Below are 65,682 nucleotides of genomic sequence, written 5' to 3' on the forward strand. Positions count from 1 at the left end.
TGCTGTTTGGGCTGGTAGGGTTTGTTCAGTCTTTACTAAAATTGGGGATAGCCGCCCAGTTGGAGCTAATCCATGTCGTGTTTTTTGTTTTAGATTCACATTTGTTTTCTTAATTTTGGATATTTGAATTTAAAAATCTATGCTGTTAGAACATAGAACATAGAAAAATACAGCACAGAACAGGCTCTTTGGCTCACGATGTTGTGTTATATTACTTGAAGTAATATGTGTTACTCATTTGTTTATGCCAAGTTCTTAACTTTGATGATGATGAATACTCAAAGTGGTCCAGTGATAACAAATAATTTAATAAGTAACTAATCAATTTTTTTTTTTTAAATTTAGAGTACCCAATTATTTTTTCCAATTAAGGGGCAATTTAGCGTGGCCAATTCACCTAACCACATCTTTTTGGGTTGTGGGGGCGAAACCCATGCAGACAAGGGGAGAATGTGCAAACTCCACACGGACAGTGACCAATAACTAATCAATTAACTTGTGAGTTTGATTCTTTAATATTTTTACTAGCTATTAAATTAAACAAAGTAGAATTAGTTAAACTATGAATATTATACTTGCTCTGAGCTAACTCTACACTTCTGTCCCTAGTCACAACATACCCGAAGGGAGCGGGAAAACAGATTGAGCTTGTATTTATACCCCTTGTTAGTTGCCCTCTAGTGATCATCTGACTGTACTAACTACACATTAACTCTTTATGTATATACATATACAGAGATCACTACACATGCCTTTGTCCCTTCATGGCCTGGGCTGATTTGTATCCTGGGAAGGGCTGGGTTCCTTCTGAATCCTTCTTTCCTCTATCATTGGTCCTCTTTTGAGCTATTAGAACAAGAGGATTTAATATTGGGGCACGCTGAGGTAAGATTGATTAATTGTGGTTGGGTTGTTGAGGTGAGGTATTGCTCTTGGCATCATAGAATCCATAGAATCCCTACAGTGCAGAAGGAGGCCATTCAGACCATCAAATCTGCACTGATCCTCCAAAAGAGCACCCTACTTCCCATCCACCCCACTCCAACTTCATAACCTAACCAGCACTAAGGGGTAATTTAGCTTGGCCAATTGCCGAAAGCCGTACATCTTTCGACTGCGGGAGAAAATCAAAGCACCCGGAGGAAACCCATGCAGACACGGGAAGAACATGCAAACTCCACACATGCAGTGACCAAAGGCCGAATTGAACCCGGGTCCCTGGCGCTGTAAAACAGCAGTACTAACCATTGTGCCACCATGCCGCCGGGCATCCATTCTGTGATGGCGGTCATTCTGAATCTGTTTAGGCGTCTCTTCCCTGAAGGGCTTCTTTCTTTCTTTCTTCATCTGCATGACCAGAGTGCTGTTTCTAATCCTGGTCTGGAACATTGGTCTGGGGAAGGTTCCCTTCTTTGTACCAGAGAGGAGGGAATCAAAGCTCCCTCTCAGGATGCCCAATTGCTGGGGATCTTGAGTTCTCTTCCTTCTTGGGTTGGGGTCCCCCCTGTCTGGGGCAGGAGTGATTATCCTCTGTTTCTCAATATTAGTGGGGATGGTGCATTGCTCTGGATGGGTTGGGAGAGGTATGGATTCGGCTGGGGGATAGGTTTTGGTGTATGCTGGAGGCCCTGAGGTATAATTTCCTGTGAGTTGGGATGTGCTGGGCACGTCCAGGTCATGTGCTATGGCTAATATTCTGTTGTTTCTGAGGGTTTGGGGTGTCTTTTTTTGGAGGTGCTTGTTGGGGCATCCTGGGAGGTTAGGTTTTGCTTCTTCAGTGCATGGGGGCCTAGGGTTGAGCCAGGTTCTATGCTTGGTAGATAGTCTGGTGTTCCCTGCGGGGGGTTGGCTTTGTGGTTGATTGAGTGCCTTATTCTCTTCTTCATTGGTAGTTGCTTGGCATGCACCAGGGTGATATGGAGCCTCGGTTGGGTCCTGATCCTTTGTTATCCTGTGGGCCAGTTCTGGTAGTTCTAGCCTTTCCTTCCTTTTTCCGTTCTTGAGAGGCTTTGAAGGTTTGATCATAATCTGAACATGTTGCTGCCGGGCGGCACGGTGGTGCAGCGGTTAGCACTGCTGCCTCACAGTGCCAAGGACCCGGGTTCAATCCGGGACCTGGATCACTAACGGTATGGAATTTGCACATTCTCCCATGTCTGCTTGGGTCTCACCCCCACAACCCAAAGATGTGCAAGGTAAATGGATTGTCCACGCTATATTGCCCCTTAATTGGAAAAATTAAAAACAAAATGTTGCTGCTGATCCTATCTGTATAATAGAATGGAATGATGTTGATTCTGTACTGGGCCTTAGTTTGGGGTTAAGTTGTGTTGAGTGGTATATATGTAATGCCCTGAGAACTGAGGTTTTTGTGTATTTACTTTATTTTTGTAACTGTGGCTATGCAGAATCACCCATGCTTGGGGCGCGATTCTCCCAACGGGAGACTGAGTGCCGACGCTGGAGTGAAACCCGGAGTGCATCACTCCGGCGCTGGAGGCCGCTCCTCGCACCCTATTCCCCCCCCCCCCTCCCCCAGGGGGCTAGGAGCGCCGGTTCGTGAATCCTGAACACCCGGCCTTGACGCTTGCATCAAAGCGGCGCGCCGGGAATGACGCGGCCGGCGGCGCCGAAGTGACGTCAGCCGCGCAGGCGCAGGTTGGCCAGCTCCAACCCACACATGCGCGGTTGCCGTCTTCCCCTCCACTGCCCCCGCACGACATGGCGGCTTGATCTTGTGGGGCGGCGGAGGGAAAAGAGTGTGTCTCCTAGAGACGCCGGCCCGATGATCGGTGGGCACCGATCGCGGGCCAGTCACCTCATGAGCACGCCCGTGGTGCTCGATCCTCCCTCCGCCCCCCACAGGCGCCACACTTACTTGTCGTGCGCTGTTCACGACGGCAGCGACCAGGTGTGGTTGACGCCGGCGTGAACCGGTCGGGTTCGTCAGGCCGCTCGGCCCATCCAAGCGTGAAAAACGGCGACCGGCGATTCTCCAAGTGGCGTCACGTAAAACGCGACACACCATTTTGGGGGGGTGGGAGAATCGCGGGGGGTGCCAGGGCGGCGTGTCGTGATTCGCCCGACCCTCCCGCGATTCTCCCACCCGGTGTGGGGAGCGGAGAATCGCGCCCTGGGTTCCTACTGGGGCGGCATGTGGCGCAGTGGTTAGCACTGGGACTGCTGCGCTGATGACCCGAGTTCGAATCCTGGCCCTGGGTCACGGTCCATGTGGGGTTTGCACAGTCTCCCCAAGTCTGTGTGGGTATCACCCCCACAACCCAAAGATGTGCAGGTTAGGTTGATTGGCTACGCTAAATTGCTGCTTAATTGGAGAAAACAAAATAATTGGGTCCTCTAAATTTTAAAACAAACAAAAAAATGCTTGGTTCCTACACGGGTGCTGATGGGTCTGGCTTCTGAAGGGAAGAGACTTTGTTGGTCGTTAGTGCTGTGGGTGCTGCAGGAGAAGGGGTTGGTGTTGTTGTTGGTACACACCCAAACACGGCTTGGAAAATGAATTATGATTTTTCACAGTAATTATGGATTGACGCAGCGTGGGACGGTGCCATTTAGCATGGTTTTCATGGCCTTATCCTGTTTCTCCCTTGGTTTCTGATGGGGCTGTATTGGTACCTATTTACGTCTGTTGATTGTATCCAACCAGTTATGATGTTGTTCTCCTGTCTCTGTCTGTACTTATGTATGTTGAGCTGCGTTTTTCTCTTGATCCTTGCTAATGGTGATGCTTTAGTTTGTAATTTTGTTGCATTATTCTTTAAAATGTAAGACCTTAATAAATATACTTTTTTTTTTGAAGTCCAGCCTCCGTTGTGCAGGAGAATCCAGCCCTGGGGCGGCATTCTCCCCTACCCGGCGTGACGGAGGGTCCCGGAGTAGGGGAGTGGCGCCAACCACTCAGGGGTCGCGCCTCCCCAAAGGTGGGGAATTCTCCCCACCTTTGGGGGCCAGCCCCGCGTCGGAGCGGTTAGCACCAGAAGACTGGCGCAAAAAACCGGCGCCCCCCGGTGCGGGGCTGGCCGAAAGGCTTTCGCCGGTCCGCGCATGCGTCGGCAGTGACGTCAGCAGCCAGCTGATCGCTGACGTCACTGCCGGCGCATGCGCGATGCGGGGTTCTCTTCCGCTTCCGCCATGGCAGAGGCCGTGGCGGCGCGGAAGGAGAAAGAGTGCAGCCAGGGCACTGGCCCGGACTCTGAGGGGGGGGCCCCGATCGCGGGGCAGGCCACCGTGGGGGCACCCCCTGGGGTTCGATCGCCCCCCGCCCCTCCCCCCAGGACCCCGGGGGCCTGCTCGCGCCGCTGAGCCCGCCGTTCCAGAGGTGGTTTAAACCTCGGCGGCGGAAGAGGCCTCCCGGTGGCGGAAGAGGCCTCCCAGCAGCGGGACTTCGGCCCATCCGGGCCGGAGAATCGCCACAGGGGCCTCTCCGATCGGCGGGGCGAGATTCCTGCCCCCGCCACTTCCCGGGTGGCGGAGAATCTCTGCCACGGCGGGGGTGGGATTTTAGGCGCCCCCAGGCGATTCTCCGACCCTGCGTGGGGTTGGAGAATTTCGCCCCTGATGTTTGCTCATGAACATTCCATCCTACCTAATGACAGGTTAGGCAACTTCACAGTCAATTCACTTAGTGCCATTTTCCTGCCTTCTCCTTATAACCCTGCACATTCTTCCTTTTCAGATAACAATCTATCCCTTTTGAATATTTCCATTGAACCTGCCTCCACCACACTCTCAGCCAGCGCATTCCCACAACCAACGGGTCAGATCTGAGCTCTGCAGTCCTGCCGCATCCAGTTGTGAATGGTGGCTGACAAAACAACTCACTGGAGGAGGAGGCTGCACAAATATCCCCATCCTCATTGATGGCGGAGCCCAGCGCATCTGTGCATTCGCAATAATCTACGGCCAGAAATGCCGAGTGGATGATCCATCTTGGTCTCCTCCGGAGATCCACAGCATCACAGATGTCAGTCTTCATCCAATTTGATTCATCCCATGTGATATCAAGAAACGACTGAAGGCACTGGATACTGCAAAGCTATGGGCCCTGGCAATATCCTGAAGATTTGTGCTCCAGAACTTGTCGCACCCCGAGTCAATCGGTTCCAGTACAGCTATAACACTGGTGTCTACCTGACAGTGTGGAAAATTGCACATGTATGTCCTGTAGGCAAAATGCAGGACAAATGCAACCCAGCCAATTACCGCATTATCAGTCGACTCTCAATTATCAGTAAAGTGTTGGAAATGAAATGAAATGAAATGAAAATCACTTATTGTCACGAGTAGGCTTCAATGAAGTTACTATGAAAAGCCCCTAGTTGCCACATTCCGGCGCCTGTCCGGGGAGGCTGGTCCGGGAATCGAACCGTGCTGCTGGCCTGCTTGGTAAGCCAGCGATTTAGCCTAGTGAGCTAAACCAGCCCAGGAACGGGTCAGCAATAGTGCTATCAAGTGGCACTTACTCAGCAATAACCTGCTCACCGATCCTCAGTTTGGGTTCTGCCAGGTTCACTCAGCTCCTGACATCATTACAGCCTTGGTTCAAAGACGGACAAATGAGCTGAAATCCACAGGTGAGGTGAGAGTGACTGCCCTTGACATCAAGGCAGCATTTAATTGAGTATGGCATCAAGGAGCCCAAACTAAACTAGAGTCAATGGGATTAATGGGGGAAACTCTCCACTGGTTGGAGTCATATCTAGCACAAAGGAAGATAGTTGTGGTTGTTGGAGGTCAGTCATCATAATACCAGAATATCACTGCAGGAATTCCCAGACCTAGCCATCTTTAGCTGCTTCATCAATGACCTTCCTTCCAACATAAGATCTGGGGCTGGATTCTCCGATCCCCAACGCTGAGATCGCATTCGGCGATGGGGCGGAGAATGACGCCGAAATCGGGGGGGGGGGGGGGGGGGGGGGGGGGTGTTTCGCTATACTCCAGCCCCTGAAAAGAGCAGTACTCTGCGAGTACGCCGCATGGCATATCCAAGGCCTCCGTACATTGGCTGAGGCCTGCCCTGCGATGCTCCGCCCCTGAGCCCCTGACCGGCTGGATTCCCGACGACGTGGGTCTCTCATGGTCTCACCATTGGGAACTCAGCATAATGGCTGCAAGCCGCCACAGTCAGGGCAGGGCTGATCCGTGTGGAGGGGCAGTCCCGGGCGCGCGAGCCAGCCAAAGGATGGGACTATTTCGCACACCGTGTCCGTGAGCGGCATCCGCCACGATGCACAGCGCGGTCACTGCATCCGCATCCATGCACATGCGTGGCCACGGGCCCGGCAATTCTCCGGGCAGTATCAGCAGCTAGAGCCGGATGCTCTACGCTGCTTCCCTGCTAGCCCCCAGCAAAATGAGGAATCGGCGGCCGTTTTGCGCCAGTTTTCCTGGCATAAAACACCACCGTTTTCACGCCGGCGTGGGTACATAGTCTCCAAATTGGAGAATCTAGCCACAGATGTGGGGATGTTCGCTGATGATTGCATGATTCTCTGCATCATTTATGACTCCTCAGACACTGAAGCAGTCCACGTGCAAATGCAACAAGATCTGGACAATATCCAGGTTTGGGGTGACAAGTGGCAAGTAACGTTTGCGCAAAAACAAGCACCAGGCAATGGCCATTTCTAATAAGAGAGAATCAAACCATCGCCCCATGACATTCAATGGCATTACCATCACTGAATTCCCCATTATCAACATCCTGGGGGTTACCATTGTGTCTCCAACAAAAATAAGACCGTAGCTACAGCATGCAAAACAGACGTCCCAACCCGGGCCTATCAGGAACCTCTGGTCCGGGGTCAATATTTGAGGCCCTACTGGTGAGGCCCTATTGGGCAGACCTCTGACCACTCAACATGGGAACTCATATCTATGAAGCCCATGGGGAGATCAATCAGCGATCCCCCATGGTCTTCGTGAGGGTTATAATATTCCCCCCCACCACCTCAAGTATGCTTCATCTCCTTCACTCCCATGGCGATGGGACCTCTTTCCCCTTTTAACCCTCGGCCTCAAGTCTGTGGCAGATGGAACTGGATCTGGAGAGTGAAGCAGACTGGGGACCGCCGCTTCCTCGAAGGACCTAAGGGTTACAGAAGGGGTCCATCGTTGGTGCTGGCCTCCAGAGGCAAACCAGTCTCCTCTATTGGGGGAATGACCCTGGAGTCCCCCATGAGCTGAGACCCTGTGCCAGAGGTGGCTGCGATTGGTGTTGTGGGCATAGTTTCCACTGGAGTGTGCTCCCTACTCCTCAGGTGGTCCGAGTGCTTTTTCACAGCCGTTCCCTGGACCTTGACTTAAACCCAGTGATCTAACTCGACCCATCTTGAAGTTCCATACATAAACGGTATCTCCTGATTTAAATGGTCTCTCGGACCTCCTGGCATAGTCATTCCTGTTTTGGCTCTTCTGCTTGGACTCCACCTTACCCGCCAAATTGGGAAATAGCAGACTCAGCCTGGTACACAGTCATCGTACCATCAATCATTCCACCAATCCCGTTTCGTGTGAGGCGTGTTTGGGTAGTCAGACAGGAATCAAGCCAATCTTGTGCCCATGTAATCCACTGGCTGTTTCTTCATTCCATTCTTGAATGTCTTTACTACCCGCTCTGCCAGATCATTGGGCAGAGGGTGTTACAGCACCGTCCGAATGTGCTTGGTGTCTTTTGACTTCAGGAATGCCTGGAACACCTCACTGGTAAAGGAGGTACAATTATCGGATTCGAGGACCACTGGTATGCTGTGGGAACAAAAGGTTTGCCGGAGTTTTTCTATTGTGGAGTGAGAAGTTGTGGAGGTCTTACAATGTACTTCCAGCCATTTAGAATGGGTGTTGACCATAATGAGGAACATTGATCTGAAGAATGGACCATTGAAATCTATGGGCACCAGTACTCATGGTCTTCCTGGCCATTCCCATGGATGTAAAGAGTCTGATGGTGGGAGCCTCTGGTTCTTCTGGCATAAGGAACATTGCTTCACCAAGTCCTCAATATCTGCATTAAATCTGGGCCACCAAACATAAGTCTTCCTGCACATCTTCATCTTGGATACCCCGGGGTGACCATTGTATAACTCCATCAGAATTGGGCGCAGGCCTGGATGCGGGATGACTACCCAGGATTACCACAGGATAATCTTCAACATTTAGCTCTTGTCTTTTCGTGAGGAAGGGCTTCATGTCGTCCATGGGGTGTCTTCAGATCCCGCCACTGAGGGTCATATGGTGGAACTTGGACAATGTGAGGACTTTCTGTGTCCAAGTACTGATCTGTTTTGCAGATACAGGCAGATACGGTGCCTCCTTGATGGCCTTGACATTATCCTCCACGGGGTGTTGACCTTTCTTATCTACCCAGTACCCTAGGTAAATCACTTTGCCTGCCAGGAATACACATTTCTCTCTCTTGAGACCTACGCCTGCGTTGGCAAATCGCCTGAGGACTTTAAGTTCGCTAGGTGCTCTTCTTCAGTGGCCCTGTGATTAATGCATCGACGAGATAGACAGTAGGCAGCCCTTGGAATATATTTTCCATGATACGCTGAAAGATGGCACATGCCGACGAGACTCTGAAGGGCAGGTGTGTATATTTGTACAGGCCCTTATCGGTGTTTATTGTGACGTACTTTCTGGATGTTTCATCTAGTTCAAACTGGAGATAGGCATGGCTCATATTCAATTCAATTCAATTCAATTCAAATCGCTTATTGGCACGAGTAGGCTTCAATGAAGTTACTGTGAAATGCCCCTTGTCGCCACATTCCGGCACCTGTTCGGGGAGGCTGGTACGGGAATTTAACCGTGCTGCTGGCCTGCCTGGGTCTGCTTTAAAAGCCAGTGATTTAGCCCAGTGTGCTAAACCAGCCCCAGTACAGTAGTCCCCATTATAACACAGGTGTTGGGGTCCAAGACAGCCACCAAGACATGCATGTACTTCCCATTGTGAGTCTACGGGGGTCTGATCTCTCCCCCCGCCCCCCCGTAGACTCACAATGGGAAGCGCATGCATAGATATTTAAATAAATTTAGAAGTGCTACTTTCTTACTTTAACTTATATTTAACTTATGGTAGCATAATGTAATAATTCTGCAGTCAACTAAAGTAAGTTCTTATCAGAACTCTGATCGAAGGTTTTATCCAATGCTTCCGGTCCAAAAAAAAAGTTGCAGAGCCAATATGCAGCAGTGGATATTGGATATGAATAGAATCTGCATAACCCACCACCTAGTTCCCTTAGTTCATATTAGGAAACCCACAGAAACTTACCAGGAACGCTGCTCCTCTCTCACTGAATCTCCCTCCAATCAGCCGGCAGTGTCAATTTCAGCGGTCGGCTCACTTTGATCCGGAGAGGGAAGCTGACAGTTGGGGTCCATAAGCCCCCCCGCCGTATATCGCGAACCGCGGTATTGCGGAGCGCGGTATAACGGGGGACTACTGTATTCAGTTTTGTGAAGGTTTGATCACCTGCCAATTTGACATACAAATCCTCTATACACGGCATGGGGTACCGATCCAAAGATGAGGTTTTGTTGACTGTAAGTTTGTAACCTTCGCAAAGATGGACTGACTTGTTGAGCTGTGAGAATGGAGACGACTGACGCAGCCCACGCTACAAACTGCACTGGCTGTACTATCCCGAGGCCTTCCAAATGCACAATTTCCATCTCTAATAATAATCTTTATTAGTGCCACAAGTAGGCTTACATTAACACTGCAATGAAGTTACTGTGAAAATCCCTTAGTCGCCACACTATGGCGCCTGTTCGGGTACACTGAAGGAGAATTCAGAATGTCCAATTCACCAAACAAGCACGTCTTTCGGGACTTGTGGGAGGAAACCGGAGCACCCGGAGGAAACTCACGTAGACACGGGGAGAACATGTAGACTCCTAACAGACAGTGACCCAGCCAGGAATTGAACGTGGCTCTCTGGCACTGTGAAGCAACAGTGCTAACCACTGTGCTGCCATGCCGCCCTCATGTAGATGTGAGTATGAGCCTTGGAGTGCAATTCATAGGAGTGAGTCAAGGGTTAGAATTTGGGCGCCAATCAGTGGCACACTCAAACATTGCAATGCTGGCTAAATTGACACAATTGACTTGTCAAGGAAGGATCAGGGAGCTGATTAGGCAACTAGCTTTCCCTTGTGGCCAGCGAGGCACATCTGATACGTGTGCAGACAGAAATTGGCATATCAACCTCATCCCAAGATGGCACCCTCATTCCCCCAGCTCTCAAGGGCTGCACATTAAATGAGCCTTCCAACTTGAACAGTCAGCCAACTGTACACTTATCCTTGCCAACCTGGCTTCCAAAACAGTACTGGGCTTGTAAACCTCATGCCCTCTGGCTTCACAGTGCTGCCCGAGTGTGAAGGTCTGGAAATTTGGAAAATGGGATCTTGCCAGTAAGAATCGCATTTCCTAATTCTCACCTGACGGCGAACGCAAACTCAAAATTCCACACAATGAGTTAAATGAGCACAATTAGCTGGTTTAGCACAGTGGGCTAAATCACTGGTTTTGAAAGCAGACCAAGGCAGGCCAGCAGCACGGATCAATTCCTGTACCAGCCTCCCCGAACAGGCGCCGGAATGTGGCGACTAGGGGCTTTTCACAGTAACTTCATTGAAGCCTACTCATGACAATAAGCGATTTTCATTTTATTTTCATTTTCAAATGGCCTCCTCTTCTGTAAACCTTTAAGCCCTATATTCAGTCTGGTATTAATACTTGTTCAATATATGTTAATTCTTAGAGAGGATAGAGAGTTGATTTACAGAACGAAACCTTTGATGGGGGACTTCAGTTAGCGGAAAGACAAAAGGAGCGGATAATCATATGATATAATGACAATTAAGTTTTTGATTAATCGTAGCAATGAACCTTTAAGACCATAAGACCATAAGACCATAAGACCATAAGACATAGGAGTGGAAGTAAGGCCATTCGGCCCATCGAGTCCACTCCGCCATTCAATCATGGCTGATGGGCATTTCAACTCCACCTACCAGCATTCTCCCCGTAGCCCTTAATTCCTCGCGACATCAAGAATTTATCTATCTCTGCCTTGAAGCCATTTAGCGTCCCGGCCTCCACTGCACTCTGCGGCAATGAATTCCACAGGCCCACCACTCTCTGGCTGAAGAAATGTCTCCGCATTTCTGTTCTGAATTTACCCCCTCTAATTCTAAGGCTGTGCCCACGGGTCCTCGTCTCCTCGCCTAACGGAAACAGTTTCTTTGCATCCACCCTTTCTAAGCCATGTATTATCTTGTAAGTTTCTATTAGATCTCCCCTTAACCTTCTAAACTCCAATGAATACAATCCCAGGATCCTCAGCCGTTCATCATATGTTAGACCCGCCATTCCAGGGATCATCCGTGTGAATCTCCGCTGGACACGCTCCAGTGCCAGTATGTCCTTCCTGAGATGTGGGGCCCAAAACTGGACACAGTACTCCAAATGGGGCCTAACCAGAGCCTTATAAAGGCTCAGTAGCACATCGCTGCTTTTATATTCCAACCCTCTTGAGATAAATGACAACATTGCATTCGCTTTCTTAATCACAGATTCAACCTGCATGTTTAACTTTAGGGAATCCTCGACTAGCACTCCCAGATCCCTTTGTACTTTGGCATTATGAATTTTCTCACCGTTTAGAAAGTAGTCTATGCTTGGATTCTTTTTTCCAAAGTGCAAGACCTCACATTTTCTCACGTTGAATTGCATCAGCCATTTCCTGCACCACTCTCCCAAACTGTCTAGATCCTTCTGCAGCCTCCCCACTTCCTCAGCACTACCTGCCTGACCACCTAACTTCGTATCATCGGCAAACTTCGCTAGAATGCCCCCAGTCCCTTCATCCAGATCATTAATATATATGGTGAACAGCTGCGGCCCCAACACTGAACCCTGTGGGACACCGCTGGTCACCGGCTGCCATTCCGAAAAAGAACCTTTTATCCCAACTCTCTGCCTTCTGTCAGACAGCCAATCCTCAACCCATGCCAGTAGCTCACCTCGAACACCATGGGCCCTCACCTTACTCAGCAGCCTCCTGTGTGGCACCTTATCAAAGGCCTTTTGGAAATCCAGATAGACCACGTCCACTGGGTTTCCCTGGTCTAACCTACTTGTCACCTCCTCAAAGAATTCTAACAGGTTCGTCAGGCACGACCTCCCCTTACTAAATCCATGTTGACTTGTTCTAATCCGACCCTGCTCTTCCAAGAATTTAGAAATCTCATCCTTAACGATCGATTCTAGAATTTTACCAACAACCGAGGTTAGGCTAATTGGCCTATAATTTTCCATCTTTTGTCTTGATCCTTTCTTGAACAAGGGGGTTACAACAGCGATCTTCCAATCGTCCGGGACTTTCCCTGACTCCAGTGATTTTTGAAAGATCTCAACCAACGCTTCCGCTATTTCTTCAGCCACCTCTCTCAGAACTCTAGGGTGTAGCCCATCGGGGCCAGGAGATTTGTCAATTTTAAGACCTTTTAGCTTTTTTAGCACCATCTCTTTTGTAATGGCAACCATACTCAACTCAGCCCCCTGACCCTCTATAATTTTTGGGATATTACTCATGTCTTCCACTGTGAAGACAGACGCAAAGTACTTATTAAGTTCTCCAGCCATTTCCTCGTCTCCCATCACTAGCCTTCCTGAATCAGTTTGAATTGGCCCAATGTCTACTTTGGCCTGTCGTTTGTTTCTTATGTATTGAAAGAAACTTTTACTATCATTTCTTATATTACTGGCTAGCCTGCCTTCATATTTGATCCTCTCCTTCCTTATTTGTCTCTTTGTTAACCTCTGTTTGTTTTTGTAGCCTTCCCAATCTTCTGATTTCCCAGTGCTTTTGGCCACTTTATAGGATCTCTCTTTTTCTTTGATACATTTCCTGACCTCCTTTGTCAGCCATGGCTGTCTAATCCCTCCCCGGATAATCTTTCTTTTCTTGGGGATGAACCTCTGTACAGTGTCCTCAATTATGCATACAAACTCCTGCCATTTTTGCTCTGCTGTCTTCCCCACTAGGGTCTGCTTCCAGTCGATTTTCGCCAGTTCCTCTCTCATGCCCTCGTAATTACCTTTATTTAACTGTAACACCATTACATCCGATTTTGCCTTCTCTCTTTCAAACTGCAGACTGAACTCAACCATATTATGATCGCTGCTTCCTAAGTGTTCCCTTACTTTAAGATCTTTTATAAAGTTTGGTTCATTACATAGCACTAGGTCCAGAATAGCCTGCTCCCTTGTGGGCTCCATGACAAGCTGTTCCAAAAAGCCATCTTGTAAGCATTCCATGAATTCCTTTTCTTTGGATCCACTGGCTACGTTATTTACCCAATCCACCTGCATATTGAAGTCCCCCATGATCACCGTGACCTTGCCTTTCTGACATGCCTTTTCTATTTCCCGGTACATGTTGCGCCCCTGGTCCTGACCACTGTTAGGAGGTCTGTACATAACTCCCATTATGGTTTTTTTGCCTTTGTGGTTCCTCAATTCTACCCACACAGACTCCACATCATCCACCCCTATGTCGTTTAGTGCCATAGATTTAATTTTGTTCTTAACTAACAAGGCAACCCCACCCCCTCGGCCCACCTTCCTGTCTTTTCGATAGGTTGTATATCCTTGGATGTTTAACTGCCAGTCCTGAACCCCCTGCAGCCATGTCTCTGTGATGCCTACCACATCATAATCATTCACGATGATCTGTGCCATTAGTTCATCTACTTTGTTACAAATGCTACGAGCATTCAGGTAAAGTGCCTTAATGCTAACTTTCTTATCATTACAGATATTGGAAGTCCTAAGATGTCCAAAGTTATCCTTCCTTTTTGTTGCATTCCTAGTCTGCCTCAAGCTTAAATCCACCTGCCTACATGTTATCCTCCTGCGTATCTTGGCATTTAACTCCATGCTCCCTGTCGCTTTCACTTTCCCTTCCCCCCAACTCAGAAGTTTAAAGTCCTACTGACCACCCTATTTATCCTCTTCGCTAGAACACTGGTTCCAGATCGGTTCAGATGGAGACCGTCCCAACGGTACAGATCCCCCCGGTTCCAAAACTGATGCCAATGTCCCATGAAGTGGAATCCCTCTTTCCCACACCAATCCCTTAGCCACGTGTTTACTTCCCTAATTTTCTTGTCCCTATGCCAATTGGCACGTGGCTCGGGCAGTAATCCGGAGATTATGACCCTTGAGGACCTGTATTTCAATTTTCTTCCTAGTGCTTGATAGTCCCCGAACAGGTCCTCCACCCTAGCTTTACCTATGTTGTTAGTCCCAACGTGGACCACAACAACTGGATCCTCCCCCTCCCGCTCCAATATCCTGTCAAGCCGGTCAGAGATGTCCCGCACCCTGGCACCGGGCACTCAGTCTGCAACAGGCTCAGACATAGCATGAGGAAAATCCCATTGGTCAAGAGCTTCAAGAACCATAGGTCACAAGTTCAATGTTACAGCCAAGCACGTTATACTGACCACATTACATCTTAAAAAACTCAAAGGTGGCCACAAATATCGGGTCGGTAGTGCCCATTTTTAAGGGTACAGGTTCCTTTTTGGCCACAATGCTGAAGGAAAAGCCACCAGAAAACAAATGTTTCAAACCAACTTTACCAAACAAACCATCTAATATCCATTAATATATCACTTATGCAACATAGTGCTACCCACTTGTTGCAGCATGACTAGTGGGAGGCTGCTGACTTTGAATGGAGGGACTTGCAGGAAGTCCTTAAACAGCTCTAGCCCTTGAAAGCTCAGCTTTGGATTGTATCAGGGACATCAGGAAGGACACTGACAGAGTGGCACTGGTGGAGAACGAATGTGGTCATTCTGAGAGTGGGAAACACTGACTCTGTCACTTCCCCATGGCGGCAGCACAGCAGAGGTCAGATTACCCGATTGCTGTGAAACCCTGCAAGCCCCTGTGGGTACTTGCATCCACATCCATGCAGGCAGCTTTCCCAGCATCAAGCTGGGCTTGCATAATTTCAGCCTGAGATCCACTGCAACACTTCAATGGCGAAGTGCCTCCACTTGTGTTGCAATGGAAGCTGAGACATCACCCACCAGATACTGTAACATACAGGAATCCATAAACATTCTCATTTAGTTGATCATTATTCTCATACTTGACAAGTCCCTCTGCCAAGTTGGTGACTAATGCCTCCATGCTCTTTGACATAGGTTTCTTGGTCGCATCAAGCATTTCTAGTTCATGCCTCTACATGTGCACCACCCCATCAAAGTCCACCTCTGAATCCACTTCAACCGAACTCATATACAGCCTCAATCTCTGGTGAGCTGATATCTATTCTACCCTAGCTTCTCTGGCTGCAAACCAATTGTGCCCAGTGACTCACCGAGCATTGTTGATGGCTTCATCTTATTGTCATTAAGAAGATAACGGGTCGGTTAACTTGATTGGCCGGTTCATGATGCAGAACGATGCCAACAGCATGGGTTCAATTCCTGTACCAGTTGAGGTTATTCATGAAGGCCCTTGCCTTCTCAACCTTGCTCCTCACCTGAAGTGTGGGAACCCTCAGATTAAATCACCACCCAGTCTACTTTCTCTCAAAAAAAAGGGAGATAATTTTATGATTCTCGGGGACTATGGTGATTTTCATTATTATTAAGGTCCACCATATTACTTTCATTTTCCAAGCACATTGTTTTTCATTTAAGCAATAGACCCTTCCTGGAATTTTCATTACTCCCGTATGAAGCATGTTACAGTTTTCTACAGTGAATTTGTGTTCCATTTGACATGTGATCCACTGGATGTGTTCCACTCGATATTCCCTCCATTTGAAATGCATTCTACTGAGCATGAACTCTATTTGACATGCTCTCCACTTCATTGTTGATTCTGTTTGATATGTTTTCCACTTGACGTGCACTTCATTTGGCTCATGTTCCATTTTGAAGGGCTATTTTTGGAAAATTAAAGATCTTCAAAAAGATCACACAGAAGTTATATTTGAGCTGTTGAAACCATAATAACAGTGTTCGTCAAAGCCTATTGAAACCTGGGATAATCACACCTGTCTTTATGAAGAAGTTTGTCATGTACAAAATACCCATCGGAACGCTTAGTCATTCACGTCATGAAACAAGCAGACTAAATGAGATATAATAATCAGCTGTTCAGTGATTACAATATGGTTTTACACAATTTACACAGATATTTTGGGGTTTTACAAATAAGAATATTGAATACAGAAATGAGGGAGTGACATTAGGTTGGGAACACCTGGAATATTATATGATGTTTCTCTCATTCCATTACGGAAAGCAAATTAGAGTCCTGAAAAATGACATCAGAGAGTCAATGGTGTGATGCCAGGAATAAAATGTTCGAGTTAAAGGCTTGAAGAGGTGTAGCAGCCTTTACTGGAACAGAGAGGGTTAACAGGAGGGGTGAAATCTATTACAATTTTTAAAATTGTGCACTGCTTTGAAGCGGTAAATAATGGAAGGTTTTTCCACTGGTTGGTTCGGGACATGAACACACGAGAATATATGTTCATACAATCATGTCATTTTACAGGCATTCAACCCATCGTGCTTGTCCCAACTCATTGAAAGGGCTGTCCAATTTATTCTTCATTGTATTCCCGGAGCTCTGAAAGTTAGGCCTCGGCTAGTGTGGCATTTTGAGAGTTCCGATAGAATGGACGTGATTCTCCAAAAAAATTTTGAAGTTTTGTAGCGAGCGGGAATTGCTACGAGCTTCCCGACACTCGGCCCAGCGAGGCCGTCAATGCTATTCGAAGTGAATTGGTCCACTTAACAAGGCCGCACGGGTTTCTCGCCACAAATGAAGACTCGCCAGCTGATTCGCCTGGACCGCGCTCGCCAGCCCCTCGCTAACAAGGTCAAGCAGCACTGAAGCTGCACTTGCTCAGCCAACCTCAGCCAGCTTGCAACAATGGCACTGAGGAGACCAGTCCCAAGCTTCAGCGACACTGACCTGGGGAGGCTCCTAGACATGGTGGAGGCCAGAAGGGTGTCATATTCACCTAAGGGTCGCGGAGGGTGAGCCATAGGGCACCAGTGCTGCTGGGATGAGGAGGCGGCGGCAGTGAGCTCGGGGAGTGTGAACAGGAGGACTGGCCTCCAGTGCAGGAGAAAGGTCAATGATCAACACCGGGCAGCACGAGTGACACCAAAGCCCCCCGTAAACATCCCGCCCCTCGCCGAGACCTCTCCCCCACCCCCATGGGAGCATCTACCACTTCTCCCCCTTCAACCTCCCAACCTTTCCTCCACCTCCTCCCCCCTTCAACCCCCCTAATTTCTCCTTCACAAACCTTCTCCCACAACTGCCAAATATGTGTGTGGCTAAAGATGCCCAGATGTCTGTCCTCAGGAAAAGCTCTCTCACAATCGCCGGGAGAGGGACCAGACTGGTGGCAGTGTGCCAGACATCAGGATCCTCACCACCTTTGAGGAGTGTGCCCTGGAGGTGACTGGGGTGGCCGAGGACAGAGCGGTCACCAATGCAGAGGCTGGCGGATGCCGTAGATCTGAGGAACCATCGGGCCTCACCCAAAGGACTGGTCAAATTAAGTTGTTATTGCCTAACTGACTGCAGTGGAGAGCCAGGTTTACAATGTCGGCACCATCAGTGAAGGTGTCCAAGGCTTCGCGCAGTCGGTATTGGCCAGGGTTGAAGGTCTCGGCAGAATGTCTGCCTCGCTGGGGGATGTCATCCAGTCCCAGGCTGAACTTGAAGAGGTTCTGCGGGACATGTCCCTTCTCAGATGGGAATGGCCGAGGCACTGCAGAGCTTGTCCCAGTTGCAGGTGGGCATTGCTGAGGTGCTGCAGAGCATCTCCCAGTTACTGAGGAGCATCACTGAGAGCGTCGGCACGATGGTGGGGACCATGGGGAACTTCCAGGGCTGGCAGAGCCAGATGATGCAGGGGCAACTGGGACTCAAACCAACAGCCCCTCCATCCCAAGGTCCTATGAGTACCGAGTGGGAGGAGGGCAGGCTGAGTGCCAACCCGGACCTGTCCTATGGAATGGCGATGGTGGCCACCAGCTACCCTGTGTTCCACCCCTCTGATGAGGCCGTGTCTCACAGCCAGCAAATGGAAAGGGCTGTGCATGTGCCGCTGTCAAGTGAGCCGGGACCCTCTGGCCCCAGAGCCCCCAGAGGAAGCCCGCCAGGGACATCGTAGGCCATGGACGTGGTAAGCAGCTGGCTGTCTCGACCTCAGACATGCATCCTGGGGACACACCTAGACGTAGTAGTAGAGCTAGGAGGGCAAAGGATATCAAGGATCACTGAGAGCACCGGGGAGGGGTGGAGATGTCGGTAGGGGAAGAAGAGGGTAGGGGAGGGGGTAGCACCATCGGGAGGGTGGGGAATTGTCAAACACAATAAACGCCTTTGTGAGCAACCAGTATGATGCCTCTGTAACCTTCTTCCGCAATGCAGGCTGACCTCTGAACCCTTGGCCAATCGCTCCAGGCATCTCGCTCTCCCCGTGGCACCCACCCACCCTCTAGCCGTGGACATGTCCCTGGAGCTGTGCCCATCTCCTGGATGTTCGGATGTTGGCTGTTCTGTGCTCGTGTTGCCTTCTGCATTGTTCAGGCACAGTGTCCAGGCATCAAGGTGTGATTCAGATGCTAGGCAATGACTCCCACATGGTACATGGCCCACCCACCTACGGGAATCCACTTGGGTTGTGTGAAGTGCTCATTTAACCATGATTGCTGTGGTGATTGTAGATCTGAGTAGATGCAATACAACTGAGCAAGCACTAGAGGGAGCACGGGAGAGCTATAAATACACAGGGACAGCAAGTGAGGACACACTTCACGGAAGGGAGAACTGGGAGCAGGACACAGGACAGGCAGGCAGCATTTGAGGTAGCCGTAAGCTAAGCTCTGAAGACAGAACGAATTCACAATAAAGCATCTTCTCCACCTTTGAGACTACGAACTTTATTAAGACACAAGGAACAACACATGGTACCAGCAGTGGCTCCCGACGCTTACTAAAAGACAACTCAGCCGCAGACACAGAAAGACCAACATGGCAAGAAAAACTCCTACTGGACATTCGACTTGGGAAGACATCGCTTATTCGAGGATGTGGCTTGGACGCCCACCTCAGCTGGACATGACCGGCAATGTAAGAAATATCTGGAAAATATTTAAACAAATGTTTGATTTTTATATCATAGCTAATGATTTAGCAGCAGCCTCAGACGAAATTAAAATAGCAATGCTCATCGCAGGACATGAAGCTAGGAAAGTATATAATGGATTTAAATACTCAAAAGCTGAAGACAGCAACAACTTACAAATAATACTAAAAAAATTTGAAGAGTACTGTATGAAATTTGAACAGCATGGTATGCTCAGAGGCCAAACTGCACAGAGACTGAGTGATGCAAAACTCAAACAATCACTAAAAGAACAGAAAGGGTTCAGTCAAGAAATCGCGAGTGAAAAGTATAGATCAAAAAGAAGAAATAACTTGAATTTTTCACAAAGCCAAAACGCTGAAATCCAGTACAGATCGAAAGGAAAAGGTAACTTACAACTTTCAGGAAAAAAAAACGCTGAAATCCGTGATAAAATGGCGTCGGAGCACATCTTACAGTCTCTGGGAGACAAAGAACTAAAATCTGCGTCTGCGCATGCGCAGGAAACAGAAGCCACGCATGCGCAGTTACAATCACCCGTTTTGCATTCTGCGCAACCCGGGCATGCGCAGTTTAGAAGTTATTGTTTCTGATCGTTATGCGCATGCGCACGACGTGCATGCGCAGTCTCAAAACGTTTTGGTCGCGGATCGTTATGCGCATGCGCGGCAGTGGACACAAAACCGCACAGTAAAGGAAGGCCGATTTGCGCATTCGCAATTGATTCCTACCAATGACGTCACAAGCGTCATGACGTCTGAGCATCCGGACCACGCCCACTTAAAAGGGAAATGCCCGAAAATTGAAAACAAGATACTTAAAGCTGTAAAACCAAATTTTCTTGCCTCAGAACACAGAAAAACGCCTGAACTTAAACCAGCAGTTGAAAATAACTCTCACAACACCCTGGAAAAAGCAGTCTGCACCACCCAAAATGAAGAGAACAAAAAGAAATCCGAAAGAAAAAAGATGATTTGTTTTTCGAACAATACTACTCAGACATGGCTGAGTTATTCGGATATGCAAAAAATGATGAAGACAACGATACCAAATCAGAAGCAAAAAAAATGATTTGGTTTTCGAAGAATACTACTCAGACATGGCTGAGTTATTCGGATATGCTGATCACAGCATCAGCGACACGGTCGCAAAGCTCAACACGAATCTACTCGTGGTACATGAATCCAACACCATGGTGCCATGGCAGATCGTCGATACTTTGGATGACAGCAATACCCAAGACGAAGACGACGCCACACAGAGAGCACAGAAAGACTCCACAGAGAGAGTGATGACAGGCTCCACAGTGAGAGTGATGAAAGACTCCAAAAGGGAAGCAAGCAAACACTCCCTGGCGAACACCATGCATGAACAAGACCATGAAGGTCAACCCGCCGTATCTGAGCAACCGCAAGCAGACTATGAAAGTCTACCAAGCTCACGTAATCAAGAAGAAGACAATGTACATCTACCCACTGCATGCGAAAACAGTGACAAGGTGATCACACTCGACATACAGGATCACAGCGAGACCGACAGTTCTCAGCTTGTCTGTACAGAAGTACAGAGTAGGGCCACCCAAGAGTCCAGAGAGACCACGCCAATAGAAACCATCCAGATTTTGACTCCAGAAGAGGAGCACCAAGAGTCCAGTGAGACCACGTCAACAGAAACCATGAAGATGTTGACTCCAGAAGAGGAGCGCCAAGAGTCCAGAGAGACCACGTCAATTGAAATCATGAAGATTTTGACTCCGGAAGAGGAGCACCAAGAGTCCAGAGGGACCATGTCAAATGAAATCGTGAAGAATTTGACTCCAGAAGAGGAGCACCAAGAAAGCAAAGACGGTGAATCAAATCCACCACAAATGACTGATGTCACCAGCATCAATGCGACATCAGATCATTCTCACCATTCTCGAGACGAAACGTTCAATGTAACAGATTCCACAAAGGACACTCGCACCAATAATTGTGACAATGACTCAAATTATCCACACGGGACACTCATTGAGCATAACAAGAAAAACAAAAGCCACAAGAAGCACAGCAGAAACGAGAACAACAACAGCAAGAACAAAAGAAACATGAACCGCGATAAGAACAACAAAAATTGCAAGAAGCACTGCAGAAACAAGAACAACAGCACCAACAAAAACTACAAGCACAACGACAAAAACTACAAGAAGAACAACAAAACCAACAAGAAGTAGATAGCGACAACAACAAAGACAGAAACGACAAAACCAGCAACAAGAACGGCAACGAAAACAACAAAGACAGAAACGACAGAAACAACAGCAATGAAACAACGACTTGTACAAAATGGTACAACTCTGCACATGAAGGACAATGCCATAGCACACTGAAAAGCAATGACAAGACTACAAACATGCCATGGGATGACAACGAATCGCACAAACTCACATCTGCTCCAGAACAAGCAAGCACACCAGCTTTCAAGGCAGATGACATACTAAATCGATACCACAAGCACAGAAAAAAGTCCATGTCAGTCAACATCAGTGGTTCGACCATGCAAACACCATGGGATGACGTATTGGTTACTTAAAATAACAAGAACACCGACAACATTCACAACGGAGTTGCAATATCAATATCACCACGTCAACAACAACAAAAGAAAAAACTCAGTGAACAAATTCATCAAGTTTGGACTCATAAATGTTCTTATTAAGATTGGACTCATAAATATAAATTGGCTTTGCAAAATATGCAATAGCACCATCACTTGTATAGATACACATATCATAAGTAACTGTTTTGTACAATTTTCTTTAACAATGTACAGAAAATATGTAAAGAAAAAAGGGGGGATGTGGTGATTGTAGATCTGAGTAGATGCAATACAACTGAGCAAGCACTAGAGGGAGCACGGGAGAGCTATAAATACACAGGGTCAAGAAGTGAGGACACACTTCACGGAAGGCAGAACTGGTAGCAGGACACAGGACAGGCAGGCAGCATTTGAGGTAGCCGTAAGATAAGCTCTGAAGACAGAACGAATTCACAATAAAGCATCTTCTCCACCTTTGAGACTACGAGCTTTATTAAGACACAAGGAACAACATAATTGCCAATTTCCTATTAGCAATAGCCTTCAACCGCGTGGCCAGAGGCCTCGGCAATCAGTGGGCGTTATGGTTGGTCGATGGGGCAGACTGCCGGGGACAAGAGTTGTCCCAGGAATGGGTACACACGATCCAGGGGTTGGCATGGTGGTGCCGCGAGCGATTATCACAGGGTTGCCCCCCCCCAGAGCACTCCCCCACCCTTCCATGGCGGCCCACCCCTGCAGAAGGTCCTCCACCCCGAGCCGAGGATCCCTCACCACGCATTTTAAAAAAGGAGTACTAATCGGCGCCAGGGTGACCACTTGCTGGGGAGGCTGATGAATGACGGGAGGTGGGTGGATATGGTGTGGCTCTCGTTAAATGTATGGAAATGGGGCTTAAGTGGTGATAATTGGTTTCTCGGCACACTACGGCGAGATCCCGATTTCGCCTACGGGAGTGGGCTGGCTACGTGGCACGTTTCTCGTTTTTGGCCTCCCCCGCTATTCACCGGCCTTGTTAAGCTTGAGTGAGAGCGTAATGAGGCCGGAGAATCGCGGCCAATATATTTGCAACACTCTTTCAGATAATACATTCCAGATATGAACAACTCTCGGAGCTGGATTTTCCATTCCAGCCACTGGCGGGAAGCCTGGTGGGTGGGAAAGCCCAGGTTTTTCCATTTCTCCACACATCTCCCTTCCCTGGTATCATCCTGCTAAATCTCTGTACCCGATCCAAGACATTGCCACTCTTCCTAATGTGTGGTGCCCAGAATATTTTTATTCTTTCACATAATGTAGGCTTCACTGGCTGGGCTACCATTGATTGCCAATTTCTAATTGCCCTGAGAAGGTGGTGGTGAGGTGCAGGCTTGAATCATTGCAATCCATGTAGTATATACACCCATAGTGCTGTTAGAGAGGCAGTTACAGGATTCTGACCCAGCAGCAGTTAAAGAACAACGATATAGTTTCAAGTCAGGATGGTGTGCGGCTTGTGGGTGGTGGTGTTCCTATGCATCTGTTGCCCTTAACCTTCTGGATGGTTGCGGTCACGGGTTTGGAAGGAGTTTTGGTGAGTTGCTGCTGTGCATCTTCTAGATGGTACACACGGCTGCCACTGTGCACTGGTGGAGGAGGGAATAAATGTTGAAGTTGGCAGATGGAGTGCCAATCAAGCAGGCTTCTTCACCTTGGACGGTGTCAAGCACCTTCGGTATTGTTGGAGTGCGCTCATCCTGGCAAGTGGAGAGCATTCCATCACACTCGTGGCCTGTGCTTTGTGGACAGGGTTGAGGGAATTTAGAGGTAAGTTACTCATTTCAGAATTCCTAGCGCCTAACCTGCTCTTGTAGCCACAGTGTTTATATATTTTTTAATTCATTTAGAGGATGTAGGAGTCACTGACTAGACCAGCATTTATTGTCTATCCCTAGTTGCCCTTCAGAAGATGGCGGTGAGTTGCCTTCTTGAACCGCTGAAGTCCCTGAAGTGTAGGTACACCCACAGTGCTGTTAGGGAGGGGATTTCAGGACTTTGACTCAGCAAAGTGAAGGGACGGTGATATATTTCCAAGTCAGGATGGTGAGTGACTTGTAGGAGCACCCCCTGGTGGTGGTATTCCCAGGTACCTGCTGCTCCTTTCCTTCCAGGTGGTCGTGGTCATGGGGTTGGAAGGTGCTGTCTCAGGAACATCGGTGAGATACTGCAGTGCATCTTGTAGATGGTACTCATGGCTGCCATGTTTGTCGGTGGTGAAGGGTTTCAATGTTTGTAGAAGGGGGAGCAATCAATCGGCTGCTTTGCCCTGGATGATGTTGAGCTTCTTGAGTGCTGTTGGAGCTGCACTCATCCAGCCATGTGGAGAGTATTCCATTACACTCCTGACCTTGTAGAGATGGTGGACAGGCATTGCGGGGTCAGGAAGTAAGTTACTCACCATAGGATTCCTAGTCTTTGACCTGCCCTAGTATCCACAGTATTAATGTCTCTAGTCCAGTTCATTTTCTTTTTTTTAAATTTAGAGTACCCAAATATTTTTTTTCTAATTTTGGGGCAATTTAGTGTGGCCAATCCACCTACCATGCACATCTTTGGGTTGTGGGGGTGAAACCCATGCAGGCATGGGAGAATGTGCAAACTCCACACGGACAGTAACCCAGGGCCGGGATTCGAACCCGGGTCCTCAGCGCCGTAGGCAGCAATGCTAACCACTTCCCCACCGTGTTGCCCTTTAGTTCATTTTCTGATCAATGGTAACCCCCAGGATGTAGCTTGTGGGGGCTTCAGCGATGGCAATGCCATTGAATGTCATGGGGCGATGGTCTCTTGTCGGAGATGATCATTGCCTGGCACTTGTGTGGCATGAATGTAACTTGCCACTTGTCTCCCAAGACTGGTTATTGTCCAGGTCTTGCTGCATTTGAAGATGGACTGCTTCATTATCTGAAGAACGGTGCTGAATATTGTGCAGTCATCCATAACATCCCCACTTCTGACCTTATGATGGAAAGGAGGTCATTGATGAAGCAGCTGAAGATGGTTGGGCCTACGACACTGCCCTGAGGAACTCCTGCAGTGGTATCCTGGAGTTGGGATGATTGACCTCCAACCACAACCATCTTCCTTTGTGCTAGGTATCATTCCAACCAGCGGAGAGTTGTCCCCCTGATCCCCATTGACTCCAGTTAGCTAGAGTTCCTTGATGCCATACTCGGTCAAATGCTGTCTTGATGTCAAGGGCAGTCACTCTCACCTCACCTCCAGCATTCAGCTCTTTTGTCCAAGTTTGAACCAAGGCTGTAATGAATGAGGTCAGGAGCTGAGTGAAACTGGCAGAACCCAAACTGAGCATCCGTGAGAAGGTTATTGCTGAGTAAGTGCTGCTTGATAGTACTGTTGATGACTCCTCCATCACTTTAATGATGATGGAGAGTAAACTGATAGGGCGGTAATTTGGTAATTGGCTGGTTTGGATTTGTCCTGTTTCTTGTGTACAGGACACATCTGGGCAATTTTCCACGTTGCCGGGTAAATGCCAGTGTTGTAGATGCACTGGAACAGCTTGGCTAGGTGTGTGGCAAGTTCTGGAGCACAAATCTTCAGTACTATTGCTGGGATATTGTCAGGGCCCACAGCCTTTGCAGTATCCAGTGCCTTCAGCCGTTTCTTGATATAATGTGGAGTGAATTGTATTGGCTGAAGACTGACATCTGTGATGCTGGGGACCTATGGAGGCGACCGAGATGGATCATCCACTCGACACTTCCGGCTGAAGACTGTTGTGAATGCTTCAGCCTTGTCTTTTGCTCTGATGTGCTGGGCTCCTCCATTATTGAGGATGAGGATATTTGTGGAGCCTCTTCCTCCAGTGAGTTTTTTAATTGTTCACCACCATTCATTGCTGGATGTGGCAGGACTACAGAGCTTAGACCTGATGTGTCTGTTGTGGAATTGTTTATCTCTGTCTATTACTTGATGCTTATGCTGTTTGGCACACAAGTAGTCCTGAGTCATAGCTTCACCAGGTCGACACCTCATTTTTCGACATGCCTAAGGTCAGCACGGTTAGCATGGTTGCCTCATGGTGCCAAGGTCCCAGGTTCGATCTCGGTTCTGGGTCACTGTCCGTGTGGAGTTTGCACATTCTCCCCGTGTTTGCGTGGGTTTCGCCCCCACAATCCCAATGATGTGCAGGATAGATGGATTGGCCACGCTAAATTGCCCGTTAATTGGAAAAAATGAATTGGATACTCTAAATTTTTATTTTTAAAAATTTTGATATGTCTGATGTTGCTCCTGGCACGCTCTCCTGTGCTCTTCATTGAACCAGGGTTGAGCCCTTAGCTTGGTGGTAATGATAGAGTGGGAGATATGCCGGGCCATGAGGTTGCAGAATGTGATTGAATACAATTCTGTTGCTGCTGATGGCCCACAGTGCCTCATGGATGCCCAGCCTTGAGTTGCTAGACCTGTTCAAAGTCTATCCCATTTAGCACGGTGGTAATGCCACACAACACGATGGAGGGTATCCTCAATGTGAAGATGGAACTTTGGCTTCACAAGGACTGTGGGGTGGTCACTTCTACCAACACTGACATGGACAGATGTACCTGCAGCAGGTAGATTGGTGAGGATGAGGTCAAGTATGTTTTTCCCTCTTGTTCCCTCACCACCTGCTGCAGTCCCAGTCTAGCAGCTATGTCCTTTAGGACCCGGCCAGCTCGGTCTTTGGTGGTACTACCGAGCCACTCTTAGTGATGAACATTGAAGTCCCCCAGCCAGACTATATTCTGTGCCCTTACTACCCTCAGTGATTCCTCTAAGTGGTGTTCAACATGGAGGAGTACTGATTCATCAGCTGATGGTGGCCAGTACATGGTAATCAGCAGGAGGTTTCCTTGGGCATGTTTAACCTGAAGCTATGAGACATCATGGGGTCCAAAGTTGATGTTGAGGACTCTCAGGGCAACTCCCTCCTGACTGTATACCACTGTGTCACCACATCTGTGGGACTGTCCTGCCGTTGAGACAGGACATACCGAGGAATGGTGATAGTGATGTCTGGGACATTGTCTGTAAGGTATGATTCAAAGTATGATTACGTCAGGCTGTTGCTTAAGTAGTCTGTGAGATAGCTCTCCCAACTTTGGTGCAAGCTCCCAGTTGTTAGTAAGGAGGACTTTGCAGGGTTGGCAGGGCTGGGTTTGCCATTGTTGTTTCCGGTGCCTGGTTCGATGCCGGGTGGTCCATCCAGTTTCATTCCTTCTTTGTGTTCCCGTAACGGTTGAATACAACTAAGTGGCTTGCTAGGCCATTGCAGAGGGCATTTAAGAGTCAACCACATTGCTGTGGGTCTGGAGTTACATGTAGGCCAGACCAGGTAATGATGGCACATTTCCCTCCCATAAGGACATTAGTGAACCAGATGGGTTTTTACAACAATCAACAATGGTTTCATAGTCATCATTAGACTTTTAATTCCAGATATTTTATTGAGTTTAAATTCCACCACTTGCCATGGTGGGATTCGAATCCGGGTCTCCAGATCATTATCTTGGTCTCTTTATTACTAATACTAATACCACTATGCCACAGCCTCTGCTTAGTCAGTCACCAAATCTTGTTTTTCTCTGTTCCAGGTACCAGCAAGAAGAAGGGGAGGATTGCACCCTTTCCACACCACAACCCAAGCCCCTAGCCCACCACTGAGGAGAGTGCCTTAGAATCCTCAGGGTTGCACTGTCATGATGTTCACCGTAACCCTCCACCAGTGCAGTTACACGCGCTGAGTGGATCCAAGTTCTAGAGTAGGCTGGAAGTCACAATCTGATGAGCACGTTTTAATAGTTTTGGGGGACAAATTGTGTTCTCATGTGCCTCCTTTGGACCCATCTATCTGGTTCTGTCTGAAAGAGCTCTCTGCCAGGTTGGGCCCCCTCTGGGAGCATGTGTCAGGGTGACATGGGTGTATCCCTGATCATGTTAGATCTGATGTTGCTTCCAAGTTGCCATGCACATTGACTTTGTGAGTGCATGGGTTCAATCACTATTCTACTTGCAGGTGCCTGAGGTTGTGAATCCTTCTGACAAACAACGTAATTGGGGACAGTTTTCCTGATGTCAGGAATCCCATGGAGGTACTTCGGCCTGATTTTCTGAGCCCCCCACAATCATGCCCGCTCTGGCAGGCTCCTTTAAGTTCAGCCCATTGTGTGAATTCTTGGTACTGTTGTTTAGGATGGATGTGAAAACCTTGGGGAGGGTACAAAAAAACTTTTTGAGAATGGTTGAAGGGTGAAATAAATTGCAGTAATGGATATATTAGAGGAACTCCAAACTCTTTAGAGAATGGAAGGTTGAGAAGAGATTTGATAGAGATGTTCAAATTCATGAGCGGTCAAGATAGGTAGAGTAGATAGAGAGAAACTGTTCCTGTTGGTGGAAGGAATGAGAAACTAAGGACGATGATTTATGGTAATTTGCAAAAGAAACAATGACGACATGGGGAAAACCTTTTTATGCAGCAAGGTACCTTGCTGGGTCCCCGCTGGGTCACTGTGTGTGCGGAGTCTGCACGTTCCCCCCATGTCTGTGTGGGTTTCCTCCGGGTGTTCCGGTTTCCTCCCACAGTCCAAAGATGTGCAGGTTAGGTGGATTGGCCATGATAAAATGCCTTTAGGTTAGGTGGGGTTACTGGGTTACGGGGATGAGGTGGAGTTGTGAATCTGTTCCGATGAGTAAAAAACAAACAGGTTTGACAGCATGTCTCTTTATTCTGTAATACTTAAGAAAACAGAAAGAACATGTCCATACATTGTGCCTTTTTCAACTAAACAAAAGCTTGGGACCATCCATTCCCCAGTTCATTCCTCACGGTAGTGCCTTAACAAGAGTCTACCTTCCTGGTATAAATTACTATTTCTTTTTTATAAATTTAGAGTACCCAATTCATTTTTTCCAATTAAAGGGCAATTTTGCTAGACCAATCCACCTAGCCTGCACAGCTTTGGGTTGTGGAGGTGAAACCCACACAAACACGGGGAGAATGTGCAAACTCCACATGGACAGTGACCTAGAGCCGGGATCGAACCTGGGACCTCGGTGCCGTGAGGCAGCAATGCTAACCACTGCGCCATCTTGGTGCCTTCCCGGTACGAATTTAAGCAAAGGTTTGGCAGTTAACTGTTCCCTGGCACATTCTACATAGCAATGCTTTGACCAATTAGAGTAGGCATGTCAACCAATTGCAAATTTGTCCTGATGAGTGGAAAACAAAATGCTTCAACAACATGCTTCTTGTTTCAGCAAGATAGAATCCTCCTCAGTTTAAAATATTACCCGAAATATAATAGTGCAACAGTGCCTCAGTATTTCACTGAAATGCCAGATGTCAACTGTTCAATTTTGAAAAGGGGCTCAGGCCCACGATCTATTGACTGAGCGGTGAAAGTGTCAACTAAGACTGGCCACTTCAGTCTCCATTCTTCCCATTCAGTGCACACTCACAATATGTTGACACTGGTAGAAGCTTGAAATTTTTCAAATAGGGTATCTGCGCTGTGTGGTTTGAGTCATCAATAACTGTGAGGTCATTAACCGTTCAAAGTGTGAGTGAGTGAGCAGAATGGAAAAAAATTAAACAGCGCCTTATCACATTTTTCCCCACATGAAAGAATATCTCAAAGTTCTTTACAAAAGTTGTAGGTGGATATTAAACAAGAAGTTAAGAAATTAAGGAATTTAAAGGGGGAGCAGGGAGAGACCAACGGCAAAGTCCAAGGTTTGGGTTTTAAGAATATTTCTGGAAAATAAGCATTTATTTAATTTTACCACAGCCGGATTGAGGCTGTTGACATCGTCTCCTTTCTTCTTCGGTTTTCTTCCAGCCTCCCTCAGTCTACAATGTCATCCATCTGATGTTTCTTCTTCCTCTTCTGTTTTTATCCTTAATTTCTCCTTCAATTGTTGCCAGGACAAGGCGGTCGGGTCTTTGTTTCCAATGTCCGTACTTGGCTATCCTTCTCTCCCTAACTGTACTTAGTAACGATTTTGATTCCTGAACTTCTATTCTTGATATCCGCACTCATTTGTCTTTCTGTCCACCCAGTTGATTCTGAGCATCCTCGGCCACACCCACATTTCAGAAGCTGGTGTCCTCCTCCTTTCATCCCCTTTCTTCAGAATCCAGCTTTCACAGCCACAGAATGCAACGCTCCAAACTAGTGAATGGATAACAATAATAACCGTTATTTGTGTCACAAATAGGCTTACATTAACACTGCAATGAAGTTACTGTGAAAATCCCCTTCTCACCGCACTCCGGCGCTTGTTCGGGTACACAGAGGGAGAATTCAGAATGTCCAATTCACCTAACTAACACGTCTTTTGGGACTTTGTGGAGAAAACCAGAGCATCCAGAGGAAATCCATGCAGACATGGGGAGAACATACAGACTCCGCACAGACAGTGACCCAAGCCGGGAATCGAAACCGGGTCCTTGGCACTGTGAAGCAACAGTGGTAAGCATTGTGCTACCATGCCGCCCAGCTTCCTGTTGATACTTTTAGACTTCCAGACACTACTTCAGTCACTGGTTATGTCTCTTGTCATAGCAAATCTGACCTGGATTTCAGTAACTTTGGTATTTATCATTGAGCACGTCTTACTTGAAATTGTCCACTTGACCTTTCCATTCCCATTTAGAGCCGTGATACGCAAAATAAATATAATCCAAAAGAAAAGTAGAAGTTTTAATCGCACATGGCTTCCCTCAGGCTCATGTGATGCCAGGAGTTTGAATTTGTTGTGGAGACAGTGCTGCGTTGAGCTGTCACTTACTTGGAGCTAATATAAGAGGGTAAGGTAGAAAAGCAAATTCAGCCAGGTTTTCTTGGGAGCATCCTTGGGGAGTTGCTCGTTCAAAGGTACTCAGCGCTCGATCGAGGGTCCTGGCATCAGGAAGATACTGAGGTGGGGGGATGCTTAAAGCCAACTCCCTGCCTTTTCTACTGAACCTCTGCACCTCTGCCCACCCACCTATTGACCCCTCCCCACCACCCCCATCCCACCCTAGCTCACCAGTGGCCTAGGCTCCTCGCTAATCACAAATCTTCGATGTGCATTGTTGGCAGCTGCCACCACCCCCAACGGCACTGCCTGCAATGAAGAACTGTAAACCTCTGATTGGCCAGTATTTCTCAGGAGGCAGTATTTCCACCCCAGGGTCCATCACTGGTGGCCACTTAAGTGCCTGACTGTTATGTAAAACAGCCGGCCTTCCGCACAGAAAGTGGCATGCATTCTCACCGACTCTCCAGCTGGTAGGCGAGACCCCCATTGTTTGGATTAAGTTATATCAATTAACTGTGTTTCTCTCCCACTCGGTGTTTCCAGCATTTTCAGTTATTATTTTAGATTTACAGCATCTTTCATATTTTGCTTTTGCTGGTGGATATCAGATTGGCAGGCAGTTAGAACTGGCAAGAAACGTACCTATTGTGTCTGGCCCCATTTCTGATGTCTTCTACTTTAACCTCTTCTTCTCAATGGGTGGAAAGGATACCAACCTGAAGCTGGAAGGGTTCTTCTTTAAATATGCAGATACTATGATATCTTTAGGTACAGATGGCAATTTTAAATGGTAACTAGAGGAGAGGAATCCACTGTGGCATTCCTGCTGGGTGAAGTAAGTGGGAAGAGAATGCAGAGCCAAAGCAGACCCAGGCATATAAATAATAATAATCTTTTTAGTGTCACAAGTAGCCTTACATTAACACTGCAATAAAGTTACTGTGAAAAGCCCCTAGTCACCACATTCCGGCGCCTGTTCGGGTACACAGAGGGAGAATTCAGAATTCTCAGCTGGTACAGGAATTGAACCCGTGCTGCTGGCCTTGTTCTGCATCACAAACCGGCTGTCTAGCCCACTGAGCTAAACCAGCCTATTGGAAGGATTTGCAGAATGATAATCTGTCTGTTTAACCATGTTATGAATGCACCTTAGATGGCCATCAGGTCCTGAAGCTGGACCTGGAGCTTCTATCTCAGGGGTAGGGATGCTGCCACTGAACCAGTGGACTGCTATAACATTTCAAACAGAAAACCTATGTCTATCTAGCCCGTCTTTTAACCCCAGGGATTGGTGGGTTCGACAGATTCTGGATAGCAACCTCTTTTATGATACCATTGGTGATGTCACACAAGGAGGCAATCAGCACAAACCATTTGGTCTCAAGGTCACAAAGTATGATCAGGTGATGAAGACCCTTCAGTCAACTTGATCTCCTTCTGCCAGAAATACCAAAACCGCTATCTACTCATTGCAGCATCAAGCTGCTTTGTAAATTAACTTAATGTCCAGACCTTAATCTCTACTGCAGCTGGTTGAAGACATTTCATGTGAAAAAGTGACGTATTATCCACTGTTTACTTTTCTATATTGTAATATGCTAAATGAGTATCTGTTGGGCAACATGGAATGACTGGGAAACATCAGTGAATGGGGGAGGGAGACGATGGTGGTGTCTTGGTAGTGTCACTAATGTTCTGGGATCATGGGTTCAAATCCTACCACAGAAGTTGGTGGAATTTAAATTCAATGAATAAATATTAATTTATAAAGCTAGCCTTAGTAATGGTGACAATGGCCAACTATCGTTGATTGTTGGGAAAACCCAACTGGTTCACTAATGCCATTTTTGGGGGAGACCATCCTTACCTGGTCTGGCCTATATGTGACTCCAGACCCCACAGCAGTGTGGTTGACTCTTAACTACCCTCTGAAATAGCCAGTCAAATCAAGGGCAATTAGTGATGGGCAACAAATGTTGACCTTTAATTAAAATCACTAAAACACATTATCTGGTCATTATCACATTGCTGCGTTCAAATTGGTCGCCAGGTCTCCTACATTGCAACCGTTTTTACACTTCAAAAGTATTTTCTTGTCAGTAACATGTTTTGAGATTTATTTGCCTTTCCCTCATTACTTCCTAAAGTGCTTTAAGGCCAATTAATTACTTTTGAAGTATAGTTATAGTCGTGTAAGCAATTTGCAGTTAGCAAGCTTGCACAAACATCAAATTAATGAATGCAGCATTAATCTAATTTCAGCAGTGTTGACAGAAGGATGAATGTTGACCAGGAAACTGGGAGAACTCACCTACTTTTCAGTTAAAATCAGACTATGGCAGGACTCTTATGTTCACCTGCAGGTGCACACAGGGTCTCAGTTTAGCATCTCACCTTAAAGATCGAACCTCCACAAGTGCAGCATTCTCCCTACTACATGGAAATATGGAGTTAGATTAAATGCTCAAATGCTGAAATGGAGTTCAAACGGCAATCTCAGAAGCAAGCTGACAATGAATCATAAACGTTATGGAGGGCGCGATTTAACAAAGAAAAGAGTTACCTTTTGGGCAGGTTTAGTGGGGTTGTTCCCAACATTTGTAGTGCTGGGAATGACCCCGCTATCAAATGGGGCTCTGTTATTTTTTTCAGACTTCGAGGGTCATACCCTCCGAGGTCGCACTTAGTGTCATATCTGGTACTGAGGAGCTCTGCTCCAGCTCTGCAGGAAGAGATTGGATTGCCATTTTTAAATGGCGTCCCAGTCTCTCGATTCTCCTGATGCAATCTCCAGACTACCCCCCCCCCCCCAACGCCCCAACCCATATGGGAAGGGCACCCCAACCCCCCCCCCCCCCCCACCCCCGGCCCAATCCCATGTAGGAGCAGCAAACAATTAGAAAGGCAAATGGCATGTTGATCTTTGTTGAAAGGTGATTGTGTGAGGATACTGGACCAGACCCCAACATTTGCTAGAGTGCCAGAAGAGAATCCCAAACAATATTTTTTAATTTGTAAAACTATGAGGAAAAGATACTTCACCCTTTCATTCTTCACTCCAGTAGTGATTTCTCTGACCATTCGGTATCTTTTATGTTAATACAAGCTTTAATTTAAACACAGAGTTAACCACCTCAACATCCAAGAAATGCCTTTACAATTATCAGTTAAAGTCCTTAAATGAAAGGAAAAACTTGAACTTACTATCTACACCTACCACTAATTCCAATTAAGCAACCCAATACAGTTCAAATGCCATTTATAAATAAAGTTAACAAAACAGGATATTTGCTTATCTGTGTACAGACCTTTGGAGACAGACCGTTTCAAGAGAAAATCTGGCACACCTCTGTCATGACAGACTCCAATCCTATGGCGAAATGTTGTTTCACTTAAAATCCTATAACAGACTGCAAAACTACAGACAGACCTGGCTCCTCTCATTAATTATATTATCCGCATCCCACTAATTTTCATGACTTGCTTAGCTAGCACTAAATATAACCCCTCATAAATTATCTACACTCTCGGGAACCTCCAGCAAGCATAACAATACCCCATTAGCCCTTTATCTGTAATCAAGTAATGATTGGAATTAATCATTACCTCACCTTTTGCGACTCTTTAATTACAGCTTTGGCAGACATACTGCCTGCATGTATTTAAAACCAATTGCTGCCACAAATATAAAATATGATATATAATAATTTCTACATTCATCACAGTTGGACTACAAAAAGTCTTGCTACCATTGTACAGGGCTTGGTGAGTCTATCATCTGGAGCAGTGTTTGCAGTTTTGGTCTCCACATTTAAGAAAGGATATATTGCCTTGGAGGCAGTACAGCAATGTTCAGTAAATTCAACCTGGGATGAGACAGCTCTCTAATGATTGGAGGCTGAGTAAATTGGGCTTATATTCTCAGGAGTTTAAAAGAATGAGAGGTAATCTCATCAAAACCTCGACAATTATGAAGGGGTTTGATAATGTGGACACCGAAAGATTAATTATACGAATCAGGGAACCTAAAACACAGGGTTACAGTCCCAGGATAAGGGGTCAATCATTTCGGAGTGTAATGAGGAGACATTTCTTCACTCAAAGGGTTGGGAACCTTTGGAATTCTCTACTCCAGAGGGTGTGGATGTTGCATCATTGTTCAAGGCTGGGATAAACAGATTTATGGTCTTGCACGGATTTAAGAGATTTGAGAAGCGGGCAAAAAAAATAGAGTTGAAGTCCAAGATCAGCCATGATGGTAATGAATGATGGAACAGGCTTGATGGGCCATGTAGTCTACTGCTGCTTCTGTTTCTAGCATTCTTGTATTTGGAATGCAGGGTAAGCAGGAAGACACCATTTGAGGCACATTTTATTAACTTGCTGCTGATGATATGCCAGGGCTATTTTTTATTAATTCATATGGTGTGGGCATTGCTGGACAGACCACAATTTATGCCAACCCCTAATTGGCCTTGAGTGGTGAGCTGATTTCTTGACCACTACAGGTACACCCACAGTGCTGTTATGAAGGATGTTCCAGAAATTTGTCACATCAACAGTGAAGGAACGGCGATATAGTTTCAAGTTAGAATGGTGAATGGCTTGGTGGGGAACTTGCAGGTCACCATGCATCTGCTGCTCTTGTCCTTCTTGGTGGCATAGGGTTTGTTTATCCTTTCATGGTGGATGCTTCATTTTCACTTTAAGTCATTCATCAAAATGCTCCATTCGTTATAACCAGTTGCCCCATTGAATGCCATATTACCAGGCAGCACGGTAGCACAGTGGTTAGCACAATTGCTTCACAGCTTCAGGGTCACAGGTTCGATTCCCGGCTTGGGTCACTGTCTTTGCGGAGTCTGCTCGTTCTCCCCGTGTCTGCATGGGTTTCCCCCGGGTGCTCCGGTTTCTCCCACAGTCCAAAGATGTGCAGTTCAGGTGGATTGGCTACGCTAAATTGCCCTTAGTGTCCAAAAAAAGGTTAGGTGGGATTACGGGGATAGGGTGGAGGTGTGGGCGTAGGCAGGATACTCTTTCCAAGGACCAGTGCAGACTCGATGGGCCGAATGGCCTCCTTCTGCACTGTAAATTCTATGAATTATTGCTGTTGGTTTACTTCCTAACTCCCAATTTTTCTCTCTGCTTCCCAAAAGCATTGAATCATCCTGAAGTATCGATCCATGGGCACCATTCAACGCCAATAGGTTATTCAAATGTGTCGAGGGCATCGTTGAAGAGTTTGGTGCTTTCCTTTCCTGCACACTTGCTGGCAAGTTCTACTGGATAGTTATCAGCGAGAAACTGAGGGGAATCAAAGGTAACACAAGGCTCAATATCAAAACTGAATCATACATTTGGGGCACAGTACAGACAGGGGAGGAGTGGGGTGCAATTACTGAGGTGAATGAGAGTTCGGGCATATCCATTGACATATAGTTTCATATTACTAAATTACATTTATTTATTTCAGACTTCCATGTGTTTAGAATGGTTTTGTTTCAGCTTGGCAATGGAGGTTGGCAAGGCACAACAGCTCCATCTGCTGGTTCAACTCAGCTTGGTGTTGGTGTGCTGATGGCTAAAAAGGTATGAATAAATCGACCTGTTGGACCTTTAAGCTGCAGAATGTCTGGATTTTGTCATGGCTGGGATTTCCCAGCCTGATGCAGTGGATTCCCTCATGGTGGACACAGCGAGCCATTCAAATCTCTCTTGACTTCAAAGATTCCGCCATGTGGGATGGGCAGTGCAATCCCATTCCATGGGCTGGATTCTCCGATTCTGGGGCTATGTCTCCAGGACGGCGTGGGAACGGTGGCGTTTTACTCCAGAAAAGCTGACACAAAACGCCACCGAATCCCTGTTTTGCCGGGGGGCTAGCAGGACGGCAGCGTAGAGCCCCCGGTTCTAGCTGCCGATACGCCCCGGAGAATTGACGGGTCGTGGCCGTGCATGCGCACGGCAGTAGCCTGGAGCGGCCGCGCCATGCAACATGGAGGCAGCCGCTCGCGGACCCGGCCCACGAAATAGTGGCCGGCTCGCCCACCCCAGACCACACCACCACAGTGCCCCCAGCCCCAAATAAAGTCCCCCCACCCCCCGCCCACAGATCAGCCCTCCCCGATTGTGGCAGCGCTGGACTGAATCTGCAGCCACCACGCTGAGTTCCCGACGGGTGAGACCATGAGAGCCCCACGCCGTCGAGAACTCGGCTGGAGGGAGGTGGAGCATCGGGGGCGGGACTCAGGCAATGTCCTTGGAGGCAACACGAAAGCAGGCGGCGGCGCCCCCGATTCTGTCGTAAACTTGGATTCTCCAGCCGGTCGCCGAATGTAATTTCAGCCCCGGCGGCCAGAGAATTCAGCCCCATATTTCTCCAAATTTAGCCTACAATTTAGAAAAAAAATCACAATTTCACACTCCTGGTGAGGGGTATCAGAAATAGAGTCCCACACCCCGAACTAGGAAATCATGAGCTGTGTCTTGCTGGGTAGAATTCTGCCTCCGGGTCCCTTTAAGTTCTACTCCAGAGATTTGAGCAACAAAAATTCAGGCTCACACTCTGGACTGGGGGAGTGCTGCACTGCAGGAGATGCTGAGGGGAATTTTCAGGTTTTTTTACAAAGTGCTGGCTCAGTGAGAAAAGCCCGCTACTGCAATGCTGACATTTTACCACCACATTTTCAAACACTTTGAGAAGAAAATGCAACTTCAGCCTGAGGGTGCTCTTCAGTCTAACAGCACTAAAAATAAAACCAAAGATGCCCCATGGACACAGGGATCCTCCCCGCCCCCGCCCCCCCCCCCCCCCCCCGCCCCAGACACAGGGAACCCAATGAGCATGGACATGGTCACCCCCTCCACAGCAACACCCCCCTTCCCCGAAGCCACAGACAGCATCCCCCTCCTCGCCCCTCCACATGGCCACGGACAACATCCCCCTCCTCACCCCTCCACATGGTCACAGACAACATCCCCCTCCTCACCCCTCCACATGGCCACGGACAACATCCCCCTCCTCACCCCTCCACATGGCCACGGACAACATCCCCCTCCTCACTGGAGGGGCTGGTTTAGCTCACAAGGCTAAATCGCTGGCTTTTAAAGCAGGCCAGCAGCACGGTTCGATTCCCGTACCAGCCTCCCCGGACAGGCGCCGGAATGTGGCGACTAGGGGCTTTTCACAGTAACTTAATTGAAGCCTACTCGTGACAATAAGCGATTTTCATTTTTCATTTCACCCCTCCACATGGACATGGGCAACATCCCCCTCCTCACCCCTCCACACGGACGTGGACAACATTGCCTCTACTCGCCCCTCCACATGGCAATGGGAAACATGCCCCTCCTTGACCCTTCACATAGACACAGGCAACATCCCCTTCCTTTCCCCTCCACATGGACATGGGCAACATCCCCCTAATTGACCCTCCACATGGCATGAACAACATTGCCTGCTTCGCCCCTCCGCATGGACATGGGCAACATCACCCCTCCATATGGACATGGACAACATCGCCCCTTCACATGGCCATGGGCAACATCCCCCACCTCAGGCCAGCAAATAGATTCGGGCAACATCGGCCCCTCTCCCGCTTCCACAGAGGCATGAGCAACATCCCCCTCCAGAGGGACATGGGCAACATCCTCACCTCGCCCCTCCACATGGACACGGGCAACATCCCCCCTCCCCTCCCGATGGACACGAGCCACGGTGCCAAAGAAGAACCAGGCAACGTGCTTCAACGACTATCGTCCGGTGGCCTTGACATCGATCAGTACGAATAACTTTGAGAGGTTAGTCATAAGGCACATCAACTCCATACTCTCAGAAGGCCTAGGTCCACAGCGATTCGCATCCCACCACAACCTGTCCACAGCAGGCGCATCTCCCTACACTCAGTGGCGGACTGGGTCTAAAAATATTGGTTGCCGGGAGACAAAGGGGGCCCACCCACAACTACAATGCTATAATTTAATTTTCATAACGAATAAATAAAATTTTCAAAAAATTACATATGGAAAAAAGGGTACAATTAAAATTTTTGTGAAAAAAATGTACTTTTCTTAATAATTACAGTGTACACGTACTGTACATATTACTGGCAGTAGATACCAAATGTAAATACAGAATGTTATAATTGAATTTTTAATTTTTATTTTTTAATTTTAAGTAATTGGTTGATATTTGTAAATAGTTTACTGCACAATTTACACATTAACAGATAGTTCAAAAGCACAATAGAGCATTGCATACAGTCCACTATATTAAGAGCAATCGTTTGTGTTCGCTAGATGATTGTACGAATCTGCCAATAATTGCTTCTGCATCCAATTCATCTAACAATTCCTTTTCAATGGATAGCAACATGTATGATTCCAAATTCTCCTCAGACAGCGAATTTCTTTACCTTGTCTTTATGATCTTTAGCTTTGAAAATGTCCTCTCACATTGGACTTGAGTAACTGATAGTGTGCAGATGACTTTATAAAGTTCATAAAGGTTATCATATGCGTTGTCATGAAGTCTGTTGGATGCCAGAATTTTTAGTACACATGATGGGCAAGTGCTGCAAATTTTACAATTGTTGCAACTGGAATCCATATTCTTACCATCATTAAGCAATAGCTTTAATACATCAAAGTTTGAAGCAAAAGAAAACAATTCTAATATTACTTGATCTTTGCTGATTTGTGGAAAAAGCTTAATAATACCTTCCAATGCTTCATCTTCAAGGCCCTTCTCTGCAATAGTTTTAAACTTTGCTGGGTCCAAGCAGGACAAATCTTTATACAACTGTTTGTGTTGTACAAAGCGTGATTCTAGTGACTGGACAATGCGATCCATTATTAGGTTAAACACATTTACTCGAAAATCAGCTAGAGAATCTGAGGAATTTCTTTCATCATCAATAAGCTCATCTGCCATTCTTTTCTTCTTCCTCTGCCTTTTAACTGGCAATGCTGTTTCCAACGCATCAATTTCCAATGTTTGATTTTCATCCATATTCATCTGTGAAATCCTGTCATTACATTTATTTACAAATTCCAAAGCCTTGCTGTGAACGTTATCAAATGTTCTTGTCTGTTCCTTCAACTTTGTTGTAGCTGAATCTACCAAACTCCATGCAGTAAACATATCTAAACCACTTGTCTGTAGATAACTTGATAACGGGGTTGTAGTTTCAAATATATACAAGTAAATGCTGTCAATATGGTTTCAAACTTTAGAAGACTTTGAAGTAAAACATTTGCTTCATGTTTTGTTTTTGCATCAAACTTTTCTGAATCTTGTATCATTGATAAACGTGTCAATAGATTTGCGAAAGTACTGGCAGCGGCATCATCAAAACATCCAAATATAGTTGTTGCTGCATTGGATTTTCCTGACCATCTGGTCTCACCAATTAGCTTTAATCGTTTCATTTTTTCTTGTCCTAGATGTTTTCCAACAACTTCTATCCATACAGCCATTCTCTTCTATGATGCTTTCACAAAAGTTGCTATATTCTGGAGCAAATTGAAAAAATAAACTGCAGGCACACAACATTTTGTTGTTTCAGTTATCACCAAATTCAAGACATGGGCATAGCACCATATATGAACATGTTGATCAGTCACATCAGCAATTTTACTTTGTAAACCATTATACTGACCATGGTAGCTTGCAGCGCCATCTGTGCTATCAGATAAACATTTTTGGGGGTCAATTTTAAGATGCTGTAATGTTTCAATCAATAGATCAAAAAGTCCCTGTCCTGTACCATCATTACTTGGCACAACCAAAAGTAGTCACTTACAGATAATACCTTTAAGCACATACCGAATAATAATGCTAAACTGATCGATGGATGAATTATCTTGTGTTGAATCAACCTGAATAAATAATATTTTGCTTGAGAAACTTCATGACTAATTCTTTCTTGTATCATATTCTTCATAATTTTGATTAACATGTTTATAGTTGTTTTACTCAGGTATGTAACAAGACCACCACAGCCTTTACTTTGAGCCTTTCCTTGTTGCTCTATTCGTTTGATTCTTTGTTTAGACTTGTTTTCAATTGCAGAAACGTGAGCTGCCATAAGAGGGTCATATTTTGCCATCAACTGCACTGTAGCTAAAAAATTGCCATGATTCAGAACCTCAATATCTAGAGTGTAGGCCGTTTCATTTCGGTGACCTTGAAAATGAAGTGCTTGCTTGCCTAACATCTTTATGACAATACTTCTCTGCTTCAATACTTCTTCTTTCCTTTTAATTAGTGATGCTGCAAAAAATTTATCTAAGGTGCCATCATTAACCACACTGATATATTGCTGAGCATTTCTGACATGTGTTGCTGTCGATTCATGTAAAGTCAAGCTCTGGCTAATACGCCTGTAGTCACTAAAGCCATGTACAAAGGGTGATGGATTACAAGTGTTGGGAAACTCAAAGGCTAAGCAGTATGAACAATATAAGCATCTATTTTCTCTGTTATATGTTAGCCATTTTCTTGGGACTGAGTCATTCATAATTTTCCTCTCATACAAACGAGCATCAAATGGCAGATCATCATGTGGCTGAAGTGGATGTTCAGCAAAAAACTGTTTTAGCTTTGCTCGTGATGGATATTGGAAGATTCCAGTAATTGATCTTTCATTTTCTTGCGTAGGTTCATTTACAGGATGTGCTTCAGAAACCAAGTCATTTATGCTTGAAGGAATATCTGATTCCCTGTCACTAGTTGAAGCTATGTGTTCAGATGTTGCAACTACAGGCAGTACAGATACCGGAACAAGGAATCCAGAAGAAATATTGGGCCTGGGTTGATTAGTAATGGATGCACTTGTATTTGTCTCTATATTCAAAGTAGCTCTTCTCTGTTCTTGTAACTCGCATGTCATTGCATCGTCACCATGAGCATTGTTTCTTGCTTCTTGATTATTTGTTGCAGAACTGGATATTGATGTGGATTGTGCTTGTGGTATTATAAACTCTGTAATAGGCCTGCATCGCTTGGCTGATTCCTTCCTTTCTGATTCTTTTTGTTCTTTGCGTTTTAGTGACCCAGATTTATGCTTTTTCTTTTCGATGCTGGTAGGGGTAATATTTCTGAAATAAAAACTTAATTAAAAATAGCCCACATTGGGAAAAATGAATATTGATGATTGCAAGAATAACTTGATGGAACACCAGATAAACCACTACTTGATAAAAAATATAAAATAACTTACTTACACTTCAATAGGCTATGTTCATTAGTCAATACTACTGTGGCCTATGCAGCTTCAGAAGAGGAGACAATCCACTGTCCAGTGTTCACACCAGCAAGCAACTGAGACAACTGTTGAAACTTAGAAGTTTGGTCTGACTATGGTAAGACATTAAGAATGGTCCCACGACCAAAGTTAACATGTCCAGTTTGATACCAGTGTAGTGTTACAAGTCGCAACCCTTTGAGTTTACCGATCATGGCTTATCACTTCAATATTTTTGATCTCATGATTTATGGTCAAAGATACCCCTTCTCCTTTTCGGTGACCTAACGACCCTATGTATTGCTTTATATCCTTTCAAGTTGCCGATCATCTCAAATCACGAAGTGTAACTTTATCTTTAAATTCCCACACTCTTGCTGAAAACGTGGATTTCCAACTATGTCCGACCCGGGCGAACCAGCCCCCTCCCCCACTCCTTTTCACATCTGTTTAACACTGCTTTTTTCCTTCATACACTGAGTGATTATTTGTTTGTTTCTTTATTACATTTTTATTTGGTATTGCTCTTTTTATAAACAATTATATTTTATTAAGTTAGAATACAAATCTCAGGAAAGAAGTTGGAGATTTATTCATCTAATTAATTATAATTTTTAAGGGCCCTTCAGAGATTCACGGGCCCCTTCTTGGCTCTCTGGGCCCCGGGCCGATGTACTGGCTGAACCAAGACTACTGCTTGATATCCTTTGAAGTTGCCGACCATCTCAAATCACAAATTGTAACTTTATCTTTAAATTCACACACTCTTGCTGAAATCATGGAATTTCCTTAATTATGCCCGACCCGGGCCCCCCTATTCCACATCCTTCCACTACCTCCCTTGCTTCGTTCCTTTTCATGCACTGCTTATTTGTGTCCTGTTCTCTTTTTTTTCTTATTCCTTTTTATTACTAAAACAGTTGTCTGTGTTTGTTTCTTTATTGCATTTTTATTTGATATAGGGGGCCCACTTCATCAGGGGCCCACTTGCCATCGGGCAAGCTGACACCCTGGCCAGTCCGCCACTGCCTACACTCATTCTGGAGTATCTTGACTCCTATGTCAGACTCCTATTCATTGACCACAGCTCCATCTTCAACACCATAATCCCAGCCAAACTCATGTCAAAGCTCCAAAACCCAGGACTTGACTCCTCCCTCTGCAACTGAATCTTCGACTTTCTGACCCATAGATCATAATCAGTAAGGATAAACAATCAGTATGGAGTGTTATGGGCCAGGGTTTAGAAAACTGCAAAGTATATCATGAAGTTCACCTGACCTACAGCTGTTTATTAATTTTGGTTCTGAGGAGCACAAGGGCCTACTTTTCAGGTGTTATTTTAACAGAGGCCTTAAGCACTTTTAAACAAAACAAAATTTATTCTACGAATTCAGTTAACATTTTATAAACACACACAGTAACCATTTTTTATCAACTACAAACATAAATTCCCCACACAGTCTTTAGTACTCTATATTTAACCCTTAATAACTTCCCTTTCAACTGTCTCAATTTGATAACAACATCCAAGTCCAGAAAAACCCTTTTTAACAAAACAGTAGGTTTGAATTCTTTACAGATTTTACCATGCAGAGAGAGACCAAAATAAACCTTCTTTGTTTGAATGCAGCTTCCAACTGTCTAAACCGAAAGTAAAACACAGAGCCACAAACAGCTCCCAGCTCAAAAACGAAAGTAAAAGCTCGAACCACAGCCCACCCCACCCACACAATGACATCGCTTAAGCCATTTGATAAGGCACACATTTCTTATAGGGACATCCCATGACAGGAGGTATCCACCTCCTCCACGATAGTCCACAATACCAGGGCCCCGCAAGGTTGCCTACTTAGCCCCCTACTATACTCCCTAAATACACATTACTGTGTGGCAAATGTGGCTCCAATTCCATCCACAGGTTTGCTGATGACATGATCTTAGTGGGTCGGATCTTGAACAACGATGAAGTCAGAGTACAGAAGGGATTTAGAGAACCTGGTGAAGTGGTGTGACAACAACAATCTCTCCCTCAATGTCAGCAAAACTAAAGAGCTGGTCATTGACTTCAGGAAGCAAAGTATGGTACACACCCCTGTCTGCATCAAATAGTGCCGAGGTGGAGATGGTTGGCAGCTTCAGATTCCGAGGTGAGCACATCACCAACAATCTGTCCTGGTCCACCCATGTCAACGTTATGACCAGTAAAGCACAACAGCGCCTATATTTTCTCAGGAAACCAAGGAAATTTGGCATGTCCACATTGACTCTTACCAACTTTTACAGATGCACCACAGAAAGCATCATGGGCTGGATTCTCCGCAGTCGACGCCAAAGTCGCGTTCAGCGACGGGGCGGAGAATCCAGTTTCCCGCACGAAATCGGGATTCGTGCCAAGCTCCGTGTGTGCGATGTGGGAGTTCAGGGACCCTTCCGGTATCCCTGTGGACGTGCGTCCAGCTGCAGCTCGTGTTAGACCGCTTGATGGCTCTGGAGCTGCGGGCGGACTCACTTTGGAGCATCCGGGATGCTGAGGACCGTTGTGGATAAAGCGTTCACTGAGTTGGTCACACCGCAGGTGAAAATTACTGAGGGAGATAGAAAATGGGTGACAACAAGACGGAGAAAGAGTAGGAAGGCAGTGCTGGTGTCCCCTGTGGTCATCTCCCTGCAAAACAGATATACCGTTTTGGAAACTATTGAGGGAGATGGCTCACCAGAGGAAGGCAGCAGCAGCACAGGTTCATGGCACCGTGGCTGGCTCTGCTGTGCAGGAGGGCAGGAAAAAGAATGGCAGGGCTATAGTGATAGGGGACTCGATCGTAAGGGGAATAGACAGGCGGTTCTGTGGACGCAATCGAGACTCCAGTATGATATGTTGCCTCCCTGGTGCAAGGGTCAAGGATGTCTCGGAGCGACTGCAGGACATTCTTGGGGGGTAGGGTGAACAGCCAGCTGTCGTGATGCATATAGGCACCAAACGTTATAGGTAAAAAACGGGATGAGGTCCTACAAGCTGAATTGAGAGAGTTAGAAGTTAAACTAAAAAGTAGGATCACAAAGGTAGTAATCTCAGGATTGCTACCAGTGCCCCGAGGTAGTCAGTGTACGAATGTCAGGATAGATAAGTTTAATGCGTGGCTCAATAGATGGTGCAAGAGGGAAGGATTCGAATTCCTGGGCACTAGAACCTGTTCTGGGAGAGGTGGGACCAGTACAAACCGGACGGCCTGCACCTGGGCAGGACTGGAACCAATGTCCTAGGGGGGGTGTTTGCTAGTGCTGTTTGGGAGGGTTTAAACTAATTTGGCAGGGAGATGGGAACCAGTACAGGAAGTCGGAGGGAAGTAAAACGGGGACAGGAACAAAAGGCAGTAAAGGGGAAGTGTAAGGCCGAGAAGCCATAATCAAAAACCAAAAAGGGTCACAGTACATGGTACAGTAACTGAGGAGAGCTCAGTGAATAGGCCCAGAAATATTAAAAGGAATAAAACGGGAAGTAAAAACATAAATGAAAAGCGAAGCAGCAGGTTATTACATGAAGATATGGGTTCAGCGATAAGGAAATTAGGAGAAAAGTTAAAAGGAAAAATAATTTCAGGGATAACGACTGATGGAGGTGTTAAGATTCTCAATGGAGGTATAAAAGCTAATATAAGGGTACTTTACCTAAATGCTCATAGTATTCAGAATAAGGTAAATGACATGATTGCGCAAATCATCGTGAATGACTATGATTTAGTGGCCATCACTGAAACATGGTGAAGGGATGGTCACAACTGGGAGTTAAATATCCAAGGGTATCAAACTATTCAGAAGGACAGAGTGGATGATAAGGGAGGTGATGTAGCTCTGTTATTTAAGGATGACATCCGGGCAATAGTAAGGGATGACATTGGTGCTATGGAGGATAAGGTTGAATCCATTTGGATGGAAATCAGGACTAGTAAGGTGAAAAAGTCACTGATAGGAGTAATCTATAGGCCACCAAATAGTAACATTACGGTGGGGCGGGCAATAAACAAAGAAATAACTGATGCATGTAGATATGGTGCAGCAGTTATCGTGGGGAATTTTAATCTACATGTCAATTGGTTTAACTAGGTCAGTCAAGGCAGCCTTGAGGAGGTGTTTATAGAATGTATCCATGATAGTTTCCTAGAACAGTATGTAATGGAACCGACGAGGGAACAAGCGATCCTAGATCTTATCCTGTGTAATGGGACAGGATTGATTAATGATCTCATAGTTAGGGATCCTCTCGGAAGGAGCGATCACAATATGGTGGAATTTAAAATACAGAAGGAGGGTGAGAAGGTAAAATCAAACACTAGTGTTTTGTGCTTAAACAAAAGAAATTACATTGGGATGAGAGAAGAGCTGGCTAAGGTAGACTAACAGCAAAGACTTTATGGTGAAACAGTTGAGGAAAGTGGAGAACCTTCCAAGCGATTTTTCACAGTGCTCAGCAAAGGTTTATACCAACAAAAAGGAAGGACGGTAGAAAGAGGGAAAATCGACCGTGGATATCTAAGGAAATAAGGGAGAGTATAGGCCTAGCTAATTGAGATGATTGTTATCACTGAGGAGGTAGTGATGGGCAAGCTACTGGGGCTAAAGGTAGATGTCTCCTGGCCATGACAGAATGCATCCCAGGATATTAAAAGAGATGGCTAGGGAAATTGCAAATGCACGAGTGATAATTTACCAAAATTCACTAGACTCTGGGGTGGTCCCGGCGGATTGGAAATTAGCAAACGTGACACCACTGTTTAAAAAAGGAGGTAGACAGAAAGCGGGTAATTATAGGCCAGTTAGCTTAACTTCGGTAGGAGGGAAGATGCTGGAATCTATCATCAAGGAAGAAATAGCGAGGCATCTGGATGGAAATTGTCCCATTGGACAGATGCAGCATGTGTTCATAAAGGGCAGGTCGTGCCGAACTAATTCAGTGGAATATTTTGAGGGCATTACCAGTGCGGTAGACAATGGGGAGCCAATGGATGTGGTATATCTGGATTTCCAGAAAGCTTTTGACAAGGTGACACACAAAAGGTTATTGCATAAGATAATGATTCATGGCATTAAGGGTAAAGTAGTAGCATGGATAGAGGATTGGTTAAGAAATAGAAAACAAAGACTGGGGATTAATGGGTGTTTCTCTGGTTGGCAATCAATAGCTAACGGTGTCCCTCAGGGATCAGTGTTGGGCCCACAATTGTTCACAATGTACATAGATGATTTGGAGTTGGGGACCAAGTGCAATGTGTCCAAGTTTGCAGACAACACTAGGATGAGTGCAAAAAGTGCAAAGAATACTGGAAGTCTGCAGAGGGATTTGGGTAGTTTAAATCAATGGGCTAGGGTCTGTCAGACGGAATACAATGTTGACAAATGTGAGGTTATCCATTTTGGTAGGAAAACAGCAAAAGGGATTATTATTTAAATGATAACATTTTAAAACATGCTGCTGAGCAGAGGGACCTGGGTGTTGTAGTCAGTTGCATCAGTTGCAAAATGGTGGTTTATAGGTGCAACAGTTGATTAAGAAGGCAAATGGAGTTTTGTCCTTCATTGTTAGAGGAATGGAGTTTAAGACTAGAGAGGTTATGTTGCAATTGTATAAGGTGTTAGTGAGGCCACACCTGGAGTATTGTGTTCAGTTTTGGTCTCTTTACCTGATAAAGTACGTACTGGCACTGGAGGGTGTGCAGAGGGTATTGAGGAGATTCACTAGGTAAATCCCAGAGTTGAGGGGGTTGGATTACGAATAGAGGTTGAGTAGATTGGGACTGTACTCGTTGGTATTTAGAAGAAAGTGGGGGGATCTTATAGAAACATAAAATTATGAAGGGAATAGATAGGATAGATGCGGACAGGTTGTTTCCACTGGCGGGCGAAAGCAGGACTAGAGAGCATAGCCTCAAAATTAGTGGAAATAGATTTAGGACTGAGCTTAGAAGGAATTTCTTCACCTAAAGGGTTGTGAATCTATGGAATTCCCTGCCCAGTGAAGCAGTTGAGGCTCCTTTATTAAATGTTTTCAAGATAAAGATAGATAGTTTTTTGAAGAATAAAGGAATAAAGGGTTATGGTGTTCGGCGGGAAAGTGGAGCTGAGTCCACAAAAGATCAGCCATGATCTCATTGAATGACGGAGCAAAGTCGAAGGGCCAGATGGCCTACTCCTGCCCCTAGTTCTTATGTTCTTATTCTCTTATGTTCCACGATTCTCCACTCCCCCCCCCCCCCCCCCCCCGAGAAGCGGCATACTTCTCCATTCCCAACCGGCCAATTTCCCAACGGTGTGGACCACTCATGGTCCCACCGTCCGTGATACGGGTCGCCACAGTCGGGGAGGGCCGTTCGGAGGGCAGGGGGGCTCATTCGGGGCTGGGTTTTTTTTGTGCGGGCGGTCCGGGTCAGGCAAGTGGCCAATGCGGCGCACTATTCCCACGGTCCAGGTCCGCGGACTGAGTCCGCCATGGATCATGGCACAGCCACTGGAGGCTGCCGCCGTGCGCATGTGCGGCCTCTGACCTGGAAGTGCGGGGGACCATATCGGCAGCTAGAGCTGCGATCTCCACGACGGCTGCCTGCTGGCCACCAGCAAAACAGGGAATCTGTGACCTTTTGATGCCAGTTTTTCTGGCGTAAACCACCGCAGTTTTCACGTCAGCGTGGGGACATAGTCCCAAAAACGGAGAATTCAGCCCCATATTTTTATCGCTGCATCAGAGCCTGGTATGATAAGTGTTCGGCCCAAGACCGTAAGGAACTACAGAGAGTCGTGAATACGGCCCAGTCCATCACGCAAATCTGCCTCCCGCTGCCTTGGGAAGCGGGCAGCATAATCATAGACCCCTCCCACACGGCTTATTCACTCTTCTAACTTCTTCCATCAGGCAGGATTAACAAACGTCTGAGATAACGCACTAACATATTCAAAAACAACTTCTTCCCCACTGTTACCAGACTCCTAAATCTCCCTCTTATGGCTGATCTGATCTCTTCACGCATCTTCTCTACTGAGTAGTACTACACTCCTGTATGCTTCTCCCGATGACTGTGTCTTAGCATTTATATTGTGTATTTATGTTTGACCTATGTTTTTTTCATGGATGGAATGATCTGTCTGCACTGTAACCAGAGTAATACTTTTCACTGTACCTCGGTACACATGACAATAAACAAATCCAAATCAAAATCCCCCACTCCCTCCAAGAGGATACGGGTAACATCCCCCCTCCATCCACATGGACAGGGGCAACATCCCCTCCTTTCCCCTCCATATGGACACAGGCAACAGCCACCCATCCTCATCCCTCCACATGGACATGGGCCATTCGCCATTTTGATTATTTTTATGCTATTTTAATGTTCTACATAACTGGACCTCCAATTCACTTTGGACTTCCACCCTTAATTATTGAGTTTTTTCACCATTTATAAAATATCCTGTTCTGTGCTTTTTAGGTCCAAAGTGGATGACCTCACATTTGAGTACATTGAAATCCATTTTCCACAGTTTTGCTTAGTCAATTTTTGCTTAGTCAATTAATCTATTAATTGGGGGTAGTGTATTGAGATGGATAGAAAACTGGGGCTGTTTATCTCACTGGACTAAATCGCAGGCTTTGAAAGCAGACCAAGGCAAGCCAGCAGCACGGTTCGATTCCCGTAACAGCCTCCCCGGACAGTCGCCGGAATGTGGCGACTAGGGGCTTTTCACAGTAACTTCATTGAAGCCTACTCGTGACAATAAGCGATTTTTATTTCATTTCAATATACCTTTGTAACTTTACAGTTCTAACTACAATGCTGCAATGCCTCCTTTCTTTGCATCATCAGTAAATTTGAAAATATAGCTTTCTTTCCCATTATCTAAGTCATTAATAAATGGGTTGAATAGGTGAAGTACCAATACTAGAGGGCCACCACTAGTCACATCCTGCCAATTAGCGTATCTGTCCATTATTCCTACCCTGTCTTCTGCTGCTCAGCCAAGTTACAAACGAGGTCAATAGTTTTTCTTCAATTCAGTTGGCTTCAACTTTAGCTAATAGTCTTTTATGAGGAATTTTGGCAAATGCCCTCAGGAAGAAGTATAGGGGAGCATGACAGGAACAACACCTGACATATTAAAAGAATGAGGTTGCTGAACACAGGATTACATGCATGCTAAACAGCAGAAATTGAAACATAGAAAACGTAGAAACATAGAAAACATAGGAGCAGGAGGGGCCATTCAGCTCATCAAGCCTGCTCCACCATTCATTATGATCATGATTGATCATTCAACTCAATAGCCTATTCCCGCTCCCCAACCCCCCGCCCCCCCCCCCCCCCCCCCATATCCTTTGATCCTCTTCACGCTCAGTGCTTTATCTAACTGCTTCTTGAAACCATACAATGTTTTGGACTCAACTACTTCTTGTGGTAGCTAATTCCACAGGCTCACCACTCTCTGGGTGAAGAAATTTCTCCTCATCTCCGTCCTAAATGGTCTACCCCGTATCCTCAGACTGCGACCCCTGGTTCTGGACAGACTCACCATTGGGAACATCCTTCCTGCATCTACCCTATTCATTCTGTTGGAATTTTTGAGGTTTCTATGAGATTCCCCCTCATTCTTCTGAACTCCTGAATATAATCCCAACCGATTCAATCTCGCCTCGTACGTCAGTTCTGCCATCCCAGGAATCAGTCTGATAAACCTTTGTTGCACTCCCTCTATAGCTAGAACATCCCTCCTTAAATAAAGAGACCAAAACTGCACAAAATATTCCAGGTGTGGCCTCACCAAGGCCCTATAAAATTGCAACAAGACATTCCTGCTCCTGTACTCAAATCCTCTCGCAATGAAGGCCAGCATACCATTTGCCTTATTTACCACCTGCTATACCTGCATGCTTACCTTCAGTGACTGGTGTATGAGGACACCCAGGTCTCATTGCATGTTCTCCTCTTCTAATTTATGGCCATTCAAATAACAGTCCGCCTTCATGCCTTTGCCACCAAAGTGGATAACTTCACATTTATCCAAATTATACTCCATCTGTCATTCATTTGCCCACTCACTTAACTTGTCCAAATCACACTGAAGGATCTCTTTATTCTCCGCACAGCTCACCTTCACACCCAATTTGGTGTCATCTGCAAATATGGAGATATTACATTTTGTTCCCTCATCTAAATCATTAATATGTATTGTTAATAGCTGGGGTCCCAGCACCGATCCCTGCAGTACCCCAATAGTCACTACCTGCCAATTTGAAAAGACCCGTTAATTCCTACTCTTTGTTTCCTGTCTGCCAGCCAGTTTTCTATCCATCTCAATACACTACCCCCAATCCCATGCTCTTTAATTTTACACTCTAATCTTATATGCGGGACTTTGTCAAAGCCTTCTGAAAGTCCAAATACACCACATCCACAGGCTCCACTTCATCAATTCTACCAGTTAAATTCAGTAGATTTGTGAAGCATGATTTCCCCTTCATAAATCCATGCTGACTGTCCAATCCAGCCGCTGCTTTCGAAGTGTAAAATCTCCAGAATTGTCCTCACTACTGACACCAGGTTTGCTGGTCTATAATTCCCTGCTTTCTCTCTACCTCCTTTTTTAAATAGTGGAATTACATTAGCCATTCTCCAATCTACAGTCTCTGTAGAATCCTAGGAGACTTTAACTTTCCAAATATTGACTGGAAAAGATATAGTTCGAGTACATTAGATGGGTCATTCTTTGTACAATGTGTGCAGGGGGGTTTCCTGACACAATATGTTGACAGGCCAACAAGAGGCGAGGCCACATTGGATTTGGTTTTGGGTAATGAACCAGGCCAGGTGTTAGATCTGGAGGTAGGTGAGCACTTTGGAAACAGTGACCACAATTCGGTGACCTTTACGTTAGTGATGGAAAGGGATAAGTATACCCCGCAGGGCAAGAGTTATAGCTGGGGGAAGGGCAATTATGATGCCATTAGACATGACTTAGGATGTGTTGGTTGGAGAAGTAGGCTGCAAGGGTTGGGCACACTGGATATGTGGAGCTTGTTCAAGGAACAGCTATTGCATGTTCTTGATAAGTACGTACCAGTCAGGCAGGGAGGAAGGGGTCGAGCGAGGGAACCGTGGTTTACCAAAGAAGTGGAATCTCTTGTTAAGAGGAAGAAGGAGGCCTATGTGAAGATGAGGCATGAAGTTTCAGTTGGGGCGCTTGAGGAAGCGAGGAAGGATCTAAAGAGAGAGCTGAGACGAGCAAGGAGGGGACATGAGAAGTCTTTGGCAGGTAGGATCAAGGAAAACCCAAAAGCTTTCTATAGGTATGTCAGGAATAAAAGAATGACTAGGGTAAGAGTAGGGCCAGTCAAGGACAGTGGTGGGAAGTTGTGTGTGGAGGCTGAGGAGATAAGCGAGATACTAAATGAATACTTTTCGTCAGTATTCACTCAAGAAAAAGATAATATTGTGGAGGAGAATGCTGAGACCCAGGCTATTAGAATAGATGGCATTGAGGTGCTTAGGGAAGAAGTGTTGGCAATTCTGGACAAGGTGAAAATAGATAAGTCCCCGGGGCCGGATGGGATTTATCCTAGGATTCTCTGGGAAGCCAGGGAAGAGATTGCTGAGCCTTTGGCTTTGATTTTTAGGTCATCATTGGCTACAGGAATAGTGCCAGAGGACTGGAGGATAGCAAATGTGGTCCCTTTGTTCAAGAAGGGGAGTAGAGATAACCCCGGTAACTATAGGCCGGTGAGCCTAACGTCTGTGGTGGGTAAAGTCTTGGAGAGGATTATAAAAGATACGATTATAATCATCTAGATAGGAATAATATGATTAGGGACAGTCAGCATGGTTTTGTGAAGGGTAGGTCATGCCTCACAAACCTTATCGAGTTCTTTGAGAAGGTGACTGAACAGGTAGACGAGGGTAGAGCAGTTGATGTGGTGTATATGGATTTCAGTAAAGCGTTTGATAAGGTTCCCCACGGTCGTCTATTGCAGAAAATACGGAGGCTGGGGATTGAGGGTGATTTAGAGATGTGGATCAGAAATTGGCTAGTTGAAAGAAGACAGAGAGTGGTAGTTGATGGGAAATGTTCAGAATGGAGTTCAGTTGGGGGCAGCACGGTGGCCAAGTGGTTAGCACAACCGCCTCACAGCGCTGAGGTCCCAGGTTCGATCCCGGCTCTGGGTCACTGTCTGTGTGGAGTTTGCACATTCTCCCCGTGTCTGCGTGGGTTTCGCCCCCACAACCCAAAAATGTGCAGAGTAGGTGGATTGGCCACGCTAAATTGCCCCTTAATTGGAAAAAATAATTTGGTAATCTAAATTTATAAAAAAAAAGAATGGAGTTCAGTTACGAGTGGCGTACCACAAGGATCTGTTCTGGTGCCGTTGCTGTTTGTCATTTTTATAAATGACCTAGAGGAGGGCGCAGAAGGATGGGTGAGTAAATTTGCAGACGACACTAAAGTCGGTGGAGTTGTAGACAGTGCGGAAGGATGTTGCAGGTTACAGAGGGACATAGATAAGCTGCAGAGCTGGGCTGAGAGGTGGAAAATGGAGTTTAATGTGGAGAAGTGTGAGGTGATTCACTTTGGAAAGAATAACAGAAATGCGGAATATTTGGCTAATGGTAAAATTCTTGGTAGTGTGGATGAGCAGAGGGATCTCGGTGTCCATGTACATAGATCCCTGAAAGTTGCCACCCAGGTTGATAGGGTTGTGAAGAAGGCCTATGGTGTGTTGGCCTTTATTGTTAGAGGGATTGAGTTCCGGAGCCATGAGGCCATGTTGCAGTTGTACAAAACTCTAGTACGGCCGCATTTGGAGTATTGCGTACAGTTCTGGTCGCCTCATTATAGGAAGGACGTGGAAGCTTTGGAACGGGTGCAGAGGAGATTTACCAGGATGTTGCCTGGTATGGAGGGAAAATCTTATGAGGAAAGGCTGATGGACTTGAGGTTGTTTTCGTTACAGAGAAGAAGGTTAAGAGGTGACTTAATAGAGGCATACAAAATGATCAGAGGGTTAGATAGGGTGGACAGCGAGAGCCTTCTCCCGCGGATGGAGGTGGCTAGCACGAGGGGACATAGCCTTAAATTGAGGGGTAATAGATATAGGACAGAGGTCAGAGGTGGGTTTTTTACGCAAAGAGTGGTGAGGCCGTGGAATGCCCTACCTGCAACAGTAGTGAACACGCCAACATTGAGGGCATTAAAAAATTTATTGGATAAGCATATGGATGATAAGGGCATAGTGTAGGTTAGATGGCCTTTAGATTTTTTCCATGTCGGTGCAACATCAAGGGCCGAAGGGCCTGTACTGCGCTGTATCGTTCTATGTTCTATGTTCTATGTTCTATGACCACCAATGCATCCACTATTTCTAGAGACACCTCCTTCAGTACCCTGGGATGTAGATTATCAGGCCCTGGAGATTTATCAGCCTTCAATCCTATCAATTTCCCCAACACCATTTCTCTACTGAGTTTGATCACCTTCAGTTCCTCCCTCTCATAAATCCTGCATTCCCCAACATTTCTGGTATGTTATTTGTGCCCTCATAGAACATAGAACATAGAACAGTACAGCACAGAACAGGCCCTTCGGCCCTCGATGTTGTGCCGAGCAATGATCACCCTACTCAAACCCACGTATCCACCCTATACCCGTAACCCAACAACTCACCCCCTTAACCTTACTATTAGGACACTACGGGCAATTTAGCATGGCCAATCCACCTAACCCGCACATCTTTGGACTGTGGGAGGAAACCGGAGCACCCGGAGGAAACCCACGCACACACGGGGAGGACGTGCAGACTCCACCCAGACAGTGACCCAGCCGCGAATCGAACCTGGGACCCTGGAGCTGTGAAGCATTTATGCTAACCACCATGCTACCGTGCTGCCCAATACCTCATTTGTGAAGACAGAACCAAAGTATGTATTTAATTGCTCAGCCATTTCTTTGTCCCCTATTATACATTCCACTGTTTCTGTAAGGGGCCTACATTTGTCTTCACCAATCTTTTTCTCATCAAGCACCTATAGAAACGTTTACAGCCAGTTTTTATGTTCCCTGCAAGCTTACTTTCACACTCTATTTTCCCCTTCTTAATCAATCCCTTGGTCCATCTTTACTATATTCTAACAGCTCCCAATTCTCAGACCTGTTGCTTTTCTTGGCCAATTTGTATGCTACTTCCTTGGATTGATTGCTATCCCTAATTTCCCTTGTAAACCATGGATTGGCCACCTTTCCCATTTGACTTTTGTGCCAATGATTCCATGCTCATTACACAGTATCCAGGCTAGGGTGGCCTGTTCTCTAGGTGACTCCTCCATATACTAATCCAGAAAACCATCCTGCATACACTCTTGGAAATCCTTCTAAACGGTATTGTGGCTAATTTGATTTTCCCAATCTATATGCGGATTAAATTCACTCATAATTACAGTTGTTCCTTTATTACATGCATCTCTGATTTCCCGCTTAATGTCATTCCCAACACTATTACTGCAGTTTGTGGGGGGGGGGGGGGGGGGGGGCGCTATATATGACCCCCACTAACGTGTTTTGCCCCCTGCTGTTTCTCAGCTCCACCCATACAGATTGCACATTATCGGAGCTAATATCTTCCCTCATTATTGTATTAATTTCCTGCTTGACCAGCAATGCAACTTCACCACCGTTTGATTTTTGTCTGTCTTTGCTAATTCCTGAATGCCCCAGGACATTCAGTTCCCATCCCTGGTCACCCTGCAGCCATGTCTCCATAATCCCGATTATACCATACCTGTTCACGTCTATTTGTGCCATTAGTTCATTCACTTTATTGCGAATGCTCCGCGCGTTAAAGCACAAAGCCTTTAAGCTTGTCTTTTTAAAATTACTAGTCTCCCAATACATTTCACTATGGCCCATTTTGAATCTGGCTCTTGGTTTATCTGCCTATCAGTTTATTTATTCCCCACTCTGTGTTTTGTTTTTGTCCATATTTCCTCCTCCTCTGATTTCTTGTATAGGTTCCCATGCCTCTGACATATTAGTTTAAACCCTCCCCAACCACTCTAGCAAATACTACCCCAGGACATCAGTCTGGGTCCTGCCCAAGTACAACCCATCCAGTTTGTAATGGTCCCACCTCCCCCAGAACCATGCCCAATGCCCTAGGAATCTGAAACTCTCTCCCTCACACCATCTCTTCAGCCAAGTATTTATCAAATATATCCTGCTATTTCTATTCTGACTAGCACGTGGTAGTAATCCCGAGACCTTAGAGGTCCGACTCAACTTTCGTCCTAACTTCCTATATTCTGCTTTTAGGACCTCAACCCTTTTGTTATCGATGTCGTGGGTACCGATGTGTACAATGACCACTGGCTGTTCACCCTCCCCCTCCATAAGGTCCTGTAACTGTTCCAAGACATCCTTGACTAGTACCAGGGAGGCAACATACCATCCTGGAGTCTCGTTTGCGGCCACAGAAATGCCTGTCTATTCCCCTTACAATTGAATCCCCTGTAACTATTGCATTCCCACACTTTTTATTTCTCCCTTCTGCAGCAGAACCAACCATGGTGCAATAAATTTGGCTGCTGTTGCTTTCCCCTGAGAGGTCATTCCCCTCAACAGTATACAAAGTGGCATATCTGTTTGCAGGGGAATAGCCACAGGAGATTCCTGCACTGCCTGCCTAGCTCTCTTGCTCTGACGGTGGTCACCCATTCCCTTCCTACCTGCAGAGTCTGGGTCTGTATTGTGACTGCCTCTCTATACGTGCTATCCACTACAATCTCTGCCTATAGACAAAACTAAGAAATCCTATAATGAATGGGCCAGATCAAAGCTCTGCTATTCTACCACCAGTCATGAATGGTGATGGAAAATTAAATAACAGGAGGAGGAGGCTCCACAAACTTGTGCTAAGGGTAAGGGTCCAGAGAATGTTCCCAAGAATGATCCCTGGAATGTAGAGCTTGTCGTATGAGGAACAGTTGAGGACTCTGGGTCTGTACTCTTTAGGATTTAGAAGGATGATGGGGGACCTTATTGAAACTTACAGGATACTGCGAGGCCTGGATAGAGTGGATGGGGAGAGGATGTTTCCACTTGTAGGAAAAACTAGAACCAGAGGACACAATCTCAGACAAAAGGAAGATCCTTTAAAACAGAGATGAGAAGGAATTTCTTCAGCCAGAGGGTGGTGAATGTGTGGAACTCTTTGCCGCAGAAGGCTGTGGAGGCCAAATCACTGAGTGTCTTCAAGACAAAGATAGATAGGTTCTTAATTAATAATGAGACCAGGGATTATGGGGAGAAGACAGGAGAATGGGGATGAGAAAAATATCAGCCATGATTGAATGGTGGAGCAGACTCGATGGGCCAAGTGGCCCAATTCTGCTCCTATGTCTTATGATCTTATGGCCTAAACATCTCCATCTTCAATCATGGCAGATCCCAGTATGTCAATGTAAATGACCAGGCTGATTTTATTTTTTACAACCATCTTCAGCCAGAGGTATCGAGTTGATGAATCACCTTTGCCTTCACCTGAGGTCCTTAGCATTACGAATGCCAATCTTCATTCACTATGTGTGATTTCAAGAAAATTCCAATGCAGCAGATACAGTGAAGGTTATAGATCCTTGCAACACGCCAGTTGTAGTGTTGAAGGCTTTCGCCCCAGAACTAGCCGTGCACATAGCAAGGTTGTCCCAGAACAGTTAAAACTCTGTCATCTATCCAGCAATGTGGAATATTTCTCAGTATGACTTGTTCACAAAAAGCAGGGCAAATCCAATAGAGTCGATTACTGCATGAGCAGGCTACTTTCAATATTCAGCAAAATGATAAAAGGTGGGCCCGATCGCGGGCCTAGCCACCGTGGAGGCACCCCCTGGGGTCCGATCGCCCCGCGCCCCCCCCAGGACCCCGGGGGCCCGCTCGCGCCGCCAATCCCGCCGCCACCAGAGGTGGTTTAAACCACGGCGGCGGGAGAGGCATCTCAGCGGCGGGACTTCGGCCCATCGCGAGCCGGAGAATCACCGCAGGGGGCTCACCGATCAGCGCAGAGGACATGCCGATCGGGGGGGGGGGGGGGGGTGATTCCTGCACCCGCCAGTTCCTGGGTGCCGGAGAATTCCGGCCACGGCGGGGGCGGGATTTCTGCCGGTCCTGGGCGATTCTCCAACCCTGCAGGGGGGGTCGGAGAATTTTGTCCCTTGTATGTGGGAATAAATTGGGAAGTACAAAAGTAAACAACATCCATACAGGCTCATTCCATTAAAGTTAGCATAGGTACAAAAGGAGATTGACAGCATGATTTCATCAAAGTGAGTTGCAGTGATTGGAACTCACCGATTGTGATGGTACCAAAACCAGATGGAACACAACTATTGTATGTGGACTGTAGAAAAGTCAACGCAGTTACAAAGTCAGGTTAGTATCCTACTCCTAGTTTGGAAGACTGTGTTGAAAAGATGGGTCATGCAAATTTTATTATCAAACTTGACTTATTTAAAGAATATTGGCAAGAACCTTTATCAGACAGGGCAAGATGTTTTGGCTTTGGTGATGCCAAATTGTCTGTATCAGTTTAAAGTCATGCCATTTGGAATGAAGAATGTGGCAGCAAAGTTCCAAAGGTTAACCAACAAGGCCATTTCTGGACTAAACAATTGTGCAGTGTACATTGATGTCAAACTTGGAAGGAGCATTTGGAACATTTCAAGGAATTATTCGATTGACTACAGGAGGCTGGATTGGTGGTAAATTTGGCTAAAAGTGAATTTTCAAAAGCTCAATTCACATTCTTAGGCCATACAATTGGACATGGTCCGATGGTCCCACGGGATGTGAAAACAAAAGCTGTTGGGCAGTTTCCAATACCATCAACGAGGAGAGAAGTTCTGAGATTTCTGGGCATGAGTGGTTTCTACCAGAAATTCATGCCAAATTTCAGCTGAGTGATTGTTCCACTGACTGAACTTCGAAAAAGCACAAGTGGATATAGGATGTCAGGAGGCATTCAATAATCTGAAAACTGTGTTAAGTAATGCACCAGTGTTAATGACACCTAATTATGCCAAGCAATTTAAGGTGGCAATTGATGCGAATGATGTGGGTGTTGGTGCTGTACTGTTACAGGATGACGACGAAAGAATCAAAAGCCATGTTGTTTATTTTTCTCGAAAACTAAATATCCATCAAAAAAAAATTCAACCATTGAGAAGGAGACATTGAGTTTGGTATTGATGTTACGATATTTTGACATTTATGTTGCTAACAATTCATTGGAGCCAATTGTATACACAGACCATAAACCATGAAAGTTTCTGGAAAAGTTTAAGGATTGAAATGCAAGACTGTTCAGATGGAGTTTATTGTTACAACTATTAACTAAAAAATTATACATGTTGCAGGAAGAAAAAATGTGATTGCCGATGCTTTATCACATCTTCAGTGTGAGAAGACTGGAATATTCAAAGGTAGAAAAGAAAGACTGAAATGGACTATATTCCTGTTTATGTTTGCATGTTTAAATATAACCCTATAGCAAAAAAGGTTAGGAGGGGTTATTGGGTTACGGGGATAGGGTGGAAGTGAGGGCTTAAGTGGGTCGGTGTAGACTTGATGGGCCGAATGGCCTCCTTCGGCACTGTATGTTCTATGTTCTATGTTCATAGCTAGAATTTCAAATTACAAATTTTTACAGGTAGAGAATGTCCATTATCCAAAATCCTCGGCATCTATCGCATTTCTGATAATTTTGTTTTTTGAATATTGCCTCAAGAACTAGCACTTTTTAAACATTTATTTACGGGATGTAGGCATCACTGGTTAGACCTGCATTTATTGCCCATCCCTAGTTGCCCTTCAGAAGGTGGTGGTGAGTTGCTTCTTGAACCGCTGTAGTCCCTGAGGTGTAGGTATACTCTCAGTGTTATTCGGGAGGGAGTTCCAGGATATTGGCCCAGCGAGATTGAAGGAACAGCGATATATTTCCATGTCCAGGTGGTGAGTGACTTGGAGGGGAACCTCCAGGTGATGGTGTTCCCAGATATCGGCTACTCTTCTCCCTCTCTAGATGGTAGCGGTTGTGGGTTTGGAAGGAATCTTAGCGAGTTCCTGCAGTGTATCTGTAGATGGTACACATGGCTGCCACCGTTTGTCAGTGGTGGAGGATTTGAATGTTTGTGGATGTGGGAGCAATCAAGCGGGCTGCTTTGTCCTGGATGGTATTCAGCTTCTTGAGTGATGTTGGAGCTGCACTCATCCAGGCAAGTGGAGAATATTCAATTACACTGCTGACTTGTGTCTTGTTGATGGTGGACAGGCTTTGGAGTTCATGAAGTGAGTTACTCGCCGTAGAATTCCTAGCCTTTGACCTGCTGTGGAAGCCACAGTATTAATAAGGCTAGTTCTGTCATGTTAATCACCCTGGGGTAACACGGACTGCAACTGGATGCAGTTGTACTGGAAAGTAGACTCCAAACGTTGATGTTCGTTCAATATGTTTTATTGAACCTGCTAAGCAGTGCACACAGTTCGCTGTGGGCTTGACACTCTACTAACCTAAGCATGCTTACTATAACTAACTAGACCAGACTAGCTCTGAGCCACGTGCAGAAGGTGCTAACTGATAATATACACCCTGACTGTCACTACAGTTGTCACCTGTGGAAAGAGGCAGAGTGCTGATGCTTCGTGTGTTTTATAGTGGGAAACCACCTTCTAGTGTTCTGCCTGATGATTGGTTGTGTTCTCTCCTGTGTGTTGATTGGCTGTACTGAGTGTCTGTCACTGCCTCTCTGTATCTCATTATGTGCATGAGTGCATATTATGACAAGTTCAGTTCAGTTTCTGATTAATGATAACCCCCAGGATGTCGATTTCAATGTCAAGGGGCGATGGTTAGATACTCTCTTGTAGGAGATGGTCATTGCCTGGCACTTGTGAGGCATGAACATACATTACAATAGGCTAAGCCTAGGCTAACTATAGTCCAAAGTAAATAAAATTGCTAGCAAAATAAGAAGCATCACTGGATTATAATTGCAGAATAATCTGTAATAAGGTACCATCTGTGACACCATCTTCAATCCTGCTTGTACAGGAGGGTTCAGAGTGCCAATATACTTTGCTGGGAGGCATTTGTGAATAGTTCTTTTTTGTTTTTTATTTCAGACGTTTGTCTTTTATTTTATGGATTGATATTGTCCTGCTCAATTATAAAAGCACATTGTTCGAGTACATCTATCAAGCTGTTGCACAACTTAATATCATCAATGGGCACTTTTTCTACTGGATTCAATACGTCATCCTCATCATCACTGTTTTTATCTAGTTAATGTTGATGTGACTCTCTCCATCTGTCAAAGAATGCATGAAGGGAGCATTGTTATCAATGTTAAACACTTCCTCAAAATCCTCGGGCTCCAGGATATTCGCACACTCCATTGATATATATTTTGCATCTCAGGAAGCTGGTTTACCAGGACTTTTTTCACATTGTCGTCTTCAATGAACATTGTTGTGGGCCAAAGGTTGTGCCATCCGTTGGTCAAGGTGACTTTATCAACAAGGCACAAAGCATTAGTAGATGCGTGGATGGCATCCTTGCGGTGATCCACAACTGTGTAATTGTGTGTGTGCCTGCATTAGGGGATGTACAGCAGTACCTGTATTACAGGTTCGTCGGTAGCCCCTGCCGACTAGCTCCGCCCACAGGGAGCCGTATAAATATGTATGAGTTCTCCTGAGCTGCCATTCTACCAGCTGCAGTCGGAGGATAAACATCTCACTGTAATAAAGCCTCTCTTGTACCAATTCGAGTCTTTAAGTGCAATTGATAGCGCATCAATTTATTACAGTGAGATTTTCCGCATCATGGACATCAGGATAAAACCAGATCGCTTGCAGCTGGATCCGCAATCGCCAAACGCCAGAAAAGACTTTAATCACTGGCTGGCTTGCTTCGAGGCCTATATCACCTTAGCGGATCCTGCACTCAAGGTTGAGCTCCAGCGTGTTCCCGCTGATACAGGATGCGCCGAATTACGCACGCGCCATGGAACTCCTTAAAGAAAATTACGTCCAGAAGACGAACACTCTGTTTGCAAGGCATGTACTCGCCACTCGCGTACAACTACCTGGTGAGTCGATTGAAGACTTCTGGCGGGCCCTTATCCCTCTAGTACGGGACTGTGACTGTCAGGCCGTCACGGCCATGGAACATTCCATTCTCCTCATGCGTGATGCATTTGTGACGGAGATTGCATCGGACTCCATACGGCAACGACTGCTGGAAGGGGCCGCGCTCGGCCTAACGGCGACAAAAACTTTAGCGCTCTCCATGATGGTCACTTCCCGTAATGTACAGTCCTACCCCGCCCGCCATGCGGCCCACTCATCCTACCCCTCGTGGACCCCGCTACCGAACCCACTGACTGGGGCCGCTCCCGCACAGTATGCCTGCGCTGCTCGCCACACCGCGCACTCTGGGGGTCCCCGCTGCTACTTCTGCGGCCAACAGAAGCACCCCCGCCAGCGCTGCCCGGCCCGCGCTGCCACCTGTAAATCCTGTGGCAAGAAGGGCCACTTTGCGGCGGTGTGTCAGGCCTGCGCAGTTGCCGATATCGCGCCCGACTTCTCTCCCTTCCCTCAGCCGATCGCACAATGGGCGCCGCCATCCTCTGCTCCCAGGGCCACGTGCGACCAGTGGGCGCCGCCATCTTCTCCCTTCAGGTCCACGTGCGGCCAGTGGGGGCTGCCATCTTGCCCCCCAGGTCCACGTGTGGCCAGTGGGGGCTGCCATCTTGCCCCCCAGGTCCACGTGTGGCCAGTGGGGCTGCCATCTTGCCCCGCCCCCATAACGTGCGCACCATGGGTGCCGCCATCTTGCCCCGCGCCCGCAATATGCGCTGCATGGGGGCCGCCATCTTCTCCCCCACAGGTACTTCGGACGCCGCCATTTTGTCCTCCCCTTGAGACTGGACCGCGGGACCCGGGTCGCTGCCGCTCCTCGTCGGAATCCTCAGACGATCGCCCGCTGCTCGCCTCCATGACGCTGGACCAGTTCCGTCCCCACAACCTGGCTACCGCTTCGACGAAGGTGCTCATCAATGGCCACGCGACCTCCTGCCTACTAGACTCCGGGAGCACCAATAGCTTCATCCACCCGGACACGGTAAGGCACTGCTCCCTCGCGGTCCATCCCGCTAACCAGCGGATCTCCCTGGCTGCCAGATCCCACTCTGTCCCGATCCGGGGTTTCTGTATGGTCAACCTCACCGTACAAGGCGTTGAATTTGGCGGTTTCCGCCTGTATGTTCTCCCCAACCTCTGTGCTACACTGTTACTGGGCCTGGATTTCCAATGTAACCTCCAGAGTCTCACCCTCAAATTCGGCGGGCCCCTACCCCCACTCACCGTTTGCGGCCTCACGATCCTCAAGGTTGACCCACCCTCTCTCTTTGCCAACCTGACTGCAGATTGCAAGCCCGTCGCCACCAGGAGCAGACGGTACAGCACCCAGGACAAGACCTTCATCAGGTCCGAAGTCCAGCGGCTGCTTCGGGAGGGTATTATCGAGGCCAGCAACAGCCCCTGGAGAGCCCAAGTGGTGGTGGTTAAAACAGGGGAGGCACACAGGATGGTCGTGGACTACAGCCAGACCATCAATCGGTACATGCAGCTCGACGCGTACCCTCTCCCTCGCATATCTGATATGGTCAATCAGATTGCACAGTACCGGGTCTTCTCAACGATTGACCTTAAATCCGCATACCACCAGCTCCCCATCCGCAAATCGGACCGTCCCTACACTGCCTTCGAGACGGATGGTCGCCTCTATCAATTTCTTAGGGTTCCCTTCGGCGTCACTAACGGGGTCTCGGTATTCCAAAGAGAAATGGACCGAATGGTTGACCGGTATGGACTGCGGGCCACGTTTCCGTACCTGGACAACGTCACCATCTGTGGCCATGACCAGCAGGACCACGATGCCAACATTGCCAAATTTCTCCACACTGCATCTCTCCTCAACCTCACTTATAACAAGGAGAAGTGCGTATTCAGCATGAACCACTTAGCCATCCTCGGCTACGTAGTCCAAAACGGACTCCTGGGGCCCAATCCCGACCGCATGCGCCCCCTCATGGAGTTCCCCCTTCCCCACTGCCCCAAGGCACTCAAACGCTGCCTGGGGTTCTTCTCCTACTACGCCCAGTGGGTCCCACAATACGCGGACAAGGCCCGCCCACTGATACAGGCTACTCAATTTCCCCTCATGGCCGAGGCACAACATGCCTTCGCCCGTATTCGCTCAGACATAGCCAAGGCCGGGATGCGTGCAGTAGACGAGTCACTGCCCTTTCAAGTAGAGAGCGACGCTTCAGATGTCGCCCTTGCCGCCACTCTAAACCAGGCAGGCAGACCCGTGGAATTCTTTTCCCGCACCCTCCATGCCTCCAAAATTCGACATTCGTCTGTTGAAAAGGAGGCCCAGGCAATCGTTGAAGCGGTGCGGCACTGGAGGCATTACCTGGCCGGCAGGAGATTCACTCTCCTCACTGACCAACAGTCGGTAGCCTTCATGTTTAACAACACACAGCGGGGCAAGATCAAAAATGATAAAATCTTGAGGTGGAAAATCGAGCTCTCCATCTATAATTACGAGATCTTGTATCGCCCCGGCAAGCTCAATGAGCCCCCAGATGCCCTCTCCCGAGGTACATGTGCCAGCGCACAAGTGGACCAGCTCCGTGCCCTGCACAACAGCCTTTGCCATCCGGTGGTTACTCGGTTGTACCACCTAGTCAAAGCCCGCAATCTGCCCTACTCCGTCAAGGAAGTACGGACAGTCACCAGAGACTGCCAGGTCTGTGCTGAGTGCAAGCCGCACTTCTACCGGCCAGACTGCGCGCGCCTGGTGAAAGCATCCCGCCCCTTTGAACGCCTCAGTGTGGATTTCAAAGGGCCCCTCCCCTCCACCGACCGCAACACGTATATCTTTAGTGTTGTCGATGAATTCTCTAGGTTCCCATTCGCCATCCCATGCCCGGATATGACATCTGCCACCGTCATCAAGGCCCTCGATTCCATATTCGCCCTGTTCGGTTTCCCCGACTATATCCACAGCGACAGGGGATCCTCATTCATGAGTAATGAGCTGCGTCAGTTCCTGCTCAGCCTCCAGCAGGACGACCAGCTACAACCCCCGGGGAAACGGGCAGGTAAAGAGGGAGAACGGGAAGGTTTGGAGGGCCGTCCAGCTGGCCCTACGGTCCAGAAACCTCCCAGCCGCTCGCTGGCAGCAGGTCCTCCCGGATGCATTGCACTCCATCCAGTCTCTACTATGCACTGCCACGAATAAAACGCCCCCGAACGGGTTTTACCTTCTCTAGGAAGTCTACATCCGGGGTTTCACTCCCAACTTGGCTCGCAGCTCCAGGGCCGGTCCTACTGCGTAGGCATGTCCGACTCCACAAGGCGGACCCTTCAGTGGACAGGGTACGGCTGCTCCACGCAAACCCCCAGTATGCGTACGTGGAGTTCCCTGACGGCCGCCAGGATACGTTTTCGTTCAGGGACCTGGCTCCCTCGGGTGCCGATCCCACTCCCACACACCTCCCTACCCACGTGCCACCCTCCCCTCCCTCGGCGCTCCCAGCATCAGCCCCACCAGGTCCATCCCTCCTTCCCCTGCCCACGCTAGAGGACATGGAAGATTTCGGCATGCTCCCGAAGTCATCCAG

The 65,682-nt window shown here is 46.8% G+C and overlaps 1 long non-coding RNA gene across 1 annotated transcript; it reads left to right on the forward strand.

Annotated features, from left to right (window-relative positions):
* Positions 1 to 31,993: 31,993 nt before the first annotated feature.
* LOC119972340 lies at positions 31,994 to 59,413 on the forward strand. Its single transcript, XR_005462037.1, has 3 exons — positions 31,994 to 32,221; positions 35,822 to 35,985; positions 59,347 to 59,413. It is a non-coding gene; the product is annotated as an uncharacterized LOC119972340 (long non-coding RNA).
* The last annotated feature ends 6,269 nt before the right edge of the window (positions 59,414 to 65,682 follow it).

This window comes from Scyliorhinus canicula, chromosome 10, assembly GCF_902713615.1.
Source record: "Scyliorhinus canicula chromosome 10, sScyCan1.1, whole genome shotgun sequence".
NCBI classification, from domain to species: Eukaryota; Metazoa; Chordata; class Chondrichthyes; order Carcharhiniformes; family Scyliorhinidae; genus Scyliorhinus; species Scyliorhinus canicula.